We start from the raw sequence: 60,948 nt of genomic DNA, 5'->3' as shown, positions 1-60,948 counted from the left end.
CGTACAGAATAATATGAAATGCTCTGAGACCAGGTTGTAACTCTAGTGGTCTGTTAGCCTAGAGACTACATTAGCACACTGAGTTTATGCTTAAGGTATTTTGAAAGAGAAGGTTCAGAAGGCGCTTGAGGACATGGATGCAGCTGGCAAGGGGTTAAATCACGTGGGCGCCTGTGAATTTATCACTTAGGCCCATAAAAACTTGTAATTTGAAGAAAGAGAACAAAGAAATTAGGGAGTATAAAATCCCCTTGCGGAGACACTTCTCCGTCATTCATTTATTCAGCCCTTGCTATCCCCCAAAGTGTGCTCCAGCCCAGTCAAACTACGAGTCTGCTCCGAATCAAAAGATGATGCTGCTTCCTTGGGTTTACTGTAGCGTCTTGGCATATCACCTCTTGCTCTGCATTCATTCTATGCCAGTACTGGAGGGGAGAGCCAGCAACAGGTATAAAGCAATGGCGGTGAGTGAATTACGATATAAATGCAGCTGATGTGGAATTCTTTACATTTTGCAGAGCAGTCGCGTTTCATGAGTTGATATTATGGAGTCTGTATGTGGGTCCAGAATCACTCTCCGTGTGTGTTTTGAGAGGGAGAGAGAGAGAGCACATGCGTAAATGTGCACAATGCACGCACTCCTTTCTTGTGAAGGTCTTTAGTAAATCAGTAACTTTGTTGTGCAATTTACAGGTATTCATGGCAAATTATTTTTTTCAAATTATTTGCAGCTATAGGCTACATGTCAATCAACGGGTACTGAAATACGATAGAACAGGTGTGTGTGTGTGTGTGCGTGTGTGAAGCTGAGGGTGACCTTGGTGGAATGTTGATAGAGATTGTATGCCAATGTATGAATAATTAAGGATGCAAACTATTTTCCCAGGGATTTGTAACAGACCATTAGTGACACGCTAATGACATGGTAACAAACTGGGTCGAGCCTTTACACCTTGATAGCCCTCAATATTTTCAATTGGTAGACAGACATGACAAAGGAGAAGCCCTAGACACAATACTTGCCTCTCAGATTTCACATTGGAGCTGGGCTTTGTGTACAGTTAATGACAACATTAAGTGGCCCTTCGCTGCAAGAGAGATAACATAAGGAGTTATTCATACAGAAGGAGTGTGGGAGTGGTTTGGAATGCTTCAGGCCAATTAGGTGGAAAAATACTTAGGTCTGAACTCTGAAGATAAATGCTTTTCTTATTCCATTTAATTTAATGCTTGGCTATTGTAGGAGGTGACTATATACACTGAGTTGCGAAATATTAGGAACACTCTTTCCTGCTCTTTCCATGACATAGACTGACCAGGTGAATCCAGATGAAAGCTATGATCCCATATTAATGTTACTTGTTAAATCCACTTCAATCAGTGTAGATGAAGGAGAGGTGACAATTTAAAGAAGGATTTATAAGCCTTGAGACAATGGAGACATAGATTGTGTATGTGTGCCATTCAGAGGGTGAATGGGCAAGACAAAATATTTAAGTGCCCTTGAACAGGGTATGGCAGTAGGTACCAGGCACACAGGCACACGCTGCTGAGATTTTCAAGCTCAACAGTTTCCCGTGTATCAAGAATGGTCCACCACCCAAAGGACATCCAGTCAACTTCACACAACTGTGGGAAGGATTGGAGTCATCATGGGCCAGCATCCTTATGGAATGTTTCTGACACCTTGTAGAGTCCATGTTCTGACAAATTGAGTCTGTTCTTAGGGCAAAAGGGGGTGCAACTCAATATTAGAAAGGTGTTCCTAATGTTTGTACACTCAGTGTATGTGACAAGATTGCGCTACTAAGCGCAAGATATAGACAAGGTGCATTTCACCCAAAGATAGACAGAGAGCTGCTTCCTGTAGAAAAAAGTGGTATGTGGGGGAAGAAGTCAAACCTGAATAGAACACTGCTACTCATGGGGCAGGAGTTAAAGAGTGTCTCAGCATGAGCCCAACATGAGGGGAGGCCTCCAGCAGTATGACATGATTTATGTTGTAGCCAATTGGAGATAACACGTCACTTCTCCTATTTCTCACATGCTGACCAGACCGCACACGTGCGTGTTGATTTTGTCCACCCACACCAGATGCGATTAGGACACGCAGGTTGAAATATCACATCAAACTCTGAAACAACTATATTAATTTGGGGACAGGTCAAAAAGTATTAACCATTTATAGCAATTTAGCTAGCTAGCTTGCTGTTGCTAGCTAATTTGTCCTGGGATATCAAATATTGGGTTGTTATTTTACCTGAAATGCACAAGCTCCTCTACTCGACAATTAATCCACAGATAAAAGGGTAAACTGAGTTTGTTTCTAGTAATCTCTCCTCCTTTTGGCTTCTTCTTCTTCTTTCGACGTAATATGGCGGTTGGCAACCAATTTTAAGGTGTATTACCACTATCTGTTGGAGTGTGGACCTCAGTTCATCTTTCAATCACCTACGTGGGTATATGCTCCTATTAGCCAATGAGGAGATGTGAGAGGGGAGTTCTATTTTAGCGCCTGGCTCTGCAGATGTGTGCGAGCAGTGTGGGTGCAATTATTGAATAACATCTATGCGTACATTTATTTTACAACGCTTGCGCACGTGACGTGAGCGGTGTGGTCAAGTCAAATAAAAGAATATAATAACATTTTATTTGTCACACAGAAGATGTTATTGCGGGTGTAGCTAAATGCTTGTGTCTCTAACACTGTAGTAATATCTAACAGTAATATTGAACAATTTCACAACAATACACACAAATCTAAAGTAAAGGAATGGAATTAAGAATATATAAATATTTTTGGCGAGCAATGTCAGAGTTAGATACAGTAGAATACTGTATACTCCTTTGTTTTGTTGACGTTGGGTGAGAGGTTATTTTCCTGACACCACACTTCCTGGGCCCTCACCTCCTCCCTGTAGGTTGTCTGGTCATTGTTGGTAATCAGGCCTACTATTGTTGTGTCGACTGCAAACTTGATGATTGAGTTGGAGTTGAATGCTGAGCTATAGTCAATGAATAGCATAGGTATGAATTCTTACGTAGGTATTTTGCCCAGATGGGATAGGGCAGTGTGCAGCGATTGCATCACACTGCGCTAAGCAAATTGAAGTGGGTCTAGGGTGTCAGGTAAGGTAGAGATGATATGATCCTTGACTAGTCTCTCAAAGCACTTCATGATGACAGAAGTTTAGTTCAGTTACCTTTGCTTTCTTGGGTACAAGAACAATGGTGGACATCTTGAAGCATGAGGGGACAGTAAACTGGGATTGGGAATATGTCCGTACACACTCCAGCCATCTGGTCTGCGCATGCTCTGAGGACGCGACTAGGGATGCCTTCTGGGCCGGCAGCCTTGTGAGGGTTAACACGTTTAAATGTCTTACTCATGTCGGCCACGGAGAAGGAGAGCCCATAGTCCTTGGTAGCGGGCCACGTCAGTGGCACTGTGTTATCCACAAAGCGGGCGAGACGTCGGTGTCCGTGACGTGGCTGGTTTTCCCTTTGTTGTCCGTGATTGTCTGTATCCCCTGCCACAAACGTGTCTGAGCCGTTGATGTCTGAGCCGTTGATGTCGCTCATGTCTGAGCCGTTGAATTGTGATTCCACTTTGTCCCTCCCTTACGGAGGGAATAACTACACTATTTGTATTCGGCCATATTCCCAGTCACCTTGCCATGGTTAAATGTGATGGTTCGCGCTTTCAATTTTCCGCGAATGCTTCCATCTATCCATGGTATGTTTTAATAGTCACAGTGGTTACAACATCTCCTATACACTTCCTGATAAACTCAGTCACCATATCAGTATATGCGTTGATATTATTCTCGGAGGCTACCCGGGACATATCCGATCAAAACAATCCTGAAGCTGGTCATATCAGCATTGAATAGTCCTTAGCACGGGTACTTCCTGTTTGAGTTTCTGCCTATAGGAAGGGAGGAGAAAAATTTAGTTGTGATCAGCCGGGGAGGGCCTTGTAAGCATCCCGGAAGATGGAGTAGCAGTGGTCAAGCGTTTTAGCAGCGCGAGTATTACAGTCAATGTGTTGATATAATTTCTGCATGCTTATCCTCAAATTTTCTTTGTTTAAATCCCCAGCTACGATAAATGCGGCCTCGGGATATGTGGTTTCCAGTTTGCATAAAGTCCATTGTCCATTGTGTAAAATGGCAGCAATGAAGAAGGCTTTATGTGTCCCCAACCGATTGTGTTTTTTTGTTTGTTCATTTGCGTTTTTTGTAACAGATTTTTAAACTTATTTTGTACATAATTTTTTCGCTACCGTCTCTTATGACCGAAAATAACTTCTGGGCATCAGGACTGCGATTACTCACCACAGACTGACAGTATCCTTTTTTTTCTGACGAGTCTGACGAGCCCGACGCGAGCAATATACTGCTTTCTCGGGAACAGGCCCAGATCCCCGTGATGTGCATGAAGAAGAGGCAGAGAAAAATGGGCCAAAGGGCGGGCTGCTTTCTGAGAATTCTTAGGCGATCGAATAAACCCCAACTTCATTCCATTCTGCTAGCAAATGTGAAATCTTTGGAAAATAAAATGGATGATTAATGCAAGATTTTACTACCAAAGTACGGAGGGAATAACTACACTGCTTCAAAGAGTCGTGGCCGAACGACGTCATACAGCTGGCTGATTATACGCTGTACCTGCAGGATAGAACAGCAGCGTCTAGTAAGACAAGGGGCAGCGGACTATGTATTTTTGTAAAACAGCTGGTGCACGATATCTAAGGAAGTCTCGAGCTATTGCTCTCCTGGGGTAGAGTATCTCATGATAAGCTGTAGACCACACTATCTACCTAGAGAGTTTTCATCTGTATTTTTTGTAGCTGTTTACATACCACAACAGTCAGAGGCTGGTCTAAGACAGCAATTGAATGAGCTGTACGCCATAAGCAAACAAGTAAATACTCACACAGAGGCGGCGCTCCCAGTAGCCAGGGACTTTAATGCAGGGAGACTTGAATCCGTTTTACCAAATTTCTATCATCATGTTAAATATGCAACTATAGGAAAAAAAATCTGTACCACCTTTACTTCACACACAGAGATGCATACAAAGCTCTCCCTCACCCCCCACTTGGCAAATCTGACCATAATTCTATCCTCCTGAATCCTGTGTACAAGACAAAATTAAAGCAGGAAGCACCAGTGACTTGATCAATAAAAAATTTAAAAAATCAATAAGGAAGTGGTCAGATGAAGCAGATGTTAAGCTAGAGGACTGTTTTGCTAGCACAGACTGGAATATGAACCATCAAAAAGACAAAGCATCAACACAGGACTAAGATCGAATCGTATTACACCGGCTCTGAAGCTCGTCGGATGTTGCAGGGATTGCTAATCATTACAGACTACAAAGGGAAGCACAGCTGAGAGCTGCCCAATGACACGAGCCTACCAGACGAGGTAAACTACTTCTATGCTCGCTTTGAGGCAAATAACACTGAAACATTCATAAGAGCACCAGCTGTTCCAGACGACTGTGTGATCAAGCTCTCCGCAGCCAATGTGAGTAAGACATTTATACAGGTCAACATTTTTTTTTTTATTTTATTTCACCTTTATTTAACCAGGTAGGCTAGGCTCATTTGCAACTACGACCTGGCCAAGATAAAGCATAGCAGTGTGAACAGACAACACAGAGTTACACATGGAGTAAACAATTAACAAGTCAATAACACAGTAGGAAAAAAAGGGGAGTCTATATACATTGTGTGCAAAAGGCATGAGGAGGTAGGCGAATAATTACAATTTTGCAGATTAACACTGGAGTGATAAATGATCAGATGGACATGTACAGGTAGAGATATTGGTGTGCAAAAGAGCAGAAAAGTAAATAAATAAAAACAGTATGGGGATAAGGTAGGTGAAAATGGGTGGGCTATTTACCAATAGACTATGTACAGCTGCAGCGATCGGTTAGCTGCTCAGATAGCAGATGTTTGAAGTTGGTGAGGGAGATAAAAGTCTCCAACTTCAGCGATTTTTGCAATTCGTTCCAGTCACAGGCAGCAGAGTATTGGAACGAAAGGCGGCCAAATGAGGTGTTGGCTTTAGGGATGATCAGTGAGATACACCTGCTGGAGCGTGTGCTACGGATGGGTGTTGCCATCGTGACCAGTGAACTGAGATAAGGCGGAGCTTTACCCAGCATGGACTTGTAGATGACCTGGAGCCAGTGGGTCTGGCGACGAATATGTAGCGAGGGCCAGCCAACTAGAGCATACAAGTCGCAGTGGTGGGTGGTATAAGGTGCTTTAGTGACAAAACGGATGGCACTGTGATAAACTGCATCCAGTTTGCTGAGTAGAGTGTTGGAAGCAATTTTGTAGATGACATCGCCAAAGTCGAGGATCGGTAGGATAGTCAGTTTTACTAGGGTAAGTGAAGGAGGCTTTGTTGCGGAATAGAAAGCCGACTCTTGATTTGATTTTCGATTGGAGATGTTTGATATGAGTCTGGAAGGAGAGTTTACAGTCTAGCCAGACACCTAGGTACTTATAGATGTCCACATATTCAAGGTCGGAACCATCCAGGGTGGTGATGCTGGTCAGGCTTGCGGGTGCAGGCAGCGAACGGTTGAAAAGCATGCATTTGGTTTTACTAGCGTTTAAGAGCAGTTGGAGGCCACGGAAGGAGTGTTGTATGGCATTGAAGCTTGTTTGGAGGTTAGATAGCACAGTGTCCAAGCATGGGCCGGAAGTATATAAAATGGTGTCGTCTGCATAGAGGTGGATCAGGGAATCGCCCGCAGCAAGAGCAACATCATTGATATATACAAAGAAAAGACTTGGCCCGAGAATTGAACCCTGTGGCACCCCCATAGAGACTGCCAGAGGACCGGACAGCATGCCCTCCGATTTGACACACTGAACTCTGTCTGCAAAGTAATTGGTGAACCAGGCAAGGCAGTCATCCGAAAAACCGAGGCTACTGAGTCTGCCGATAAGAATATGGTGATTGACAGAGTCGAAAGCCTTGGCAAGGTCGATGAAGACGGCTGCACAGTACTGTCTTTTATCGATGGCGGTTATGATATCGTTTAGTACTTTGAGCGTGGCTGAGGTGCACCCGTGACCGGCTCGGAAACCAGATTGCACAGCGGAGAAGGTACGGTGGGATTCGAGATGGTCAGTGACCTGTTTGTTGACTTGGCTTTCGAAGACCATAGATAGGCAGGGCAGGATGGATATAGGTCTGTAACAGTTTGGGTCCAGGGTGTCTCCCCCTTTGAAGAGGGGGATGACTGCGGCAGCTTTCCAATCCTTGGGGATCTCAGACGATATGAAAGAGAGGTTGAACAGGCTGGTAATAGGGGTTGCGACAATGGCGGCGGATAGTTTCAGAAATAGAGGGTCCAGATTCACAAGGCCGCAGGGCCAGATGGATTACCAGGATGTGTACTCCAAACATGGGCTGACCAACTGGCAAGTGTCTTCACTGACATTTTTAACCTCTCCCTGTCCGAGTCTGTAATACCAAAATGTTTTAAGCAGACCACCAAGAGCACTAAGGTAACCTGTCTAAATGACTACTGACTCGTAGCACTCACGACTGCTCACATCAATACCATTATCCCAGAAACTCTAGACCCACTCCAATTTGCATACCGCCCAACATATCCACAGATGATGCAATCTCTATTGCACTACACACAGCCTTTTCCTACCTGGACAAAAAGAACATCTATGTGAGAATGCTATTCATTGACTACAGCTCAGCGTTCAACACCATAGTGCCCCTAAAGCTCATCAATAAGCCAAGGACCCTGGGACTAAACACCTCCCTCTGCAACTGGATCCTGGACTTCTTGACAGGCTGCCCCCAGGTGGTAAGGGTAGAAAACAACACATCCGCCACGCTAATCCTCAACACAGGGTCCCCTCAGGGGTGCCTGCTCAGTCTCCTCCTATACTCCCTGTTCCCTCATGACTGCACGGCCAGGCACAACTCCAACACCATTATTAAGTTTGCCAATGACACAACCGTGGTACAGTGGTTCCTCCATTTAAAGTTGCAGCGTACTGCGGCGCAGCTTGCGTGGTGCAGCAGAATTCTATGGCACGTTTTTAAAGTATGAACTACTTGTACCATTAATGGTTGTTAGTGCTAGTTTGACCACCAGAGACATTTTTGAGAAGCATTTGATAGCCTTCAATAATGGCTCTACTAGAGAATGCGGGCATGCGGGAGACCGGGGTTCAATTCCCAGATGGGGAGGAAGGAGTAGGCTGTCCTTGTAAATAAGAATTTGTTCTTAACTGATTCCATATGTGTTATTTCATAGTTGTGATGTCTTCACTATTATTCTACAGTGTAGAAAATAGTAAAATAAAGTAAAACCCTAGAATGAGTAGCTGTGTCCAAACTTTTGACTGGTACTTGCTTAATTAATTTGATAAATATTATGGTGTTCCTATTCCAAGAAAAATGAAAAGCCCTCTGGGTGTCCGTTAGGATGGAACTGAAAATATGGCGCTGTACAACGTGACGGCCGGGAGTACATTACTGGACAATTTAGCTAAAGAATCCCTATGTCGTGCGGGCATGCGAGAGACGGGTTAAATTCCCCGTCGGGGAGGAAGGAGTAAGCTGTCCTTGTAAATAATAATTTGTTCTTAACTGACTTGCCTGGTTAAATAAAGGTTACAGAGAGCACAATATTTCTACACCCTAATATTTTAAATCTAGTCTAACCAACATCCAAATGGAGAGTCAGTGAAAATAAAAATCTGACCAGTCCCCATGCTTGTCTCAAAGCATAGCAAAACGGGGCTAAAATAGTTGCAATCCCATTGTGCGCCACTCGGGAGCCATGAACAATATGACCAATATGTATTGTCCTGCTAATAACAGGGTTAATAATATATCTGTGAGAATATCCAAAGGGCTTTTATATAATTCTAAATTAATAATAATAATAATAATAATAATAATAATCACTTTGTGACATGGGGTGAGACATTGTTACTAATTTCTAAATAAAGCCAGTTTGTTATTTAGAATTATTTATTTCTGTTTTTAGAGGGAGAGAAAACAAAAACCTACAATCATCTCATGGGTCTCCCAATTGAGAGCGGCACGGTTATTGAACCAGCATTGTAGCAACACAGTTGGCACTGCTATGCAATGTCATAGACCATTGCCCCACTCAGGCGCTGTATAACATGACTGGTCGGGAGTGGCCTACACTACTACATTAACACCAAAATAATCCTAACAAAATCAAATAAGAAAACAACAACAGTTTTAGTAAGTAATAATTATCAGTTTCTATTTAGGTTTATGTCACCCATTCATTGTTAGTTAGAGACACAGTAGGATAAACTCCCCTTGCGCTGGTCTGGAGCAATGAATTGGTGACGCAGGGTACCGTACTAAACCACAAATGACCTCTAAGTTCCGCGGCGTAAGCTCACAATTTTTAAAGGAGGAACCACTGTAGGCCTGATCACAGACAACGATGAGACAGCCTTTAGAGAGGACGTCAGAGACCTGGCCGTGTGGTGCCAGGACAACAACCTCTCCCTCAATGTGATCAAGGCAAAGGAGATGATTGTGGACTACAGGAAAAAGAGGACCGAGCACGCCTCATTCTCATCGATGGGGCTGCAGTGGAGCAGGTTGAGAGCGTCAAGTTCCTTGGCGTCCACATCACCAACAAACTAACATGGTCCAAGCACACCAAGACAGTAATGATGAAGGCACGACAAAACCTATTCCCCCTCAGGAGACCTAAAAGATTTTGGCATGGGACCTCAGATCCTCAAAAGGTTCTACATCTGCACTATCGAGAGCATCACTGCCTGGTATGGCAACTGCTCGGCCTCCGACCCCAAGGCACTAAAGAGGCTGAGTGGGAATGTTCAGCTCGGATGCCAGGGTAAGGTCCAAAAACCTCTTGTTGGCCCCAGAGTCAATGAGAACCCGGAGAGATTTGGACTGGTCTCCCCACAGCAGAATGGCTTGAAAAGGGGTGCGAGCAGAGGAGGCAGGAACGTTCTCCATATGGCCCACCAGAGTTCTTGCTCCTACCGATGAGCCTGGTTTCTTTAACCTCTTTGAGATATGTGGGACGCTAGCACCTGGCCAAAAGCCAGGGAAAATGCAGAGTGCCAAATTCAAATGAATTACTATAAAAATCAAACTTTCATTAACTTAAATCACACATGCAAGATAGCAAATTAAAGCTACACTTGTTGTGAATCCAGCCAACATGTCAAATTTCAAAAAGGCTTTTTGGCGAAAGCAAATGATGCTATTATATAAGGATAGCACCTCCCTAAACAAAGAGAGAAAAGCATATTTCAACCCTGCAGGCGTGACACAAAACACAGAAATAAAAAAGAATTCATGCCTTACCTTTAACAAGCTTCTTTTGTTGGCACTCCAATATGTCCCATAAACATCACAAATGGTCATTTTGTTCGATTAATTCCATCGATATGTATCCAAAATGTCCATTTATTTGGCGCGTTTGATCCAGAAAAACACCGTTCAACTTGCACAACGTGACTACAAAATATCTCAAAAGTTACCTGTAAACTTTGCCAAAACATTTCAAACTACTTTTGTAATACAACTTTAGATATTTTTTAAAGTAAATAATCGATAAATTTGAAGACAGGATGATCCGTGTTCAATACAGGAAGAAAACAAACTGTAGCTAGCTTTCTGGTCACGCGCCTCTATCTAACAGTACACTTCAAGTGACACTCGTTCAAGGTGGCTGTACTTCTGCATTACACAAAGGAAAAACCTCAACCAATTTCTAAAGACTGTTGACATCCAGTGGAAGCGATAGGAACTACAAGAAGGTCCCTTAGAAATCTGGATTCCCAATGAAACCCCATTGAAAAGAGAGTGACCTCAAAAAAAAAAAAATCGGAATGGTTTGTCCTCGGGGTTTCGCCTGTTAAATAAGTTCTGTTATACTCACAGACATGATTCAAACAGTTTTAGAAACTTCAGAGTGTTTTCTATCCAAATACTAATAATATGCATATCTTATCTTCTGGGGATGAGTAGCAGGCAGTTGAATTTGGGCATTTCATCCGGACGTGAAAATACTGCCCCCTGTCACCAAGAAGTTAAAGGACAAAATGAGTCTCGCAATACAGACAACTCTTCGTGTCGATCCTGTATTGCCGTTCCGCTGGCGACAGCCCAGCTCTGCCTAGTAGCATAGGCTCAGGAAGCGGTGACTCGGCCGTCTTCGGCAGCCCTCGGGGCAGGCTGGGAAGCCTCGGGTTCTCTCGGTAATGAGATCATTGGGAGCTTCCGGGACGACTCGGCAGCATGGTGGCATCCCTGTGCGTGTGAGCGAAATCTAATTTCCTCTCCCTTCGTCATTCCCTTAATCGCCCATTTATACGGATGGTCAAAGCGATGAGGGAATCGAGCTCCATTGGTAACTCCTGGGTCGTCCTTGACCACCTCCGAGACGCCGTGCAGGAACATATCAAACAGTGCCTCTTGATTCCAATTCTCCGCTGCCAACGTGCGGAAATCCACCACATGATCAGCTACACTGCGGGAGTCCGGCCAAAGCTGGATTAGCTTGAAAGTCCTTCCTCACTTCTCCCACGAACCCCTCCAGACTAACGCATATGGCTGGCTGTTGTTCCCACATGGCAGTAGCCCAGGTGAGAGCCCTCCTTGACATCAGCGTGATGAGGTAGGCTATCTTGGAGCGATTTGAGGGGAAGGAGGAGGGCTTGAAGCTCGAAGATGAGGGCACACTGAGCTAGGAACGCCCGACAGGTGCTCGGCTCTCCATTGAAGTGTTCTGGAGGAGGGAAGCGGGGCTCCCGAGAAGGTGGAGTGACCGATGAGACGACGCTGCTGTGGGGTTTCCACCGTGGTAGGCGGCCTCCCAGATAACCCGTGGAATTGCTCCAGAAAACTGTCTAACGCCTGGTCATGGTGTTCAGCCAACGTTTGGACCCCCTCCACAAGGCCACGAAGAAATTCCTTGTGAATACCAATGTTGGCTCCCTGGGTGGAGATGGCGTTGCGCAGCTGACCTGGGTCTGCTGGGTCAGTCATGGCCAGTTCGTACTATCAGGAATCAAAGCAAGAACCAGGTGCAGATGGTGTCAAAGTAACAATGTTTATTACAGCAACAGGGGTAAAGGTACAGGACGGCAGGCAGGCAGACTCAGGTCAGGCAGAGGTCGGTAATCCAGAAGTGGGGCAAAGGTACAGGACGGCAGGCAGGATCAGGGTCAGGGGCAGGCAGAGTGGACAGACGGGTGGATACAGGGTCAGGACAGGCAAGAGTGAAAAACCAGGAGAACGAGAAAAGAGAAACTGGGGAAAGCAGGAGCTGACACAAAACGTTGGTTGACTTGACAAACAAGACGAACTGGCAACAGACAAACAGAACACAGGTATAAATACACAGTGGATAATGGGGAAGATGAGCGACACCTGGAGGGGAGTGGAGACAATCACAAAGACAGGTGAAACAGATCAGGGTGTGACATATTTAAGCATTTAGTGCTACAGCATAGCAAAATAAAATAAAAACTGAAATCGAGAAAATATCACGCTGGGCGGACCGTTATATATATTTTTAACTTGCAATAGTTTAAAAGGCCATTAAGGACACATGATCACCTCATTCAAAATTGCCAAGCTCCTAAAACCATTTTTTTCTCAAAAAGGGACCACATAAATTATCACCATGCAAATTAATAATTGGTTTAGAAGACAAAATAAGAATCTAGCCTATTAAAACAGACAGCAGGTCATTTTTGATTGTGCAACCTTTTCCATTTTGCCTTTATTTTACTAGGCAAGTCAGTTAAGAACAAATTCTTATTTTCAATGACGGCCTAGGAACAGTGGGTTAACTGCCTGTTCAGGGGCAGAACGACAGATTTGTACCTTGTCAGCTCGGGGGTTTGAACTTGCAACCTTTCGGTTACTAGTCCAATGCTCTAACCACTAGGCTACCCTGCCGAACTTAGCAACCCTTTAAGCAATGGGAGGGTGTAGTAAAGGCTTTTCTTATGCACAATGCAACTCCGCGTGCCTGGATACATTGTGGTATTGTGGTTACGGTACCACAAAATCCATGGACTTTGCTTTTCTGGCTATGACACTCACAGCCATGATAAATATGTCATCATAACTGTGAGTGGACCAAGTCATTTGGCGTCACTCTAAAGCGGAAAGGTGGAATAAATGAGTCAGGAGTAGGTTTTCTTGATTGAACACAGTTCTCTATTGAGGGATTTTGGTCAATACAAACACTCCAACATAATCAATGAAAATCTCCCCAGGAAAAACATACATCTTATTCTCCAGATGAAACAGGAACACAATACGATTATCTTTAAACTACAACAAAAGTCACAGGTTTGTCTTAATGGTTCTTCGTGGATAGCTCCCCTCTCTTGGTGGCCATCCTCCAGAGATAGTTTTCCCCCCTTATCTGCTGGTTCCATATGTAACTGAAATGGCTAGCTAGTTAGCGGTGGTGTGCGCTAATAGCATATAGCGCTAATAGCATTTCAATCAATGAATCAATCAGTGATGTCACTCGCTCTGAGACCTGAAGTAGTTGTTCCCCTTGCTCTGCAAGGGCTGTGGCTTTTGTGGCGTGATGGGTAATGATGCTTTGTGAGTGTCAGTTGTTAATGTGTGCAGAGGGTCCCTGGTTCAAGCCCAGGTAGTGGCGAGGAGAGGGACAGAAGCTATACTGTTACATTGATTCTGTTGACCCGGATCACTGGTTAAATATACCATGGCTGTTAGCCAATTAGCTTTCAGGGCTCAAACCACCCAGTTATTAATACAAAATATACTACAGAGGAATGACATGTTTGTAGGTACCGCTGACAACAGAGTACACCGTTGTGTTTCCTAATCCCCACTTTGTGCAATGGCCGTTGACATCAGGCATTGGTAAAGAGCCTGAAAGTCAAACACACATGGGATGTACTTTGTGAATTGAACACTTTCAAACTGCTGAGGAGATTTACTGTTGGATTTACTGTCTTTTTGTATCACTAACGATACCTTTAAAATGACTTTCCTATTGGATCCATTCCAAAGATATGACATACCTGTCCATGACCTTGTTGGCACAGTCCTTTGTGACCTTACCACCAATTTTGCTTAACCTTGCAATCTGTGTTAAAAGAGACAGTTTGAAAAGCCAGAAGTTATGCAGTAACCTCTGTCTCAGTACTTAAAACAATTCTACATGTATCGCTTTTGGTAGTGTGATAAATGCTAACTAAATCTAAAGTGTAAATGAAATTTCACCATCAGATTCTGTGCATCCACACTTTGGAGCTGCTTCTCTGGTTGCTCTTAGTCTTGCTCCGTCTACAATAAGGAAAATCCCATCTATTCTACCCTGTGAAAGGTTTGACATTTCCCACTGACTCTTCAGTTTCTCTTACCCCATCTAGGCGTGTCCCCATTAACTTCATCCTGGACTGGGGTAGAGGGAGAACAAGACTGGCTTTCTGCCTTTTTTGGGACTGCCCAGATGAACTTCTGGATAGTCCTGCAACAAACATTTTAAGATCTTATTCACATCAGCTACAGAGAGTGAGATCACACAGTTGTCCGGAACAGCTGGTGCTCTCCTGCATGGTTCAATGTTGCTTGCCTCGAAACGAGCATAGAAGGCATTTAGATTGTCATCACTGGGCAGCTCACGGTTGGGTATCCCTTTGTAATCTGTGATAGTTTGCAAGCCCGGCCACATCCTTTGAGCATTAGAGCTGGCGTAGTAGGAGTTGATCTTAGTTCTGTATTGATGATTTTCCTGTTTGATGGCTCGTCAGAGGTTGTACCAGGATTTCCTATAAGCACCTGGATTAGTGTCATGCTCCTTGAAAGTGGCAGCTCTAGTCTTTAGCTCAATGTGGATGTTGCCTGTAATCTATGGCTTCTGGTTGGGGTATGTACGTACGGTCACTGTGGGGAAGACGTTGCCGATGCCTTTTTAATGAAGCCGGTGACGGATGTGGTAAAGTCCTCAATGTTATTGGAGGAATCCCGGAACATTCCAGTCAGTGCTAGCGACACAGTCCTGTAGCTTAGCATTCGATTCATCGGACCACTTCTGTATTGAGCGTGTTTTTGCTTGGAAACAGGAAGCAGGAGGATAGAGTTATGGTCTGATTTGTTGAGTGAGGGCAAGGAAAGGGCCTTGCATGTGTTTCTGCGTGTGTAGTAAAGGTGATTTGAGTTTTTTGCCTCTAGTTGCACAGATGACATGCTGGTAAAAATAAGGTAAAACCTGTTTCCCTGCATTAAAATTTACCAGCCACAAGAAACGCTGACTCTGAATGTGCATTTTCTTGTCAGCCTATGGCCCTATACAGCACGTTGAGTGTCGTCTTAGTGCCAGCATTGGTTTGTGGTGACAAATAGACAGCTAGGAAAAATATAGTTGAAAACGTGGTGAATAGTAAGGTCTGCAGCTTGTCATGAGGTATTCTTTCTCAGGCGAGCAAAAACTTGAGACTTCCTTAACATTAGAGATCGTGCATCAGCGATTGTTAACAAAAAGACACACCCCTCCTCCATTCGTCTTACCCAAGTCTGCAGTCCGGTCTTGATGATGCATAGAAAAAAACAAGATGTACAGCATATTCGTTTTTTAGTCTCGAACGGAGCTCATCCAGTTTGTTCTCCAGTGACTGCATGTTCGCCAACAGAACAGAGGGCAATGGTGAAGAAGATGGTGCCGACAGACATGGCAACTATGCGTCTAGTTCCTAAGCAACTTTGCAGTTTTATTTTTTTGTGTGTGTTATTTCTTACATTATTACCCCAGAACGCTTGTGTTATTACATACAGCCGGAAATACATTTTGGATATCAAAGCGGGGGTAACTCACCAGCATTACAACCAGAAGTACGACATACCCGAATTGGATCTTTTGTTCGTACCCACCAAGGCAATGTAACTTATCCCAGAGGCTGCAAGATGCCGACGGCGGAAAATAGGTATTTGGAGGGGACTTTGAGTCCAACTCACCATCCACCGCTTCAGAGTATATTACTCGCTAATGTTCAGTCCCTGGACAATAAAGTAGACGAGCTCAGGGCGAGGATCTCCTTCGAGGAGAGACATCAGGGACTGTTACATACTCTGTTTCACAGAATCATGGCTCTCTCTCTATATATATACTGTCCCTGTCCATACAGCCAGCTGGGTACTCAGTACATTTCGCAGACAGGAATAAAGAACTCTCCGGGAAGAAGAAAGGAGGTGGTGTATGTTTCATGATTAACGACTCATGGTGTGATTGTGATAATGTACAGGAACAGAAGTACTTTCAGAATGCACTGTGGATACTGTATTCTAGTAAAATTTGTTTTACTTTGATTTGGCGGTATATTTTTCTCCGACATAGTCAATCAAATTTATTTATAAGCTGATGTCAGAAAGTGCTGTACAGAAACCCAACCTAAAACCCCAAACAGCAAGCAATGCAGCTGCAGAAGCACGGTGGTTAGGAAAAACTCCCTTGAAAGGCTAGAACCTAGGAAGAAACCTAAAAAGGTACCAGGCTATGAGGGGTGGTCAGGGTGGAGATGATTACAGAACATGGCCAAGGTGTTCAAATGTGCATAGATGACTAGCAGGGTCAAATAATAATAATCACAGTGGTTATTGAGGGTGCAATAGGTCAGCACCTCAGGAGTAAATGTCAGTTGGCTTTTCATAGCATCTCTACCGCTCCTGCTGTCTCTAGAGAGTTGAAAACTGCAGGTCTGGGACAGGTAGCACATCCGGTGAACAGGTCAGGGTTCCATAGCCGCAGGCAGAACAGTTGAAACTGGAACAGCAGCACGGCCAGGTTGACTGGTGTCATGACGTTGGCCTGTGGGTAAGGTTTATGACCCCCCCCATAAATACCTTTTTCACTTCCCTCTCTCTTGACTCTACAGAGGGAGTCTTGAATAGCCTTTGTTAAACAGAGTCTGGGAATATCAAACAAGTGGAGGGAAAGGAACCATATTTCGGTAATAGAACCAGTTGAAAATATGCGTTGGTACTTAATGAATATGATGTCAGTTCGGTTGTCATCTGAGACATTATGACTGATGACAGGATGACCTAAACTGTATCTGGGAAGGTCTACACATTATAGTTATCAGATTCACATGGAATTGTTGTGCAATTCAAATGTTTAAATATACAATTATAGGTGAAAAGATTAAATGTAATTTTAGCTACCAAATGAGAGATTTGGGTTTTCATAAGGTTAAGGCTCTGCTGAATCAGTGGCCCGCCCCTGTGAAGAGACATGGGCTATAAACTATGAAAGACACCCTTCTCCCTCCACTATATAAGCCCTTGACGATAATGTAACCTCTTGTTCCGGGTACATTAGGATGACGATCCGATGTCAGAAGGATTCAGATAATAACTACAGAATGAAGCCAACCTCAGCGTGAGCTTTGGTTGCGAATGGTATGAACTTTGAACTCAATTTCGCTACAGAAGTGATACCTCCTAGCCGTTGAGTTAGCAGCGGCCGCTGTAAACGTGTGCTAGGAAAGGACGGACAGAGTATCCCGTCTACCACACAACGATGACACTACAACGTTTCCCGTTCACCACCAGAGACGCTCTTCAAAGGACAAAGGACTCTGTTGGGCAACACGGCCTTCCATCTACCACCAACCTATTGAAGCGCTGCTCAGAGTAAATATTTATTGCGTTTTCCTTTTCCAAATGGGCGGTAATTTAGAATAAATAAGATTCTGTATTTACGATAGAGTAGCTGTCTACGGCCCGATAGAGACATCGCTTCTCCCTTTGTTCTTCAAGCTTCCCGCTCTTTCACTCACACCCAGCCCCCTTTTCTTTGTGTAACCAGTGCTCATATTTGTTCTGTCCGCTAGGGACGTTTTCCTTTATGACATAATTTGTAATCAAGGTATGATTCATTCTGTGTATATGTAATTCTGTGTGATTAATTATTTATTTACTAAATACCTAACTAAACCCAATTTTGTATTGCTGATTCAACTTGTTAGCCAGGGTTTGTGAAGATAACCGAGAATTTACAACTTTCAGATGAGACTGAAATAAGGTGACGATTAATATTGACTGCTATTGATGTAAAATATTACTAGGTCTTTAAGAGTTCATTCAGAAGATAACAGCTCTATAAATATTATTTCGTGGTTCCACGACTTTCTAGTTAACTACATTTACATGATTAGCCCAATCAGGTAATAATAATTACAGCCAAAGACACGACACTGGGGACAGCAAAGAGTCACCATGTTCACCATGTTTCTTCGAAATGTACAGCTGTGTGTCATCCACATAGCCGTGAAAGTTAACATTATGTTTCCGAATGACGTCACCAAGAGGTAAAATATATAGTGAAAACAATAGTTGTCCTAAAACGGAGCTTTGAGGAACACCGACATTTACAGTTGATTTGTCAGAGAACAAACCATCCACAGAGAGAAACTGATATATTTCCGACAGATAAGATTTAAACCAGGCCAGAACTTGTCCGTGTAGACCAATTTGGGTTTCCAATCTCTCCAAAAGAATGTGGTGATCGATTATTTCATAAGCAACACTAAGGTCAAGTAGCACGAGGACAGATGCAGAGCCTCGGTCGGACACCATTTAAAGGTAATTTACCACCTTCACAAGTCTAGTCTCAGTGCTATTATGGGGTCTAAAACCAGACTGAAGTGTTTAGTATACATTGTTTGTCTTTAGGAAGGCAGTGAGTTGCTGTGCAACAGCTTTATCAAAATGTTTTGAGAGGAATGGGAGATTTGATATAGGCCGATTTAGTGTTTTATATTTTCTGCGTCAAGGTTTGGCTTTTTCAAGAGAGGCTTTATTAATGCCAAATTAGTGAGTTTGTCAGGATAGTCTCATCAGGATGCCACCTCATCTGCTTCTCTTTCACCGCCGCTTCCTCTTTCGAGTCCCGGGGATTAGGGCCTGGTCCAGAGTGAGCAGAATGTCCAGAGCTGCTGATTTGTTGAAGTAGACATTTTCATCAAATTTAAGGTTAGCGATCACTGTTCTGATGTCCAGGAGCTGTTTTCGGTGATAGGAAATGATGGAAGTTAAGATCATAAAAAACATGCAGAATTGGTCAGGAGCCCGTAAGACGGCTGCTATTCACTGCAGTGGCATCTTCAATTCTTGTTCCCTATTGAATGACATCTCACTCCCCAGGGTGCAATTGATAGGTTTCTCACATCTTCCTTGTTTTCTTTCAGTCACTTATCTTTCCCACTAGTTTTTCACAGTCTTCATCAACAACTGAGGCGTACTACAGAAGAGTCTGCACTTTCTTTTCAAACGACTTTGCTGACTTTAACTGAATGATAAACAGACAAGAGCATAGATTAACACAGACATGCTGTATATCGAAAAGGGAGCATGCCGATGCTCCTTAAAAAACCTGTCAATTGAGAAAGAAATATGGTTTAAAGCAACGCTGACAGCTCCACTTTGAGAGATACTACTGAGTGTTATCTAGTGATCATCAGTGATATCTGAACATGTAGATGCTTGTGCAGATAATTGAAGCTTAAGAGGAGCTTTACTGGAGCTTGGCACTTGGCAACAAGTCTACATTCTTATGCCATAATTTTTCAGAGGTAAGAGATCTCCACATTTCAACAGATTTATTAGGGAGATTCCGAACCTTAAAGCTTAAGGCACTTTAAGAAATAAGAGATACTTACATAGGGTTTTACAATTCAAGCCACGATAATCTTTATCGAACAAAAAAAACATTTATTGTGTAACTGGGAGTCTCGTGAATGCAAACATACGAAGATCATCAAAGATAAGCGATTAATTTGATTGCTTTTCTGACTTTCGTGACCAATCTACTTTGCTGCTAGCTGTTTGTAATGTTTTGTCTGCTGAGAGCTGTCCTCACATAATCGCATGGTTTGCTTTCACCGTAAAGCCTTTTTGAAATCTGACACACCAGGTGGATTAACAATAAGTTACGCTGTGTTTTGGTATATTGCACTTGTGATTTCATGAAAATGTAATATTTTTAGTAATTTAATTTGAATTTGGCGCTCTGCAATTCACCGGATGTTGACGAAAATGAGATCTGTGCGCCAAGAGGTTAACCACATCTGGATGGATCCATAATGATTTGCTATGGGAGTAAATATCACTGAATGACAGAAATATTGGAATAAAGTAGGCTAATGAAGGCAACAAATTGTTGCTTACTGGAACACCCAAAGTCATCCAATTGTTATAATAGGATTTGAAGCAATAGCCTTCCTCACTTAACCCTAAATCTTGTAATAAATCATGTGGAAAATGAGCAAGTTGACGTGACTAAACTGCTTGTAAACCCTGGATTGTAAACTGTCATGGTCAAAACGTATTGATATAACAGTAGCTAAGATGGGGAGATGTCTGCCCATTACAAAGCACTGCGCTACCTTCCTCTTTGGGATAGGGGGCAGCATTTTCACTTTTGGATAAATAGTGTGCCCAAATTCAACTTCCTGCTACTCATGCCAAGAATATAAGATATGCATATTATTAGTAGATTTGGATAGAAAACACTCGGACGTTTCTAAAACGGTTTGAATCATGTCTGTGAGTATAACAGAACTTATGTAGCATACAAAACCCCGGAGGACTAACCATTCAGATTTTTTTTTTTTGAGGTCTATTCAATGAATTGGGAAACTATATTTCTAAGGCACTTGTTTGCAGTTCCTACCGCTTCCACTGGATGTCACCAGTCTTTGGAAATTGGTTGAGGTTATTAATTTGTGTAATGAAGAAGTACGGCCATCTTGAATTTGTGTCATTTGAAGTGTACTTTTTGAGAAGGCGCATGACTGGAAGAGTAGCGTGAGTTTGTTGTCTTCCTGTATTGAACACAGATTGTCCCGTCTACAATTTGATCGATTATTAACGTTTAAAGTAGTTTGAAATGTTTTGGCAAAGTTTACAGGTAACTTTTGAGATATTTTGTAGTGATGTGGTGCAAATTGGTAGCTGTGTTTTTCTGTATCAAACACGCCAAATAAATGGACATTTTGGATATATATCGACGGAATTAATCGAACAAAAGGACCATTTGTGATGTTTATGGGACATATTGGAGTGCCAACAAAAGAAGCTCGTCAAAGGTAAGGCATGATTTATATTTTATTTCTGGGTTTTGTTTCTCCCCTGCAGGGTTGAAATACGCTACTCTCTCTTTGTTTACTGTTGTGCTATCATCAGATAATAGCTTCTTATGCTTTCGCCGAAAAGCCTTTTTGAAATCTGACGTTGGCTGGATTCACAACGAGTGTTGGTATCTTACATGTGTGATTTAATGAAAGTTAGAATTTTATAGTATTCTATTTGAATTTGGCGCTCTGCATTTTCCCTGGCAATTGGCCAAGTGGGACTCGACTGTCCTGTCTATCCCAGAGAGGTTTAACAGCACTATCAACAAGGCAGGTCCTACAGGCTCTAGTTTTGTTGCAACTGGACTACTGTTCAGTAGTGTGGTCAGGTGCCCCAAAAAAGGGACTTAGGAAAATTGCAATTGTCTCAGAACAGGGCAGCAAGGCTGGCCCTTGGATGTACACAGAGAGCTAATATTAATAATATGCATGTCAATCTCTCCTGGCTCAAAGTGGAGCAGAGATTGACTTCATCACTACTTGTATTTGGGAGAGGTATTGACATGTTGAATGCACCGAGACAGCACCGAGCTGTCTGTTTGAACTACTGGCACACAGCTCAGACACCCATACATACACACCAGAAGTCTCTTTACAGTCCCCAAAGTCCAGAACAGACTATGGGAGGCGCACCGCACTACATAGAGCCATGACTACATGGAAATCTATTCCATATCAAGTAACTGTTGCAAGCAGTACAATTAGATTTAAAAACCAGATAAAAATACACCTTATGGAACAGCGGGGACTGTGAAGTAACACAAGCACATGCATGTAGATATGTGGTAGTGGCACAAACTGTGTTGTGAAATATGTGAATGCATTGTAATGTTTTTTAAATGGTATAAACTGCCTTAATTTTGCTGGATCCCAGGGAATAAATACAAATACATGCAATTTTGTCTAAACAACAGCCTCATTTACTTTCTTCAAACAGTACTTAGTTGCATATACCTCTGTTCACAGGGATGGCCTCAGAAGACCCACAACTATGGCCTGAAGAAGAGGGGCAGGTTTAGCCATACTCAGGACATGCTGAAGGAACGATCGCGCCCGTCAGGAAGTGTCTATCCAGAGACTGTGCTTCCAGGGAATGGAACAGAGTTGGTCTGGAACCGGCCTCGCTGTGGCGTTCCAGACTATCTTACTCAGAAGCAAGGTGGTGTCTTGGACTACCACATGCGGAAGGGGGAAACCTTTGGAGGAAAGCAGCGTCAGAAGCGATTCGTTCTCTTTGGGGGGCGCTGGGACAAGACTGACCTCACCTACAAGTAAGGGTCTTCTTTGCTCGCTCTAGAGTCTAGACACACTCATACATTTCTTTTTCAATGGGGTATACTATTTTGGGGAAGCTTTCTGGGGAACTTTTATACGTGGCGGGCACACTCAATATGTTACTGATGTCTTAGTAGTTTAGCCAGCATGCACAGAGATAGAAAGGCAATCCCTGTCAAGATAGACTGGTTCACTCCTACATTACACTGGCTGACAAAGGCCGCTACAGGGGGGTATTTTCTTCTTAATGAAAGGTGGGTGATGGGAAAATATGTATCATGCTGGTCCCCATCCTAACTTATTTTATATGGTCAAAAACAGTCATTATTTGGGTGAGATCACCCAGGTTATAGCTACTGTGAGGAGGGAGGAGCCTTTACATTTTATGGTCCAATGCAGCCATTTTATCTCAATAGCAAATCATTTCTGGGTGACAATTCAGTAAGTTAGTGATTATTTTCAATTAAAATGGTCAATAAGAAACAAAAATAGCTTCTTAGCAAAGGGCAATTTTTCAAGCAAGACAAGAATATTGCTAGGACTGTCTGGGAGCGCTCAGAGTGAGGAGGGGAAAACTAGCTGTTATTGGCAGAGGTTTGAAACTCCAAAGGCCAAAACAAGCTGAAATCATAATTTTCACAATTGCACAGTATTATTCCAACCTCATTGTGTGGAAATATACAGTGCATTGGGAAATTATTCAGACCCCTTCACTTCTTCCACATTTATCCGCAGCGTTGAAGGTCCCCAAGAACACAGTGGCCTCCATCATTCTTAAATGGTTGAAGTTGGGAACCACCAAGACACTTTCTGGAGTTGTCCACCAGGCCAAACTGAGCAATCGGCGGAGAAGAGCCTTGGTCAAGGAGGTGACCAAGAACCTGATGGTCACTCTGACAGAGCTCCAGAGTTTCTCTGTGGAGAAGGGAGAACCTTCCAGCCATATCTGCATCACTCCACCAATCAGACCTTTATGGTAGTGTCTAGACAGAAGCCACTCCTCAGTAAAAGTCACATGACAGTGCACTTGGAGTTTGCCAAAAGGCACCTAAAGGACTCTCAGACCATGAGAAACAAGATTCTCTGGCCTGAATGACAAGCGTCACATCTGGAGGAAACCAGGCACCGCTCATCACCTGGCCAATACCATCCCTACGGTGAAGCATGGTGGTGGCAACATCATGCTGTGAGGATGTTTTTCAGCAATAGGGACTGGGAGACAGGTCAGGATCAAGGGAAAGATGAACGGAGGAACGTACAGAGAGATCCTTGATCAAAACCTGCTCCAGGACCTCAGACTGAGGTGAAGGTTCACTTTCCAACAGGACAACGACCCTAACCACACAGCCAAGACAACTCTGGGGTGGCGTTGGGACAAGTCTCTGAATGTCCTTGAATGGCCCAGCCAGAGCCCAGACTTGAACCTGACCGAACATCTCTAGAGAGACCTGAAAATAGCTGTGCAGCAACACTCCCCATCTAACCTGACAGAACTTGAGAGGATCTGCAGAGAAGAATGGGATAAACTCCCCAAATACAGGTGTGCCAGGTTTGTAGCGTCTCGAGGCTGAAACGGCTGCCAAAAGAGCTTCAAAGTACTGAGTAAAGGGTCTGAATACTTATATAAAAAAGGAAATATATTTACGTATATAAATTTGCAAAAATCGCTAAAAAACGTTTTCTGCATTGTCATTATGGGGTATTGTGTATAGATTGATGAGGAGGAAAAACGATTTAATCAATTTCAGAATAAGGCTCTAACAAAATGTGGAAAAAGTGAAGGGGTATAAATACTTTCTGAATGCACTGTATATAAATCACAGGAAAATCAATTTTTTTACTGCACTGGGCCTTTAATCCAAAACGAAAGAAAAAGCTCTGCTGTAGACATCAATAGTATACATTTAACCCATTTCAGGAAACTAGGCTATGTCGCGGGTCACTACTTCACAGGAGAGCCGTTTGAACATAAAAAAAAGGTTATCAAATTTTTGGGGAGGGGGCATAAATGTATTTTCGAACATGTGAACATTCATGTGCCTTAATAACAAACTTGTATGCCATCTGTAAATACGAATACAATTGTTAAATTACGAGCCTAGTTGGTTTAGCCACAGATTAGCCATGATTGGCTGAGACATGCCGAGAGATGAGTTTGGATTGGTGCCATATCGCATGCTTCTATCTATTTGAGCTCAGTATGTGCAGGTAATGTGTAGGTAATCCTGTCTAACGCAGCTTTAAAAAAAAATGTATTGCGTAGTAAAACTGCAGAAGTGCTGCTCTCCACTTTCTGGAGGACTGAGTTTTGAAATCAGTAGAATTCGAGTGATAGCTAAGGAGATGAAAAAAAAACCTGTCTCCAGATTAAGTCTTCAAACTAAGGGCAACCATGGCATCCGTGACAGGAGACGGATCCATCTATGATGTATACGGGTAAGATAGTCTAGCTAGCTATATTTTAAGATATTATGCGTTTCTAATTTTGAGTGTACTGTTAGCTAGCTAACGTTAGCTGGCTTGCTCGCTAGCTAACATGACTTGTATGATCTTATTATTTGTATCTCCGAGCCATTTGCTTGGCTAGTTACAGCCTAATGTTAGCTAGTTAACATTGAATTTGGTTGGTTAGCTACCTGCAGATTCATGCAGGGTAGTAACGTCATGAGTTGGGATTATGGTTCATTATTTAGCTAGCTACATGTCACTATGCAAGTAATCATTTCGGGTGAGTTTGTCAATTAAGTCTGGCCATCTACTCCGATTTCAGAGCGCACTCTGAATGTCTAACCAGCTCTGCTAGGGCGAGTAGAGTGGTCAGAGTTTGGATGGGGGCTAAAGCTTAAGAGGGTGTGAACGATGATGAATGGGTGTAGACAAAGAAAAGCTCTCCAGTAGGTACCAAAACATTCAAAGGCCATTTTCTCAAAAGTGAGGTTACAAGTTTATCAACTTTCAAAGCAGAATTACTTCCCCATTGTTCCTCAAATGCAGTGTATGATATACTACATTGTAGCTCTGTGTCTCTGCTTTTATCCAATGTAAAAAACACAATTTCACATGTTGCTACATAAGACTGAATCAAGGCGGTCGGTCGGTCACATATGCAATTTAGCAGACACCTTTATCCAAACCGACTTAGTCATGCATGCGTACATTTTACATTTGGGTGGTCCGGGAATCAAACTCACTACCCTTGCGTTACAAGTAGAGGTCGACTGATTAATCAGAATGGCCGATTAATTAGGTTTTCATAACAATCGGAAATCTGTATTTTTTGGCGCCGATTGGCCGATTTTTTTTATACCTTTGTTTAACTAGGCAAGTCAGTTAAGAACACATTCTTATTTTCAATGACGGCCTAGGAACGGTGGGTTAACTGCCTTGTTCAGGGGCAGAAAGACAGATTTTCACCTTGTCAGCTCGGGGGATCCAATCTTGCAACCTTAACTAGTCCAACGCAATAACGACCTGCCTCTTTCTCGCTGCACTCCACAAGGAGACTGCCTGTTATGCGAATGCAGTAAGCCAAGGAAAGTTGCTAGCTAGCATTAAACTTATCTTATAAAAAACAATCAATCATAATCACTAGTTAACTACACATGGTTGATGATATTACTAGATATTATCTAGCGTGTCCTGCGTTGCATATAATCTGACTGAGCATACAAGCATACAAGTATCTAAGTATCTGACTGAGTGGTGGTAGGCAGAAGCAGGCATGTAAACATTCATTCAAACAGCACTTTCGTGCATTTTGTCAGTGGCTCTTCGTTGTGTGTCAAGCATTGCGCTGTTTATGACTTCAAGCCTATCAACTCCCAAGATGAGGCTGGTGTAACCGAAGTGAAATGGCTAGCTAGTTAGCGTGCGCTAATAGTGTTTCAAACATCACTCACTCTGAGCCTTCTAGTAGTTGTTCCCCTTGCTCTGCATGGGTAACGCTGCTTCGATGGTGGCTGTTGTCATTGTGTTTCTGTGTCTCTGGTTCGAGCCCAGGGAGGAGCGAGGAGAGGGACGGAAGCTATACTGTTACACTGGCGATACTAAAGTGCCTATAAGAACATCCAATAGTCAAAGGTTAATGAAATACAAATGGTATAGAGGGAAATAGTCCTAGAATTCCTATAATAACTACAACCTAAAACTTCTTACCTGGGAATATTGAAGACTCATGTTAAAAGGAACCACCAGCTTTCATATGTTCTCATGTTCTGAGCAAGGAACTGAAACGTTAGCTTTCTTACATAGCACATATTGCACTTTTACTTTCTTCTCCAACACTTTTGCATTATTTAAATCATATTGAACATGTTTCATTCTTTACTTGAGGCTAAATTGATTTTATTGATGTATTATATTAAGTTAAAATAAGTGTTCGTTCAGTATTGTTGTAATTGTCATTATTACAAATACATTTTTAAAAAATCGTCCGATTAATCTGTATCGGCTTTTTTGGTCCTCCAATAATCAGTATTGGTATCGGTGTTGAAAAATCATAATCGGTCGACCTCTAGTTACAAGCATCATGCTCTACTAACTGAGCTACAAAGGACCTCAAAGGAGAGGGTGCCCAGTCTATGTGTATTCAGTGTTTAGCTGTGTTTATGTTTATGATGTAATTTCAAACCAAACGTAACAGAAAACTAGGAGGCACAACTTCAATTTAGTTTGGTGTTTCTTTGCCTTTGAAGCATCTTTTGATTGACACGATGAACCCTGTGCCCTCAGGGCCGTTTGGTCTCTTCCTTGTGTTTTGACTGCCTCGGCTCTTCCATTACAGTTAAAAGACAGGCCTAGCCAGACATTGGCCACCCTCCTTCTCTGTCATTAGGAGTCTGGCAGTCGTGACCTGAAAAACCACAGCCATTTACAAGAGTCAGAGCACTCAAGCATGTTACAGCAGAGCAGCCCAAATATTTCCCAACATCTGCACATACATCTCAGCAGGGAGGGGACTGGAGAGTGGAAAGGTCAAGCTAATAGTTACTTCCAGGAGAGTGTTATCAGAGCAGGGCCAAGAAGAATAAGTCTTTGTTGTTGCGCAACTCAATTTCCTTTTCAACATTACAGTAAGTGTCACTCCTGAAAAAAAATCTAGACGATGTAAAAACATAGAAGAGAGAAATAATGGTGTAGAATAGAAAATAGAGAGCTCATGTTTTCACGTGAAACATGGCATATGTATTGATCAAACGTAAATATGCTGAGTATAATCAACCACCCTTTGCCAAACACCAAAATATTGCCTCATTAGTCATTACTCGTGTTCCCTTTGAGGTAACCACTTACTAAGTATCCCTAAATATAGCTTCATGGTCATTTTGCTGATTGTCAACAGGCACAGAACCTCCCGTGCCCTTTACTCCCTCTCACACACAATCATTTCTGCACACACAGCTGGGTGGCCTCTTTTTCAAGAAAGAAATGATTTACAGCACAGTAAGTGTGTGTACTGCACTCTGCTGGCTCATCACATTTTCACCTCAGGAGACACACAACATCACAGAGCTGCAACTTTTGCCCCTCAAGCCAACAATGGACTAGTTACCGGAAGGTTGCAAGTTCAAATCCCCGAGCTGACAAGGTACAAATCTGTCGTTCTGCCCCTGAACAGGCAGTTAACCCACTGTTCCTAGGCCGTCATTGAAAATAAGAATTTGTTCTTAACTGACTTGCCTAGTTAAATAAAAGTAAAAAAAAAAAAAAAAAATCAGCACTGTTGTTCCCAGTCTGGTTCCACTCCTCTTCTCCCACAGTGGCTGGCTGTGGTGAGGAACAAGTCGAGCGACTGACTCCAGGGGGGGGTCATTACCAGGCCAGTGTTTTGCTGTCTTCTCTGTGTTGACTTGTTGTAATAATAACGGACTGTAGCATTAGCAACACAGTGACGGTTCCATAGTAGTCTCTTACTCCTCCCAGAGCACAACTTTAAAGTGGAACTGACAGCGTTTTAATTACTTTGCAGATATGAACCAGACAATCATCATATCAGTCAAAATATCAAATTCCCAGTTTATGCTACAAAACCAAAACCAACCAATTCAACAATACATTTCTTGGTACCCAAAACTATTGCAGGTTGTAAATCAAAGCTGGCCTGGTACATTGTTTGCTGCCTGTTTTTGTTTTTGCTACCTCCATCCATTCGGAATCCACTGTTTCAGTTTCAAAGACTCAATATTTTGAATAAACGGACGACTGTTACTAAGGCTGGGAATGTCAATACAAGTCCCAGCAAGCACTGACAATGAATGACCAAAAAACGAAATCTGCAACAAAACACCATGCACACCAATGCACACCTATTTCAGCAGTAGCTTAGGCTGGCTACTCAACTACAATACATTTTGAGTGCACCATACATCAATGCAGCATTCATTATTTATTTAGCAAGCTAAAAACACAGAGCCTAACATTAGCTATCTACTAGGAGGATGTCATGTCATTGGAGGAGTGGGTAAGTGAACGACTTGTCCCCCTCATATCATTTTTCAGTGGCTAAAGATACAGCTGTCATTTACTACTGACTGAAAACACACACTCCAGTTCAAAGTGCAAATAGCTTATTTGCAAATAGGCCTAATGTAGCTCTGATTGGCTATGGCACATCGGTCTGCGTAGACTCCGGGCTTGGACAAGACAGATGTTTTATTTATGGCAGTGTCTATTAATTGTCCAAACCCACGGCCATCTTCCCACTCTATATTGCTATATTATATATTATATAGAATTTTCACAAATGCCTTACTACACAGTACCAGTCAGAAGTTTGGACACACCTACTCATTCCAGGGTTTTACTTTATTTTTACTATGTAGAATAATAGAGAAGACATTAAAACTATGAAATAACATATGGAATCATCTAGTAAGCAAAAAAGTGTTAAACAAATATGTTTGAGATTCTTCAAAGTAACCACCCTTTGCCTTGATGACAACTTTTTTGCACACTCTTGGTATTCTCTCAACCAGCTTCATGAGGTAATCACCTGGAATGCATTTGAATTAATAGGTGTGCCTTGTTAAAAGTTCATTTGTGGAATTTCTTTCCTTCTAAATGCATTTGAGCCAGTCAGTTGTGTTCTGTATACCACCCATATTTGGTTAAAGATCAAGTCCATATTATGGCAAGAACAGCTCAAATAAGAAAAGAGAAACAACAGTCCATCATTACTGTAAAACATGAAGGTCAGTCAATCCGGAAAATGTCAAGAACTTTGAAAGTTTCTTAAAGTGCAATCGCAAAAACCATCAAGCCCTTTGATGAAACTGGCTCTCACGAGGACTGCAACAGGAAAGGAAGTCTGAGTTCCCTCTGCCACAGAGGATAAGTTCATTAGAGTTAACTGCCTCAGACATTTCAGTTCAAATAAATGCTTCACAGAGTTCATGCAACAGACAAAGATCAACATCAACAGAGAAGACTGCGTGAATCAGGCCTTCATGGTCGAATTGCTGCAAAGAAACCACTACTAAAGGACACCAATAATGTCAGGCTGGTATGAAGGGATCGGGAGACAGGCACAGGAATGCATAATAGGGGTTTTTATTTCCCAAATGACAGCTTGTCGTTTAAAGGCACGTGGAAGATGACCAAACAAACACGTATACAAAACAGGGGAGAAACCCAAACAAAAGAGCGAGGAGTACCTTGAATAAATACACAATTGCACAATGAGTATCACACGGGACGAGATCCGTAATCTGCACAATATACGTGACACGAAAGCCAAAACAATATAGCACAGGTACTCACACGACCAATGGACATTAGACCAATAATCAACAGGACAATGGTGAACAAAGGACACACTTACACAATTACTAATCAAATGGGAATAGGGACCAGGTGTGCGTAATGACAGTTCCCGGAGGGATCTGTGAAAAATTTGAAGAGACTTGCTTGGGCCAAGAAACACGAGCAATGGACATTAGATCGATGGAATTCTGTCCTTTGATCTGATGAGTCCAGATTCGAGATTTTTGGTTCCAACTGCCATGTCGATGTGAGACGCAGAGTAGGTGAATGGATGATCTCCGCATGTGAGGTTCCCATCGTGAAGCATGGAGAAGGAGGTGTTATGGTGTAGGGGTGCTTTGCTGGTGAATTCAAGGCACACTTAACCAGCAAGGCTACCACAGCATTCTGCAGCGATACGCCATCCCATCTGGTTTGCGCTTATTGGGACTATCATTTGTGTAAGGGCTGTGTAAGGGCTATCTGACCAAGAAGGAGTGTGATGGCGTGTTGCATCCGATGACCTGGCAATCACCCGACATCAACCCAGTTGAGATGGTTTGGGATGAGTTGGACCACAGAGTGGAGGAAAAGCAGCCAACTTGTGTTCAGCATATGTGGGAACTACTTCAAGACGGTTGGAAAAGCATTCCAAGTGAAGCTGGTTGAGAGAATGCCAAGAGTGTGCAAAGCTGTCATCAAGGCAAAGGGGGGCTACTTTGTAGAAGCTAAAATATAACATATATTTTGATTTGTTGAACACTTTTTTGTTTACTACATGATTCCATATGTGTTATTTCATAGTTTTGATGCATTCACTATTAGTCTACATTGTAGAAAATAGTCCAAATAAAGAAAAACCCTTGAATGAGCATGTTTGTCCAAACTTTTGACTGGTACTGTACGTCATTCCCCAAAATGTCATACATTCATGTGAAAATGACCTAAGTGCTTGATTGTCATATATTTTTTAAAGGTGGCATATTCTTTCTGAAGGTGTATATGATTTTAATAAGATTTCATGTTGTTATCAGTTCCACTTTAATGCGAGTCGGCTCCAGGCGTCAGGTGCCGTCGGTGGAATCGCGCCCCAGCATGCATCGCCCTCGTAGGGTTAGGGAGTTTTCATTTAGGTAGAGTGGGGTTGTAGAGTGACAGCACAACCTGGCCTCTCCTGTCTGGGCATGCATGTAGGGCCTAAACACAATGAGACACAATCTTTTTCTCTAATGCACCCAACTACCCACACAACTACCCCATGAAATCTAAAATGAAGAATGAAAGTGATAGCCGCCATGGCTGGTGTCAAAGGAGGTAGAAGAGAAAATGTCTGCAGGGCAGAGGGGCAACGGAAGAGGTGGTGGGTAATGGCATGAGATGGAGATTGAGACAAAACATGTCACGGTTGTTTAAATGCCCTCCATTTAAAACAAGTGATGCCCTTTCTGTCTGTCAACGCCTGTCATAATAATGCAGGTCTTAGTGTTTGGAAGCACAAACAACCACCGTCAACTCTCCCTTTAGCCTTCTCTGCTAATCCACATCAGCTGTGAACAAGTGAAGTTATGTTGCTATGCATGGCACATGACCTATGCCTTGAATAACAAGTATGAATCCGAATACATGATTCTGAATAAAGAGTGTTGGTTGGTTAGTTGGGTCAGTATGCAAGCACCTCTATCTCATAGTCTTTGTTCATGTTGCTGTATACGAACCATGCCATCATGGTGTCAGTTGATCTTCCATTGTGCAGACAGTTGAGCTAATCCATAGATCCCATTCAGCAACATATGAAATCAGATTCCTTTGTCAGCTCCAACCCACCAGTCAAGCTGGGCAGCATCAGACTGGGCATTGCACCCACTTTACTGCAGCCTTTCTCACAACAGCCAGATTATCCCGGGCCGAGGCCAGGGTCACCTCGTGCCCATAAAGCAACCAGAGAAATGCCCCCTGCAAAAGAGGATTATGGGTAGAACACAAAGATGCCAATCACACCGGTGGTCCCTGACACAAGTGTGTGTGTGTGTGTATGTGTGTCCCAGGATTATGCGCTTCCCTTGGCAACTGAGTAAGGAGAAAGTGCGTCGAATCCTACAGGAGGCGCTGCTTGTGTGGAGTGACGTCACGCCCCTGAGGTTCACCGAGATCAGCAGTGGGAGAGCTGACATCATCATCGACTTCACCAGGTAATAATCATACTAGATGATAGATGTTCTAAGTTTGTATTTGTGCATTTTGGGCATTGTGGTCAGAGGCAAAAACAACTTGTAACTGCTAACACTATGAGAACCTGAGGCATCCAAAGTGCCAGGCTTGAGATCAAGATCAACTCTTTTTCAACTCACACATAGTGGTGTCTTTGCAGCAATTCGATCACAGTCTCCTCTGGACAGTTGATGTTGAGATGTGTCTGTTACTTGAACTCTGTGAAGCATTTATTTGGGCTGCAATTTCTGAGGCTGGTAAACTCTAATGAACTTATCCTCTGTAGCAGAGCTATCTTTGGGTCTTCATTTCCTGGCTCATGAGAGCCAGTTTCATCCTAGTGCTTGATGGTTTTTGCAACTGCAAGTTCTTGACATTTTCCGGATTGACTGACCTTCATGTCTTACAGTAATGATGGACTGTCGTTTGTCTTTGGTTATTTGAGATGTTCTTGTCATATCTGAACTGTATGAGCTGTTATTTTTTCCAAATAGGGCTGTTCTTTCCATAATATAGACTTGGTGTTTTACCAAATAGGGCTATCTTCTGTATACCACCCCTACCTTGTCACAACACTACTGATTGGCTCAAATGTATTAATACTGAAATATACTTTTACCAAGGCACACCTATTCATTGAAATGCATTCCAGGTGACTACCTCATGAAGATGGTTGAGAGAATGTCAAGTGTGCAAAGCTGTCATCAAGGCAAAAGTTGGCTACTTTGAAGAATCTCAAATATAAAATATAATTTGATTTGTTTAACACTTTTTGGGTTACTACATGAGTCCATGTGTGTTCTCATAGTTGATGTCTTCACTATTATTCTACAATGTAGAAAATAGTCAAATTAAGATAAACCCTGGAATGAGCCCAAACTTTTGACTGGTACTGTATGTACAGTTGAGGCCGGATGTTTACATACACCTTAGCCAAATATATTTAAACTCAGTTTCACAATTCCTGACATTTAATCCAAATAAAAATTCCCTGTCTTAGGTCAGTTAGGATCACGACTTCATTTTAAGAATGTGAAATGTCAGTATAATAGTCAAGAGAATGATTTATGTCAGCTTTCATTGCTTTTCATCACATTCCCAGTGGGTCAGAAGTTTACATACACTCAATTAGTATTTGGTAGCATTGCCTTGAAATGGTTTAACTTTGGTCAAATGTTCCGGGTAGCCTTCCACAAGCTTCCCACAATAAATTGGGTGAATTTTAGCCATTCCTTCTGACAGCGCTGGTGTAACTGAGTCAGATTTGTAGGCCTCCTTGCTCGCACACGCTTTTTCAGTTCTGCCCACAAATTTTCTATAGGATTGAGGTCAGGACTTTGTGATGGCCACTCCAATACCTTGACTTTGTTGTCCTTAAGCCATTTTTCCACAACTTTAGAAGTATGATTGGGGTCAATGTGCATTTGGAAGACCCAAACTTTAACTTCCTGACTGATGTCTTGAGATGTTGCTTCAATATAGCCACAATTTCCGCCCTCGTGATGCCATCTATTTTGTGAAGTGCACCAGTCCCTCCTGCAGCAAAGCACCCCCACATGATGCTGCCACCCCTGTGTTTAATGGTTGGGATGGTGTTCTTCAGCTTTGATGCATCCCCCTTTTTACTCCAAACATAATGATGGTCATTATGGCCAAACAGTTAAATTTTTGTTTCATCAGACAAGAGGACATTTCTCCAAATAGTACGATCTTTGTCCCCATGTGCAGTTGCAAACCGTAGTCTTTTTTTTATGGCGGTTTTGGAGCAGTGGCTTCTTCCTTGCTGAGCGGCCTTTCAGGTTATGTCGATATAGGACACGTTTTACTGTGGATATGGAGACTTTTGTTTCCTCCAGCATCTTCACAAGGTCCTTTGCTGTTGTTCTTGGATTGATTTGCACTTTTCGCACCAAAGTACGTTCATGTCTAGGAGACAGAACGCATCTCCTTCCTGAGCGGTATGACGGCTGCGTGGCCCCATGGTGTTTATACTTGTGTACTATTGTTTGTACAAATGAATGTGGTACCTTCAGGCATTTGGAAATTGCTCCCAAGGATGAACCAGACATGTGGAGGTCTACAATCTTTTTTCTGAGGTCGTGACTTATTTTGATTTTCCCATGACGTCAAGCAAAGAGGCACTGAGTTTGAAGGTAGGCCTTGAAATACATCCACAGGTACACCTCCAATTGACTCAAACGATGTCAATTAGCCTTATCAGAAGCTTCTAAACCATGACATAATTTTCTGGGATTTTCCAAGCTGTTTAAAAGCACAGTCAACTTAGTGTATGTTAATAACCTCTTTGATAGGGTCTAGTTTCCTGAATTTCCACCTGAATTGACCCCATCCCTGCCCGTCACTCACCCATGTATACAATACAGATGTAGGATCTTAATATAATCACTGTTTTGTTCCTGAGAATTGTCCTGCACAGCCTGAAATGCAAACTTGTAGTGTGTTCAATGTTTAAAAGGCTTCTAAAGTTTGTAATTTCAACTTCAAAATGTCCATTAATTATAGTCCACATATAAATTCACATATCTTGCTGTGGCAGGATTATTTTCCTGCTGTAGCAAACTGGCTCTAATTAACATCCTAGGTCTGTAAGCCATGCTTCAGGATGGACCCCCACCCCCCACACACACACATACACACACACACACACACACACACTCTCTCTTGAACCTGCACTTGAATTTTACAAAGCAGGACATGTTTGCTGCGGTTTATGTGAATGAACGTCCTCAGGGCAAACTTTTTCCACCCTCATCTGATTTTTTGATCTGGCACGAGCACGACAGAATAATATTCCCTTGTCTTAAATGACTGTAGTTTTACAGGATCCACCTACACATCAGACCTACAGTTCCTTCAGAAAGTATTCATGCCACTTCCACAGTTTGTTGTCAAATGGCAAAATGGGGATGTTTTTCAAAAATAAATACCTTATATACATAAGCAGACGCAGGGACTGGAGCTCAGATTAGTCATCCTTGGATTGAGGGAAAGATTGGACAAAAAGGAGCAAAAAGTCCCACAGAAGACAAGAGTCCTTGATGAAAACCAAGCCATGAGGTTGACTTGTCCATAGAGCGAGACAGGAGGACCTCTGGGAAGAGTACCAAAAATATTGAAGGTCCCCAAGAACACAGTGACCTAAACAAGGTTTACATTCCAACAGGACAACAACCCTAATCACACAGCCAAGACAACGCACGAGTGGCTTCAGGACAAGTCTCTGAATGTCCTTGAGTGGCCCAGCCAGAGGCCGGACTTGAACCCGATCGAACATTACTGGAGAGACCTGCAGCAACGCTGCCCGATCCAACCTGACTGATCATGAGAGCATCTGAAGAGAAGAAAGGGAGAAACTCTCCAAATACAGGTGTGCCAAGCTTCTAGCATCACACTCAAGAAGATCCGAGGCTGTGCCAAAGGTGCTTCAACAAAGTACTGAGTAAAGAGTCTGAATACTTATGTCAATGTTATAGTTCAGTTTTTTATTTGTAATAAATTTGCGCACATTTCTATAACCTGTTTTTGCTTTGTCATTATGGCGTATTGTGTGTTTTTTTTAAGAATGAGGCTGTAACTTCCAAGTGAAGGGGTTTGAATACAAATCAACTGTAATTATTCACACCCCTGAGTCAATACATGTTTGAATCATATTTGGCATTGATTACAGCTGTGACTCTTTCAGTTTTTTTCTTCTATAAGATCTTTTCACACCTGAATTTTACAATATTTGTACATTAGTCTTTTAAAAATACTTTGTTCCCTGTCAAGCTTGTTGTTGATCATTGCTGGACAGCCATTCTCAAGTTTTGCCATAGATTTTCAATCTGATTTAATTAAGGCAAAACTATAACTAGGCCTCTCAATGTCATCTTGGTAAGAAACTTGTGTTTTAGGTTATTGTTCTGCTGAAAGGTGATTTTGTCTCCCAGTGTCCGACTGATCCAGGTTTTCCTCTAGGATTTTGCCTGTGCTTAGCTTTATTCCATTTATTTAACCCCAAAAACTCCATAGTCCTTGCCGATGACAGGCATACCCACCACCATGCTTAAAAATATGAAGAGTGGGACTCAGTGATATGTTGTGTTTTTTTTTTTTTTTTTTACAGTTTTACATTACTGCCTTAATGGAAACAGTTTTGGATTAATTTTATTCTGTACAGTCTTCCTTCTTTTCACTCTGTCATTTAGGTTAGTATTGCAGAGTAACTACAATGTTGTTGATCCATCCTCAGTTTTCTCCTATCACAGCCAGTAAACTCTCTAACTGTTTTAAAGTCACCATTGGCCTCATGATGAAATCCCTGAGCAGTTTCCTTCCTCTCCGGCTACTGAGTTAGGAAGGACGCCTGTATCTTTGTAGTGACTGGGTGTATTGATACACCATCCAAAGTGTAATTAATAACTTCACCATGCTTAAAGGAATATTCAATGTCGTCTTTTTTTATTTTTACCCATCTACTAATAGGTGCCCTTCTTTGTGAGACATCAGGAAAACCTCCCTGGTCTTTGTGTTTGAATCTGTGTTTGAAATTAACTGCTCAACTGAGGGACCTTACAGATAATTGAATATGTGGGGTACAGAGATGGGGTAGTCTTTTAAAAATCATGTTATACTATATATATATATTATATTAAGTGAGTCCATGCAACATATTATGTGACTTGTAAAGCACATTTTTATTCCTATTTAGCCTTGCCATAATAAAGAGGTTGAGTACTTATTGACTCAAGACATTTGAGATTTTCATTTTTAATTCATTTATAAACATTTCTAAAATCATAATTCTACTTTGGCATTATGAGGTATTGTGTGTAGGCCAGGGACACATTCTAAATTGAATCTATTTTAAATACGGACTGCGATGACAGCATTACTTTGATCAGTTACTGTACAAAAGGTCCATGGAGCCTACTTGAATATCTGAGCCGAGAACCCAGCAAATAGTCCGTGTCAATTTCCACTTCCAGTGAATCTTAATTAATCTCAAAATGGATACATCCCTTGTACGTACAGTACAAACTTAATAACAAACACGTGAATCAGATTTGTACGGAGCCCCTAAAGTGATGTTATGACTTTTAAAGTGGTCATGAGGTGAACTTTGTCTTAAACAAATGGGTGATGCCTTGTGCCTCTGTTTGTTGTGTAGGTACTGGCATGGTGACAATCTGCCCTTTGATGGTCCTGGAGGCATTCTGGCTCATGCCTTTTTTCCCAGAACCCACCGGGCAGGCGACATCCACTTTGACTATGACGAGTTGGACTGTGGGCAACAGCATGGGTGAGTGAATAGCATAAATAAGCGATTTACGAGCCTATAGGTACAGATGTAGGATCTTATTTTGATCACCCTGTTGCAGGATACATTTCCTGCAATGCAGGACATTTAAAACGTGTAGTTTATTTGAGGTTTAAAAAGGCTTCTGAAGTTTGTAATTTCCACTTTGAAATATTTTACTTGATTTTACATTATGACAACCCCTACAAAAATGTCCATAGTGGTTAGAGCATTGGACTAGTAACCGGAAGGTTGCAAGTTCAAACCACCGAGCTGACAAGGTACAAATCTGTCGTTCTGCCCCTGAACAGGCAGTTAACCCACTGTTCCTAGGCCGTCATTGAAAATAAGAATTTGTTCTTAACTGACTTGCCTAGTTAAATATAAAGGTAAAATAAAATAAAATAATTATCCAAATAATAATTAACATTTCTTGTTGCTGCAGGATTATCTTCTTTCCATTGCAAAATTGATCAAATTAGGATCCTACATCTGTAGTAGTTTATACGGGAAGATACTGAATAAACATTGCCAAAGATACTGTAAAGTTACTGCCTAAATCTTGCTCAGGAAAGTTTGGTTAAATCCCTCTGTCTCACAGTCACTGTCCTTTGTCCTATGTCCCATGGTGGTCCCTCAGGCACGGACCTCTTGCAGGTGGCGGCCCATGAGTTTGGCCATGTTCTTGGCCTCCAGCACTCCCTGGTCGACAGAGCCGTCATGTCCCCCTTCTACAGCTTCTCATACCCTTTGGAGCTGAGTGACGATGACAAGCAGGGCATCCAATACCTGTACGGCCCACCGCGGAAAGCCACGCCTGTCATCACAGAGACCAATGAGATCGAAACCACTGTGGTGAGGAAAAAACATGAATAGAAGTTCAACTTATTAGTGATCACATCCATTGTTGGGAGCATATACAGTGCCTTCAGAAAGTATTCACACCCCTTGACTTTTACCACATTTTGTTGTGTTACAAAGTGGGATTACATTTTTATTTGTATTTTTTTATTGTCAATGATCTACACAATATACTCTGTAATGTCAAAGTGGAAACAACATTTTAACAAAATGAAAGTCAAGGGGTGTGAATACTTTCTCAAGATAGTGTAGTTAGACACTGAAACATTATTAAGCTTATACGCCCAATTCAATCTCTTGACAAAAGTTAAGATTCAAGAAAGTGTCTTGCCTTCCAATATTTCTTTTGCATGACAACCTGTGGGTCTCTCTCGCCATGACTTGGCCACAGCCAGACCCCTGCAGGACTAACTTTGATGCAGTGTCCATGATCAGAGGTGAGTTGTTCTTCTTCAAGTCCTGCTATGTGTGGCGTATCCGCGACGGCCGACTGCAGGCTGGGTACCCGGCGCTAGCAACGCGCCACTGGAGGGGGATCCCCGACAACATCGATGCGGCCTACGAAGACAAGACTGGAAACAGCTGGTTCTTCCAAGGTGGGTTCCACCATAAAAACAGAATAACTGCCATGCCCTGGGGGTCTTCACCCATTCGAGTAAGTCACTGCTCTGTTGGTAGCGGTTGCTTTTAAGCTCTGATATTTGAAAGGTATGGTCAGGAGTACAGAAGAAGCTCATCCAAGGGCAATAAGTCCAAGTTGTCCTGATGGTGGCACTGAACTTCCATTGGGTTTGAAACAAGGCTGCTTGCAGCTATATATATTTTTTTGAAAGGAGATAGTATTTTATGACAGGACCGCTCGTAGCAAATATGGTAAAGAAAAGAAGGGCACAGACCGGAGACTTGCCCTTTGCCAGGTGGTATGTGGTCCAGAGTCGGGAGTTTAGACTGCTATACCAGACTCTGGCACGTTGGTAGCAGTTCTGAGTAGAACCGAAAGTGTGCACTTTGAGAGCCATTTGTATGAAAGTTTAGTTAGGTCAAACTTCTAAAATGAAAGTATTGGACAGCAGATCACCAGGGGGGAAATATGCAGAAGGGCTAAGACAGTGTTTGCGTGGGTAAAAACACAGCAGTAGGTCCATTCACCAGGTGAAGGTTTCAGCCTGGTTCATGTGACCCACCATCTGCTTAGCACAAAAGTTGCCCCTACAAACTGATACAGGGTCAGATATTATTCCATCCCACAAAAAAGTTGACATTACAATTGGGAGTGGACTAATCGGTTCCTAGATCTGTTTCTTAAAAGACATGGGCAATGTTTGGTGTGTTCTCATTTGTTTCCCCTGTGTGTGGCATCACTAACAGGTGACAGTTACTGGGTGTTTGACGCAGAGAGGAAGATAACAGGGCCGGACTCGTTGAGTCGGCTGGGCCTCCACGTGTCGGACATCCAGGCAGCCCTCATGTGGGGCGAGGACAAGGCCCAGAATACTTACCTCTTCAAGTCGGGAACCTACTGGCGCTTCAGCCCCCTGGAGAACCGGGTGGAGACAGCCCACCCACGCAGCATGCAGGACTGGGGGGGCATCCCCATGGACATCGACGCTGCCTTCCAGGACCAATATGGTGAGAGTCGTACTTCCATTACTGTAAGAAGAAAAGATAAGTTAATAATGTTTTTTTCAGCAAACTTATCATGTGTAAATATTTGTATGAACATAACAAGATTAAACAACTAAGACATAAACTGAATGAGTTCCACAGACATGTGACTAACAGAAATGGAATAATGTGTCCCTGAACAAAGGGGGGGTCAAAATCAAAAGTAAGAATCAGTATCTGGTGTGGCCACCAGCTGCATTAAGTACTGCAGTGCATCTCCTCCTCATGGACTACACCAGATTTGCCAGTTCTTGCTGTGAGATGTTACCCCACTCTTCCACCAAGGCACCTGCACGTTCCTGGACATTTCTGGGGGGAATGGCCCTAGCCCTCACCATCCGATGAAAAAGGTCCCAGACGTGCTCAATGGGATTGAGATCTTCGCTGGCCATGGCAGAACACTGACATTCCTGTCTTGCAGGAAATCACACACAAAATGAGCAGTATAGCTGGTGGCTCTGTCATGTTGGAGGGTCACGTCAGGATGAGCCTGCAAGAAGGGTACCGCATGAGGGAGGAGGATGTCTTCCCTGTAACGCACAGCGTTGAGATTACCTGCAATGACAACATGCTCAGTCCGATGATGCTGTGACACACCGCCCCAGACCATGACGGGCCCTCCACCTCCAAATCGATCCCGCTCCAGAGTTCAGGCCTCGGTGTAAAGCTCATTCCTTTGACGATAAACACGAATCCGACCATCACCCCTGGTGAGACAAAACTACGAATCATCAGTGAAGAGCACTTTTTCAAATCAAATCAAATTAATTTATATAGCCCTTCTAACATCATCTGATATCTCAAAGTGCTGTACAGAAACCCAGCCTAAAACCCTAAACAGCAAGCAATGCAGGTGTAGAAGCACGGTGGCTAGGAAAAACTCCCTAGAAAGGCCAGAACCTACTAAGAAACCTAGAGAGGAACCAGGCTATGAGGGGTGGCCAGTCCTCTTCTGGCTGTGCCGGGTGGAGATTATAACAGAACATGGCCAAGATGTTCAAATGTTCATAAATGATCAGCATGGTCAAATAATAATAATCACAGTAGTTGTCGAGGGTGCAACAAGTCTGCACCTCAGGAGTAAATGTCAGTTGGCTTTTCATAGCCGATCATTAAGAGTATCTCTACCTCTCCTGCTGTTTCTAATAGAGGTCGACCGATTAATCGGAATGGCCGATTAATTAGGGCCGATTTCAAGTTTTCATAAGAATCGGAAATCGGTATCTTTGGACGACGATCTTTCTCTACCGCTCCTGCTGTCTCTAGAGAGTTGAAAACAGCAGGTCTGAGACAGGCAGCACGTCCGGTGAACAGGTCAGTGTTCCATAGCCGCAGGCAGAACAGTTGAAACTGGAGCAGCAGCACAGCCAGGTGGACTGGGGACAGCAAGGAGTCATCATGCCAGGTAGTCCTGAGGCATGGTCCTATGGCTCAGGTCCTCCGATAGACAGAGAGAAAGAAAAAACAGAGAAAGAGAGAATTAGAGAGCATACTTAATAAATTCACACAGGACACAGGATAAGACAGGAGAAATACTCCAGATATAACAGACTGACCCTGGCGCCCAGACAAATAAACTACTGCAGTATAAATACTGGAGGTTGAGACAGGAGGGGTCAGGAGATACTGTGACCCATCCGATGATACCCCTGGACAGGGCCAAATAGGCAGGATATAACCCCACCCACTTTGCCGAAGCACAGCCCCCACACCACTAGAGGGATATCTTCAACCACCAACTTACCATCCTGAGACAAGGCCAAGTATAGCCCACAAAGATCTCCTCCACGGCACAACCCAAGGGGGGGCGCCAACCCAGACAGGAAGATCACGTCAGTGACTCAGCACACTCAAGTGAGGCACCCATCCTAGGGACGGCATGGAAGAGCAACAGTAAGCCAGTGACTCAGCCCATGTAATAGGGTTAGAGGCAGAGAATCCCAGTGGAGAGAGGGGAACAGGCAGAGACAGCAAGGGCGGTTCGTTGCTCCAAAGCCTTTCCGTTCACCTTCACACTCCTGGGCCAGACTACACTCAATCATATGACCTACTGAAGAGATGAGTCTTCAGTGAAGACTTAAATGCTGAGACAGAGTCTGCGTCTCTCACATGGGTAGGCAGACCATTCCATAACAGACCATTCCATTATCTATATAGGAGAAAGCCCTGCCTCCAGCTGTTTGCTTAGAAATTCTAGGGACAATTAGGAGGCCTGAGTCTTGTGACCGTAGCGTACGCGTAGGTATGTACGGTAGGACCAAATAGCAAGGATTGGTAGGCTCAAGCCCATGTAATGCTTTGTAGGTTAGCAGTAAAACCTTGAAATCAGAGAGGGAGGCTAGCACTGGAGAAATATTATCATATTTTTTGGTTCTAGTCAGGATTCTAATAGCCGTATTTAGCACTAACTGAAGTTTATTTAGTGCATTAGCCGGAAAGTAGAGCATTGCAGTAGTCTAACCTAGCAGTAACAAAAGCATGGATTCATTTTTCTGCATCATTTTGGGACAGAAAGTTTCTCATTTTTGCAATGTTATGTAGGTGGAAAAAAGCTGTCCTTGAAACAGTCTTGATATGTTCATCAAAAGAGAGATCAGGGTCCAGAGTAATGCCGAGGTCTTTCACAGTTTTATTTGAGACGACTGTACAACCATCAAGATTAATTGTCAGATTCAACAGAAGATCTCTTTGTTTCTTAGGACCTAGAACAAGCATCTCTGGTTTGTCCGGGTTTAAAAGTAGAAAGTTTGCAGCCAACCACTTCCTTATGTCTGAAACACAGGCTACTAGCGAGGGCAATTTTGGACCTTCATCCCAAAAGCAGTGAAAGTTAACATTATGTTTTCGAATGACATCCCCAAGAGGTAAAATACATAGTGAAAACAATAGTGGTCCTAAAACGGAACCTTGAGGAACAACGAAATTTACAGTTGATTTGTCAGATGACAAACCATTCACAGAGACAAACTGATATCTTTCCGACAGATAAGATCTAAACCAGGCCAGAACTTGTCCGTGTAGACCAATTTGGGTTTCCAATCTCTCCAAAAGAATGTGGTGATCAATGGTATCAAAAGCAGCACTAAGTTCTAGGAGCACGAGGACAGATGCAGATGCAGAGCCTCGGTCTGAAGCCATTAAAAGGTCATTTACCACCTTCACAAGTGCAGTCTCAGTGCTATGATGGGGTCTAAAACCAGATTGAAGCATTTCGTATACATTGTTTGTCTTCAGGAAGGCAGTGAGTTGCTGCGCAACAACTTTTTCTAAGAATTTTGAGAGGAATGGAAGATTCAATGTAAGCCGATAGTTTTTAAATATTTTCTGGGTCAAGGTTTGGCTTTTTCAAGAGATACTTTATTGCTGCCACTTTTAGTCAGTTTAGTAAACATCCGGTGGAAAGAGAGCCGTTTATTATTTTCAACATTTTTATTTTTTTTAACCTTTATTCAACTAGGCAAGTCAGTTAAGAACAAATTCCTATTTTCAATGACGAGGAACAGTGGGTTAACTGCCTGTTCAGGGGCAGAACATAGTGAGTTTACTAAAACACTTGAGTGGTCTCTCTTGATCCTAGATCCTGGCATAGTTGTGCAGACTCAGGACAACTGAGCTTTGGAGGAATACGTATATTTAAAGCTGAGTTCGTAATTTGTTTTCTTATGATCATGTTCTTTTCCACAAAGAAGTTAATGAATTTATTACTGCTGAAGTGAAAGCCATCCTCCCTTGGGGAATGCTGCTTTTTAGTTAGCTTTGCGACAGTATCAAAAATAAATTTCGGATTGTTTTTATTTTCCTCAATTAAGTTGGAAAAATAGGATGATCGAGCAGCAGTGAGGGCTCTTCGATACTGCACGGTACTGTCTCTCTAGTGAGGACCTGCATTTGGTGTGGCATGCCCTCAGTCCAGCCTTCCAGCTTTTTGCCAGTCTGAGCACTGATGGGACAGTGTAACTGTGGGTTGTTGCCCCATCCTGTATCTGTCCCGCAGGTGTGATGTTGAGGACCTGCATTACAATCCAGTGCAGGTGTTGTTACATGTGGTCTGCCACTGCGGGACAGTGTCAGCTGTCCGCCATCCTGTCTCCCTGTAGGTGTGTCTTAGGCATCTCACGGATGTCCGTACGGACCTTGCAATTTATTGCCTTGGCCACATCTGCAGTCCTCATTTCTCCTTGCAGCATGCCTAAGGCACGTTCACGCAGATGAGCAGGGACCCGGGGCATCTTTCTTTTTTTTTTTCAGAGTCAGTAGAAAGGCCTCTTTAGTGTCCTACGTGTTAATCCAGCCGCCATGTCAGATTTCAAAAAGGCTTTACGGCGAAATCATACCATGTGATTATCTGAGGATAGAGCCCCGCGTACAAAACCATACAAACATTTTCCAGCCAAGTAGAGGAGTCAAAAAAGTCAGAAATAGCGATAAAATTAATCACTTACCTTTGATGAGCTTCATTTGGTTGCATTCACAAGACTCCATGTTACACAATAAATGTTTGTTTTGTTCGATAAAGTCCCTCTTTATGTCCAAAAACCTCCGTTTTTTGGCTTGTTTCGTTCAGAAAATCCATTGGTTCAAAGGCAGTCACAACAGGCAGATGAAAAATCCAAACAGGTCTGGGACTTTCCACTGTCCACTCATTCAAAGTGGCCATTCTCCTTAGTTTTTCAGAATTAAAACCTGAAACAATGTCTAAAGACTGTTCACATCTAGTGGAAGCCATAGGGAACGCAATCGGGGTCATATCCGTTTATATGGTGGACTTTCAATGTAAAAACTTCCTGGATGGATTTTCCTCAGGTTTTCACCTACCATATCAGTTCTGTTATACTCACAGACATTATTTTAACAGTTTTGGAAACGTTAGTGTTTTCTATCCAAATCTACCAATTATATGCATATCCTAGCTTCTGGGCCTGAGTAACAGGCAGTTTACTTTAGGCACGCTTTTCATCCGGGTGCCCCCTTTCCCAAACAGGTTTAATGACCGTTCCACAAGTGCATGTTCATTGATTGTTTATTTTTCATTGAACAAACATGGGAAACAGTGTTTACACCCTTTACAATGAAGATCTGTGAAGTTATTTGGATTTTTACGATTTATCTTTGAAAGACAGGGTCCTGAAACAGGGACGTTTAGTTTTTTGCTGAGTTGAGTAGTATGTACAGGATACACATGGTAGACACCGCCCAACGAAACGCTTACTTCCAGGGTCCTTCTCGACAATGCAACGACAATAATATAAAATATAAGTATATGAACATAAAGTAAATGGCTCAGTAAAATATAATAAACATTTTAGCATAAGTGTAATACACGAAGGCACAATTTATAGTTAAATATTTACATGTGTTTTGGGGAAGGGTGGTTGGGGCAGGTGTGTAAATTGTACAGTATTTAGCAATAATAATAGGAGTCTGGTCGCAGCAGTTGTGATGTGTGTGTAGAATGAATGTGCGTGGATGAGTGTATGTCTCTGTGCATGAGTGAGTGAGGAGAGTCAGTGCAGGTGTTGAGTCCAGTTCAAGTGTTCAGCAGTCTGATAGCTTGTAGATGGAAACCCAGTTAGCACATTTGGTTCCTTGGAAGTTGTGGAAATGTCTGTTTTTGGTTTCCCATTGGTTCTGGGAAAGAAGCCATACGTTTCCTGACTGGTAAAACGGAACGTTTTTTAAATGTTCCGAGAACGAAAGTGAAAATATCACCGGTTTTGGGAAAATTACATTTTTAAGTTGCATGGAGGTTCTGAGAACATTTTATCGTGGTTCCTTGAAAGTTTTCCTGGGAGGTTTTATTAACGCTCTGAGAATGGAAATTATAGGCTATTTAGATTTTTGTTTATAATTTACTTAACATGTTCACTGAATGTTCAATACGACTTTTAATAACACTGCTAGCTTATTTTGAGTTAACTTTTTTGAACTCCAAGCACAAGTCAATTAATTTCATTAGGCATTTATCATGCAAACCCATTTTTTTTATTGTAACAGATTTAAAACTATTATCTTCTGTTCTCTAGCCATGGAATTAGTCCACTGCACCACCAGGAAGGAACTTAAATGCCATGTTTTTCTATGCATACAAAGTTGTTCATTTTAGTCTATTGAAACAGACCCCATTTAAAAGGAAACAGCACTCACTAAGACACTGAACAAGATTGAGGACAGATAATATTTTGTTGATGTTGAGAAAGGAATGTATATGTTTTTAAAATCCCATTCTTAGAATGTTCTCTAAACGTTACTTAAGTTTTCTCAATGGTTTAAATAGAACCAAGAGGAAACATTTAGAAACATTATGCTGAAGTACTGAAATTCCTACTGAAGAACGTTGTTTCTTAATGTTCTCTGAACTATTTGAGAACATTCCCAATGTCAACCCCATTGGAGAATGTTCCCAGAACATTACCAAAATTGAAATGAATGAAAACGTTCTGTTAAAGTAATGAAATACCAAAAAAATAAAGTTGTTTGGTCAAGTTCCTTAAATGTGCTGAGAATGTTCCAAAGCGAAGCAACTATCCCGCACCATCCTCAGAAAGTTGTTGGAAGGTTTTGTCATTGAAATTACCACTATTAAATTAATAATTCTTTATTATAAGCAAGCTGGAGATGTTCCAAAAAACTTAATGCACCATAGTACATGTCGGTCTGGAGCTCCCGGGGCAGTCCCGTTAGTTCTCTTATATACAGCTATACAAAAAAAGTCATATAAGCATGATTGACATTATTCATCATTAACTTTAGCTCCTTAGTGACTAACCAATACCTCACGAGGCTTCTTCTCTTCAAGCTGAGACCTTGAAACTGTCACGACTTCCACCGAAGGTGGTTCCTCTCCCTGTCCAGGCTGGGTTCGGTGGCCGGTGTCGCCGGCCTACTAGCCATCACCGATCCATGTTTCCTTTTATGTTGGTTTTGTCTTTGGTTCATTCACACCTGGTTTTCATTTGCTTTAATTTCTGTGTTTATATTTAGCCCTGTTTCCCCCGCTTAGGTTTGTGCGGGATTATTTGTCTCGTTGCTTGTGGAACCTTTCCTCAGTGTATTTCGCGTGTGGTTATTATAGTAAAGTGCGTTGCGTCTTTGTGCCTTACGGGAGTACTGTTAGTTCCCATTGCCTTGGATGTTGTTTTGGAGAATTGTACTGTACCGTGTTTTTTGGACTTGCCCTGATTAAATATACGCTACAATGACATTTCTGCTCTCCTGCGTTTGACTCCTCACCTACCTTCAGTGCGTTAACGCAACAGAAACTGAGATGCCGTATTTCTTCATCCGCCTTAGAAAGTAGAGACGCTATTGCACCCTTTACGATGTTTCAACATAATTTTTTCAATGTATTGTGACAGAATCAACATGGAAAATACATTGGATTTGAAAAAGTAATTAACCAGCACTTATTTTATTTCATTTCAACCTACTGTAGTGAACATTGAAATTAGGGTAAAACTTGAATACATTGATGTCACGTTCTGACCATAGTTCTGTTATTTTATTCTTTGTTTAGTATGGTCAGGGCGTGAGTTGGGGTGGGCAGTCTATGTTTGTTTTTCTATGTTGGTTTTTGTGTTCAGCCTAGTATGGTTCTCAATCAGAGGCAGGTGTCGTTAGTTGTCTCTGATTGAGAATCATACTTAGGTAGCCTGGGTTTCACTTTTGGTTTGTGGGTGTTTGTTTCCGTGTGAGTGTTTCGGTTTTGTATATTTCAAGTTTATTATTTTGTTCCAGTGTTCAGTTGTTTTTTGAATAAATCAATATGGATACTTACTACGCCGCGCTTTGGTCCTTCTCTCCTTCCCCAGACGACAAGCGTTACAATTGACTTAAACTGACTAAAAGGTTGCTACATCAATCTATTTTCAACATAATCATCAAACCAATGTATATGTTGAAATTGCATTGAAAATTCCACATAGAAACGTACAAAATCATTGATTCAACCGGTGTGTGCCCAGTGGGAAGAAGAGAAGAAGAAGAGTGGTGGTGTTGTTGGTCCACGTCAAGTCCTCTGTGATGTGGATTCCAAGGAATTTAATACTGCTGACTCTCTACTGCAGTCCCAATGATGTGGATCGGGGCATGTCAATGAACAGCATTCTCACATAGGTGTTCTTCTTGTCCAGATGTGTTAGGGCTGTGTGAGTAGCGATGTAAAGTGGATCCAGTGTGCCTGGCATGCTGGTCTTGATGTGGGCCATGACCAGCCTCTCTCTCGAAGCACTTCATGATGACCAGGGTGAGTGCGACGGGGCAATTAGTAATTTGGGCGTCACCTTGTTTTTATTGGGCACTGGGACGATGGTGGTCTCCTTGAAGCAGGAGGGGACTACAGCCTGGGACAGGGACAGGTTGATTATGTGCGAAAAGACGCCAACCAGCTGGTCAGCACACTGAGGATGCGGCCAGGGATGCCATCCGAGCTGGCTGCTTTGTGTGTATTCACTCTTTTCAGAGTTTTCCTCATGCCTCGGAGAGCGAAACCACTTGGTTGCCTGTAGCAGTAGGAGCATTGCTGGATGCCTCGACGCGAGCATAGAATGTGTTAAGCTTGTCTAGGACCGAGGCTTCGGGGGGCACCACACAGCTGGATTTGCATTTAGTCCGTGATAGTCTGTAGTCCTTGCCACATGCATCTCGAGCCTGTGTTGTCTTCAAGTTTGAGACTGACTTGTCTTTTTGCTTCCCTCGTGGATTTGCAGAGCTTGTACCTGCTTGCCTTGTATGTGTCGCGAGCCACCGAGTCATCAGGGTTCATTTTGCTGACATTGAATGCATTTAAAGTGACACTGACATTGAAAATGTGTGTGTGTACAAACCATGATAATTCTGTTGAACTGCAGTGGACTAAATGTTGACCCTTTGTCCTCTTGACAGGATATGCTCATTTCCTGAGTGGGATGCAGTATTGGAAGTTTGACCCGGTGGAGGTGACGGTTCTGGAAGGATACCCACGCTATATCGGCATGGACTTCTTTGGCTGCCCGCTTCCTATTATCGATAAAGCCCATGAAGAGTCCATATCTCCCGAAGAGGTGAATGGAATATCACGACCAAATTAATTCGTTTGCTCTTAAGACTGATGTCATTACAATGGGACTTTAGACTGATATAATTACATCATTGTGTAACATCAGCAGGTTGACTGCAGCTGTTGGTCTAATAGAGGTGAGGACTTGGTTGAAACTTTCATTATGAACCCAGTCTGAGGTCCGTGGCTGTCTGAAGACCACTAGAAATTGAGGTCATATTTCATTCTATCATCATCCACAATATGATATTTTCTGGTGTAAAATCAATGCACAGGCTTTCAGAGATACGTTAAAGAGCACACGGACAGCTCTGCTGAATATATATATATATATTTTTACTTGATGTATAGCCTTGATTCTTATTTATTGTCAAATGTTTTTTATCCACAGATGAGTCTCAATAATGTTTCTGTGCAGTCCCTCTTTCTTTCATGCCATTGTTTATCAGGTGTAGCCGTGTAAACCTATTTGACAGGGACCCACATTTTCTCTCCAGCCTCATTGAGCTTTCTATTTCACACACAGGTGATCAAACAGACTCAACGAGGAAGGTACATTTGTACCTCAAATAAAGTGCTTTGCCTTTAACAGTTAAAGGTTACATTACACTCCAAAATCAAAGTTTGTCAGATGTTTTGATACCTTAAAAGTAGTGTCGTTGATTTCAACAGAACATCTGTTTTGTACATCCCGCTGTACGCCACAATCCAAAATGAATGGAAAAGATAAGCACCATTCAATTTGCTGTGCTTACTTTTTCAATTTATTTGGGTTTGACGCATATTTTTATTTGACCTTTTAACTAGTCAAGTCAGATAAGAACAAGTTCTTATTTACAATGACGGCCTACCCCAGACGACGCTGGGCTAATTGTGCGCTTCCCTATGGGACTCCCCATCACGGCCGGATGTGATTCATCCTGGATTCAAACCAGGGACTGTAGTGATGCCTCTTGCACTGAAATGCAGTGCCTTAAACCACTGTGCCACTCGGGAGCCAATATAGCTAGAAGGTTGTGAATTCATCCTGACTTTAGACAAACTTTGAGGCCTGAAGACATGACAACGTTTATTTTGGAGTGTAATGTCCCTTTAACACAACATTGATTTAATGATTGTACAGTGGTGGAAGCCTATCAGTTTTCACAGTGATACCTCATCAGGTAAAATGTCTTCTCTGACTACTCCAAGATGGTGCTGTAAACTTTATTGTAGCGTGTAGCGTGTAGCGTGTAGCCATTTGCCATGCAGCTACCGTCAATGAAAAAGCCATTGGTGTTTCAGTGTATCAGTGCAGGCCACTGATACCATTTCCTCACTTTTTTATACATTGTGATCAATCAATCAATCGTATGTATTTACAAATCCCTTCTTACATCAGCTGATGTCTCTAAGTGCTGTACAGAAACCCAGCCTAAAACCACAAGCAGCAAGCAATGCAGGTGTAGAAGCATTGCGGCTAGGAAAAACTCCCTAGAAAGGCCAGAACCTAGGAAGAAAACTAGAGAGGAACCAGGCTATGAGGGTGGTCAGACCTCTTCTGGTTGTGCCGGGTGGAGGTTATAACAGAACATGGCCAAGATGTTCAAATGTTCATAGATGACCAGCAGGGTCAAATAATAATAATCACAGTGGTTGTAGAGGGTGCAACAGCACCTCAGGAGGAAATGTCAGTTGGCTTTTCATAGCCGATCATTGAGTATCTCTACCTCTCCTGCTGTCTCTAATAGAGGTCGACCGATTAATCGGAATGGCCGATTAATTAGGGCCGATTTCAAATTTTCATAACAATCGGAAATCGGTATCTTTGGATGACGATTTTGACGATTTTTTAAAAATATATTTTTTTACAACTTTTTTTACAACTGGCAAGTCAGTTAAGAACAAATTCTTATTTTCAATGACGGCCTAGGAACAGTGGGTTAACTGCATGTTCAGGGGCAGAACGACAGATTTATATTACTAGTTTATCTAGCGTGTCCTGCGTTGCATATAATCGATGCGGTGCGCCTTCGCGAAAAAGGACTGCCGTTTCTCCAACGTGTACCTAACCATAAACATCAATGCCTTTCTTAAAATCAATACACAGAAGTATATATTGTTAAACCTGCATATTTACCTAAAAGAAAGGTAGCAGGCAATATTAACCAGGTGAAATTGTCACTTCTCTTGCATTCATTGCACGCAGGGTCAGGGTAAATGCAACAGTTTGGGCCGCCTCGCTCATTGCTAATTTGCCAGAATTTTACGTAATTATGACATAACACTGAAGGTTGTAACAGCAATATTTAGACTTAGCCATCCGTTAGAAAAAAATACTTCACTGAAAGAATAAACGTTTTGTTTTCGAAATGATCGTTTCCGGATTCTACCATATTAATGACCTAAGGCTCGTATTTCTGTGTGTTATTATGTTATAATTAAGTCTATGATTTGATAGAGCAGTCTGACTGAGAGATGGTAGGCACCAGCAGGCTCGTAAGCATTCATTCAAACAGCACTTTCTTGTGTTTTGCCAGCAGCTCTTCGCAATGCTTCAAGAATTGCGCTGTTTATGACTTCAAGTCTATCAACTCCCGAGATTAGGCTGGTGTAACCGATGTGAAGGGGCTAGCTAGTTAGCGGAGTGCGCGCTATTAACGTTTCAAACGTCACTCGCTCTGAGACTTAGTTGTTCCCCTTGCTCTGCATGGGTAACGCTGCTTCCAGAGTGGCTGTTGTCGATGTGTTCCTAGTTCGAGACCAGGTAGTGAGGGGAGAGGGATGGAAGCTATACTGTTACACTGGCAGTACTAAAGTGCCTATAAGAACATCCAATACTCAAAGGTTAATGAAATACAAATGGTATAGAGAGAATAGTCCTATAATAATTACAACCTAAAACTTCTTACCTGAATCTTGAAGACTCATGTTAAAAGGAAAAAACAGCTTTCATATGTTCTCAGCAAGGCACATATGGCACATATTGCACTTTTACTTTATTCTCCAACACTTTGTTTTTGCATTATTTAAAGGAAATTGAACATGTTTCATTATTTTTATTTTTATTTAACCAGGTAGGCTAGTTGAGAACAAGTTCTCATTTGCAACTGCGACCTGGCCAAGATAAAGCAAAGCAGTGTGACACAGACAACAACACAGAGTTACACATTGAGTAAACAATAAACAAGCCAATAAAACAATAAACAAATCAATATTCACAGTAGAAAAAAGAAAGTCTATATACAGTGTGTGCAAAAGGCATGAGGAGGTAGGCAATAAATAGGCCTTCGGATCGAATAGTTACAATTTAGCAGATTAACACTGGAGTGATAAATGAGCAGATGATGATGTGCAAGTAGAGATACTGGTCTGCAAAAGAGCAGAAAAGTAAATAAAATAAAAACAGTATGGGGATGAGGTAGATAGATTTGGTGGGCTATTTACAGATGGACTATGTACAGCTGCAGCGATCGGTTAGCTGCTCAGATAGTGGATGTTTAAAGTTGGTGAGGGAGATAAAAGTCTCCAACTTCAGTGATTTTTGCAATTCCTTCCAGTCACTGGCAGCAGAGAACTGGAAGGAAAGGCGGCCAAATGAGGTGTTGGCTTTGGGGATGATCAGTGAGATATGCCTGCTGGAACGTGTGCTACGGGTGGGTGTTGTTATCGTGACCGTTGAACTGAGATAAGGCAGAGCTTTACCTAGCATAGACTTATAGATGACCTGGAGCCAGTGGGTCTGGCAACGAATATGTAGCGAGGGCCAGCCGACTAGATCATATAGGTCGTAGTGGTGGGTGGTATAAGGTGATTTGGTAACTAAACGGATGGCACTGTGATAGACTGTATCCAGTTTGCTGAGTAGAGTGTTGGAAGCTATTTTGTAGATGACTTCGCCGAAGTCGATGATCGGTAGGATAGTCAGTTCTACTAGGGTAAGTTTGGCGGCGTGAGTGAAGGAGACTTTGTTGCGGAATAGAAAGCCGATTCTAGATAAGATTTTTTTTGATTGGAGATGTTTAATATGAGTCTGGAAGGAGAATTTAAGGCTAAATTGATTTTATTGATGTATTATATTAAGTTAAAATAAGTGTTCATTCAGTATTGCTGTAATTGTCATTATTACAAATAAATAAATAACGGCCGATTAATCGTTATCGGCTTTTTTTGGTCCTACAATAATCGGTATCGGTGTTGAAAAATCATAATTGGTCGACCTCTAGTCTCTAGAGAGTTGAAAACAGCAGGTCTGGGACAGGTAGCAAGTCAGGTGAACAGGTCAGAGTTCCATAGCCACAGGCAGAACAGTTGAAACTGGAGCAGCAGCACAACCAGGTAGACTAGGGACAGCAAGGAGTAATCAGGCCAGGTTGTCCTGAGGCATGGTCCAAGGGCTCAGGTCCTCCGAGAGAGACAAAAAGAGAGCAAAAAAGAGAGAGAGACAATTCAGGACACTGGATAAGACAGGAGAAATACTCCAAATATATTAGACTGACCCTAGCCCCCAGACACAAACTATTGCAGCATAAATACTGGAGGCTGAGACAGGAGGGGTCGGGAGACACTGTGGCCCTGTCCGACGATACCCCCGGACAGGGCAAAACAGGCAGGATATTACCCCCCCTACTTTGCCAACGCACAGCCCCCACACCACTAGAGGGATATCTTCAACCACCAACTTACCATCCTGAGACAAGGCCGAGTATAGCCCACGAAGATCTCCCCCACGGCACGAACCCAAGGGGGGTGCCAACCCAGACAGGAAGATCACGTCAGTGACTCAACCCCCTCAAGTGGCGCACCCCTCCTAGGGATGGCATGGAAGAGCACCAGTAAGCCAGTGACTCAGCCCCTGTAATAGGGTTTGAGGCAGAGATTCCCAGTGGAGCGAGGGTTACCAGCCAGGCAGAGACAGCAAGGGCGGTTCGTTGCTCCAGTGCCTTTCCATTCACCTTCACACTCCTGGGCCAGACTACACTCAATCATAGGACCTACTGAAGAGATGAGTCTTCAATAAAGACTTGGTTGAGACCGAGTCTGCGTCTCTCACATTCCACCATTCCATAAAAATGGAGCTCTATAGGAGAAAGCCCTGCCTCCAAATTCTAGGGACAGTAGGGAGGCCTGCATATTGTGATCGTACCGTAAGTGTAGGTATGTATGGTAGGCGCAAGCCCATGTAATGCTTTGTACGTTAGCAGTAAAACCTTGAACTCAGCTCTAGTCTTAACAGGAAGCCAGTGTAGAGAGGCTAGCACTGGAGTAATATGATCAAATAAATTTGGTTCTAGTCAAGATTCTAGTAGCCGTGCTCAGCACTAACTGAAGTTTATTTAGTTCTTTATCCGGGTAGCCGGAATGTAGAGCATTGTAGTAGTCTAACCTAGAAGTGACAACAGCATGGATTCATTTTTCTGCATCCTTTTTGGACAGAAAGTTTCTGATTTTTGCAATGTTACGTAGATGGAAAAAGGCTGTCCTTGAAACAGTTATGATATTTTCATCAAAAGAGAGATCAGGGTCTAGAGTAACGCCGAGGTCCTTCAGAGTTTTAATTGATACAACAGTACAACCATCAAGATTAATTGTCAGATTCAACAGAAGATCTCTTTGTTTCTTGGGACCCAGAACTAGCATCTCTGTTTTGACCGAGTTTAAAAGTAGAACATTTACATTTACATTTAAGTCATTTAGCAGACGCTCTTATCCAGAGCGACTTACAAATTGATGCATTCACCTTATGACATCCAGTGGAACAGTAGTGCATCTAAATCTTTTAAGGGGGGTGAGAGGGATTACTTTATCCTATCCTAGGTATTCCTTAAAGAGGTGGGGTTTCAGGTGTCTCCGGAAGGTGGTGATTGACTCCGCTGTCCTGGCGTCGTGAGGGAGTTTGTTCCACCATTGGGGGGCCAGAGCAGCGAACAGTTTTGACTGGGCTGAGCGGGAGCTGTACTTCCTCAGTGGTAGGGAGGCGAGCAGGCCAGAGGTGGATGAACGCAGTGCCCTTGTTTGGGTGTAGGGCCTGATCAGAGCCTGGAGGTACTGAGGTGCCGTTCCCCTCACAGCTCCGTAGGCAAGCACCATGGTCTTGTAGCGGATGCGAGCTTCAACTGGAAGCCAGTGGAGAGAGCGGAGGAGCGGGGTGACGTGAGAGAACTTGGGAAGGTTGAACACCAGACGGGCTGCGGCGTTCTGGATGAGTTGTAGGGGTTTAATGGCACAGGCAGGGAGCCCAGCCAACAGCGAGTTGCAGTAATCCAGACGGGAGATGACGAGTGCCTGGATTAGGACCTGCGCCGCTTCCTGTGTGAGGCAGGGTCGTACTCTGCGGATGTTGTAGAGCATGAACCTACAGGAACGGGCCACCGCCTTGATGTTAGTTGAGAACGACAGGGTGTTGTCCAGGATCACGCCAAGGTTCTTAGCGCTCTGGGAGGAGGACACACTGGAGTTGTCAACCGTGATGGCGAGATCATGGAACGGGCAGTCCTTCCCCGGGAGGAAGAGCAGCTCCGTCTTGCCGAGGTTGAGGTGGTGATCCGTCATCCACACTGATATGTCTGCCAGACATGCAGAGATGCGATTCGCCACCTGATCATCAGAAGGGGGAAAGGAGAAGATTAATTGTGTGTCGTCTGCATAGCAATGATAGGAGAGACCATGTGAGGTTATGACAGAGCCAAGTGACTTGGTGTATAGCGAGAATAGGAGAGGGCCTAGAACAGAGCCCTGGGGGACACCAGTGGTGAGAGCACGTGGTGTGGAGACGGATTCTCGCCACGCCACCTGGTAGGAGCGACCTGTCAGGTAGGACGCAATCCAAGCGTGGGCCGCGCCGGAGATGCCCAACTCGGAGAGGGTGGAGAGGAGGATCTGATGGTTCACAGTATCGAAGGCAGCCGATAGGTCTAGAAGGATGAGAGCAGAGGAGAGAGAGTTAGCTTTAGCAGTGCGGAGCGCCTCCGTGATACAGAGAAGAGCAGTCTCAGTTGAATGACTAGTCTTGAAACCTGACTGATTTGGATCAAGAAGGTCATTCTGAGAGAGATAGCGGGAGAGCTGGCCAAGGACGGCACGTTCAAGAGTTTTGGAGAGAAAAGAAAGAAGGGATACTGGTCTGTAGTTGTTGACATTGGAGGGATCGAGTGTAGGTTTTTTCAGAAGGGGTGCAACTCTCGCTCTCTTGAAGACGGAAGGGACGTAGCCAGCGGTCAGGGATGAGTTGATGAGCGAGGTGAGGTAAGGGAGAAGGTCTCCGGAAATGGTCTGGAGAAGAGAGGAGGGGATAGGGTCAAGCGGGCAGGTTGTTGGGCGGCCGGCCGTCACAAGACGCGAGATTTCATCTGGAGAGAGGGGGAGAAAGAGGTCAGAGCACAGGGTAGGGCAGTGTGAGCAGAACCAGCGGTGTCGTTTGACTTAGCAAACGAGGATCGGATGTCGTCGACCTTCTTTTCAAAATGGTTGACGAAGTCATCTGCAGAGAGGGAGGAGGGGGGAGGAGGATTCAGGAGGGAGGAGAAGGTTGCAAAGAGCTTCCTAGGGTTAGAGGCAGATGCTTGGAATTTAGAGTGGTAGAAAGTGGCTTTAGCAGCAGAGAGAGAAGAGGAAAATGTAGAGAGGAGGGAGTGAAAGGATGTCAGGTCCGCAGGGAGGCGAGTTTTCCTCCATTTCCGCTCGGCTGCCCGGAGCCCTGTTCTGTGAGCTCGCAATGAGTCGTTGAGCCACGGAGCGGGAGGGGAGGACCGAGCCGGCCTGGAGGATAGGGGACATAGAGAGTCAAAGGATGCAGAAAGGGAGGAGAGGAGGGTTGAGGAGGCAGAATCAGGAGATAGGTTGGAGAAGGTTTGAGCAGAGGGAAGAGATGATAGGATGGAAGAGGAGAGAGTAGCGGGGGAGAGAGAGCGAAGGTTGGGACGGCGCGATACCATCCGAGTAGGGGAAGTGTTGGATGAGAGCGAGAGGGTGAAGGATACAAGGTAGTGGTCGGAGACTTGGAGGGGAGTTGCAATGAGGTTAGTGGAAGAACAGCATCTAGTAAAGATGAGGTCGAGCGTATTTCCTGCCTTGTGAGTAGGGGGGGGAAGGTGAGAGGGTGAGGTCAAAAGAGGAGAGGAGTGGAAAGAAGGAGGCAGAGAGGAATGAGTCAAAGGTAGACGTGGGGAGGTTAAAGTCGCCCAGAACTGTGAGAGGTGAGCCGTCCTCAGGAAAGGAGCTTATCAAGGCATCAAGCTCATTGATGAACTCTCCGAGGGAACCTGGAGGGCGATAAATGATAAGGATGTTAAGCTTGAAAGGGCTGGTAACTGTGACAGCATGGAATTCAAAGGAGGCGATAGACAGATGGGTAAGGGGAGAAAGAGAGAATGACCACTTGGGAGAGATGAGGATCCCGGTGCCACCACCCCGCTGACCAGAAGCTCTCGGGGTGTGCGAGAACACGTGGGCAGACGAAGAGAGAGCAGTAGGAGTAGCAGTGTTGTCTGTGGTGATCCATGTTTCCGTCAGTGCCAAGAAGTCGAGGGACTGGAGGGAGGCATAGGCTGAGATGAACTCTGCCTTGTTGGCCGCAGATCGGCAGTTCCAGAGGCTACCGGAGACCTGGAACTCCACGTGGGTCGTGCGCGCTGGGACCACCAGATTAGGGTGGCCGCGGCCACGCGGTGTGGAGCGTTTGTATGGTCTGTGCAGAGAGGAGAGAACAGGGATAGACAGACACATAGTTGACAGGCTACACAAGAGGCTACGCTAATGCAAAGGAGATTGGAATGACAAGTGGACTACACGTCTCGAGTGTTCAGAAAGTTAAGCTTACGTAGCAAGAATCTTATTGACTAAAATGATTAAAATGATACAGTACTGCTGAAGTAGGCTAGCTGGCAGAGGCTGCGTTGTTGACTATGTAGGCTAGCTGGCAGTGTCTGCGTTGTTGACACTACACTAATCAAGTCGTTCCGTTGAGTGTAATGGTTTCTACTGTGCTACTGTGCTGCTATTCGGGGCTAGCTGGCTAGCTAGCAGTGTTGATTTACGTTACGTTGCGTTAAAAGAACGACAATAGCTGGCTAGCTAACCTAGGAAATCGCTCAAGACTGCACAATTATCTTTGATACAAAGACGGCTATGTAGCTAGCTATGTAGCTAGCTACGATCAAACAAATCAAGCCGTTGTACTGTAATGAAATGAAAAATGTGATACTACCTGTGGAGCGAAGCGAAATGCGACCGGATTGTTGAGTGCGGAAGTTCTGTTACGTTAAGGACGACGAATAGCTGGCTAGCTAACCTCGGTAAATTAAGATAATCACTCTAAAACTACACACTCTAAACTACACAATTATCTTGGATACGAAGACAGCAAAGACAACTATGTAGCTAGCTAACACTACACTAATCAAGTCGTTCAGTTGAGTGTAAGTTGTGCTGCTAATCGGTAGACGGTGGACTAGCTAACGGTAGACGTTAGCTAGCTAGCTAGCTAGCTGCAGGGCGGTGTAGACTGCCTTAGGACGACGAAATTCGATAATTACGCAATTATCTATGATACAAAGACGGCTATGTAGCTAGCTAAGAAGAAAAATTGCTAAGATTAGACAAATCAAACTGTTGTACTATAATGAAATGTAATGAAATGTAATACTACCTGCGGACCGAGTGCAGATGCGACCGCTCGCTCCAACCCGGAAGCAAATCTTCCGCCATCCACTTCCTTATGTCTGAAACATAGGCTTCCAGGGAGGGCAATTTTGGGGCTTCACCATGTTTCTTCGAAATGTACAGCTGTGTGTCGTCCTCATAGCAGTGACAATTAACATTATGTTTCCGAATGACATCACCAAGAGGTAAAATATATAGTGAAAACTATAGTGTTCCTAAAACGGATCCTTGAGGAACACCGACATTTACAGTTGATTTGTCAGAGGATAAACCATCCACAGAGACAAACTGATATCTTTCCGACAGATAAGATCTATACCAGGCCAGAACTTGTCCGTGTAGACCAATTTGGGTTTCCAATCTCTGCAAAAGACTGTGGTGATCAAATGATGGTATCAAAAGCATCACTAAGGTCTAGGAGCACGAGGACAGATGCAGAGCCTCGGTCTGACACCATTAAAAGGTAATTTACCACCTTCACAAGTGCAGTCTCAGTGCAATGATGGGGTCTAATACCAGACTGAAGCTTTTCGTATACATTGTTTGTCTTCAGGAAGGCAGTGAGTTGCTGAGCAACATTTAAAAAATGTTTTGAGAGGAATGGAAGATTCAATGTAAGGCCGATTCGTTTTAATACTTTCTGGGTTGGGGTTTGTCTTTTTCAAGAGAGGCTTTATTATTGCCACTCTTAGTGAGTTTGGTACACATCCGGTGGATAGAGAGCCATTTATTATGTTCAACAAAGGAGGGCCAATCACAGGAAGCAGCTCTTTCAGTAGTTTAGTTGGAATAAGGTCCAGTATGCAACTTGAAGGTTTGGAGTCCATGATTATTTTCAGCAATGTTTCAAGAGATACAGTATTAAAAAAACATGAGGTTCTCCCTTGTTCCTAGGTCCTGGTAGTGTTGTGCAGACTCAGATTTAGAGAGGAGTCCGTAATTTGCATTCTAATGATCATGATCTTTTCGTCAAATAAGTTCATGAGTTTATCACTGCTGAAGTGAAAGCCATCCTCTCTTGGGGAATGCTGCTTTTTAGTTAACTTTGCAACAGTATCAAAAATAAATGTTGGATTTTCCTAAATTAAGTTGAAAAAATAGGATGATCAAGCAGCATGATCTTCGATACTGCGCTGTACTGTCTTTCCAAGCTAATCGGAAGACTTCCAGTTTGGTGGAGCGCCATTTCCGTTCCAATTTTCTGGAAGCTTGCTTCAGAGCTCAGGTATTTTCTGTATACCAGGGAGCTAGTTTCTTATGACAAATGTTTTTAGGGGTGCAACTGCATCTACGGTATTACGCAAGCTTAAATTGAGTTCCTCAGTTAGGTGGTTAACTGATTTTTGTACTCTGACGCCCTTGGGTAGGTGGAGAGAGTCTGGAAGGGCATCTAGGAATCTTTGGGTTGTCCGAGATTTTATAGCGTGGCTTTTGATGGTCCTTGGTTGGGGTCTGAGCAGATTATTTGTTGCAGTTGCAAACGTAATAAAATGGTGGTCCGGTAGCCCAGGATTATGAGGAAAAACATTAAGATCCATAACATTGATTCCACGGGACAAAACTAGGTTCAGAGTATGACTGTGGCAGTGAGTAGGTCCAGAGACAAAACCCACTGAGTCGATGATGGCTCCGAAAGCCTTTTGGAGTGAGTTTCTGGACTTTTCCATGTTAATATTAAAGTCACCAAAAATGTGAATATTCTCTGCCATGACTACAAGGTCCGATAGGAATTCAGGGAACTCAGGAACATGGTATATGTCCCAGGACTCCTATAAACAGTAGCTATAAAAAGTGATTGAGTAGGCTGCAAATATTTCATGAGCAGAAGCTCAAAAGACAAAAACGCTGTCGTTTTTTGGGGGTAAATTGAAATTTGCTATTGTGAATGTTTGCAACACCTCCGCCTTTGCAGGATATAGTCACTAGTGTAACCAGGAGGTGAGGCCTCATTTAACACAGTAAATTCATCAGGCTTTAGCCATGTTTCAGTCGGGCCAATCACATCAAGATTATGAT

At 43.1% G+C, this 60,948-nt stretch overlaps 1 pseudogene; it reads left to right on the top strand.

Annotated features, from left to right (window-relative positions):
* Positions 1 to 290: 290 nt before the first annotated feature.
* On the top strand, positions 291 to 49,637 carry LOC115146967 (stromelysin-3-like; annotated as a pseudogene).
* Positions 49,638 to 60,948: the final 11,311 nt, after the last annotated feature.

The sequence above is a fragment of the Oncorhynchus nerka genome, linkage group LG19 (genome assembly GCF_034236695.1).
Source record: "Oncorhynchus nerka isolate Pitt River linkage group LG19, Oner_Uvic_2.0, whole genome shotgun sequence".
NCBI classification, from domain to species: Eukaryota; Metazoa; Chordata; class Actinopteri; order Salmoniformes; family Salmonidae; genus Oncorhynchus; species Oncorhynchus nerka.
The sequence above is the reverse complement of the archived record's forward strand: the minus strand, read 5'-3'. Positions and strand labels throughout refer to the sequence as shown.